This window comes from Asterias amurensis, chromosome 15 (genome assembly GCF_032118995.1).
Source record: "Asterias amurensis chromosome 15, ASM3211899v1".
In the NCBI taxonomy this organism is placed as follows: domain Eukaryota; kingdom Metazoa; phylum Echinodermata; class Asteroidea; order Forcipulatida; family Asteriidae; genus Asterias; species Asterias amurensis.
In genome coordinates, this window is record NC_092662.1 from 12,490,299 (window position 1) to 12,557,111 (window position 66,813).

General features: G+C 39.2%; 3 protein-coding genes across 6 annotated transcripts; 2 read left to right on the forward strand and 1 right to left on the reverse strand.

Annotated features, from left to right (window-relative positions):
- Window positions 1-20,527: 20,527 nt before the first annotated feature.
- LOC139947914 (dynamin-1-like) lies at window positions 20,528-59,695 on the forward strand. Of its 4 annotated transcripts, none has more exons than XM_071945767.1 (20): window positions 20,528-20,808; window positions 22,971-23,044; window positions 29,527-29,676; window positions 31,011-31,214; window positions 33,069-33,167; window positions 35,023-35,183; window positions 35,957-36,099; window positions 37,298-37,501; window positions 38,134-38,272; window positions 39,147-39,304; window positions 41,114-41,177; window positions 44,735-44,755; window positions 47,778-47,891; window positions 48,426-48,535; window positions 49,228-49,360; window positions 54,338-54,487; window positions 55,709-55,765; window positions 56,849-57,024; window positions 57,795-57,926; window positions 59,052-59,695. In XM_071945767.1, exons 1-20 carry the CDS (start codon window positions 20,648-20,650, stop codon window positions 59,116-59,118), a joined length of 2,517 nt encoding a protein of 838 aa, XP_071801868.1. In that variant the 5' UTR covers window positions 20,528-20,647; the 3' UTR covers window positions 59,119-59,695. The 4 variants fall into 4 exon arrangements, with proteins under 4 accessions (XP_071801868.1, XP_071801867.1, XP_071801870.1 ...); XM_071945766.1 differs by lacking the exon at window positions 41,114-41,177 and adding an exon at window positions 43,015-43,093; XM_071945769.1 differs by lacking the exon at window positions 44,735-44,755.
- On the reverse strand, window positions 49,786-52,206 carry LOC139948365 (uncharacterized). The gene has a single exon (XM_071946506.1). The coding sequence runs from the start codon at window positions 52,204-52,206 to the stop codon at window positions 50,155-50,157; it is 2,052 nt and encodes a 683-aa protein (XP_071802607.1). The 3' UTR covers window positions 49,786-50,154.
- On the forward strand, window positions 52,276-53,715 carry LOC139947915 (uncharacterized). The gene has a single exon (XM_071945770.1). The coding sequence runs from the start codon at window positions 52,281-52,283 to the stop codon at window positions 53,307-53,309; it is 1,029 nt and encodes a 342-aa protein (XP_071801871.1). The 5' UTR covers window positions 52,276-52,280; the 3' UTR covers window positions 53,310-53,715.
- Window positions 59,696-66,813: the final 7,118 nt, after the last annotated feature.

The following is a 66,813-nucleotide window of genomic DNA, read 5'->3' on the forward strand; positions in this document are numbered from 1 at the left end:
CCTAGATTTGTTATTCACAATTTTTCCCAGGCGTGGATTATAAGACGCACGGGTTGCCCTAAACCAATCATGAATCCAGTTCACTGATAAAATGTACAATTTGGTAGTACCATCCTGTTGCCTGCATGAAGTTATTATTTCATTGATAGTATCTGTAAGCTTCTCCTGGCTCCAACTGGCGTTAGTATTCAAACTGTATACCTCACAAACCTTGAGTGTGTGTGTGTTTTTTTATATCATGTTGTTGTTGTTGGTTGTGCTGCTGAAGGCTGCTGCAGTTACTGTTACTTTGGTTATTGCAGTTGCCGTTGTTCTAATTACAGACTATGGTACAGTTAATGTTTCTAATTATGATGCTGTTGTTACAGTGTTGTTGCTGTTGAAACATACAGCAGATGCTAACGGTGATGCTGGCGCTATTTTGATCATAATTACAAACTTTTGTTACAATACTAGCGTAAATGCTGTTCTCACAGTGTTACTGCTGTTATACAGTGTTGCTGCTGTTGTTACAATACCAGGGTTGATGTTGTTCTTATAATACTAGTGTTGTTGCTGTTGTTACAGTGTTTCTGGTGGTGTTACAATACTAGTGTTACTTCTGGTGTTGCTGCTGTTGTACACTTGCTGTTGTTGTTACAATACTGGTGTTACTGATGTTGTAACAGTGTTGCTGATTTTGTTACAACACTAGTTGCTGCTGTTATTACAAAATAGTTGCTGATGTTGTTACATACTAATGCAGCGGCTGAACTGTAATGCTTGTGCTGTTTTTCTATGAAATGCCTACTCTTGCCGTTACTTGAACGAAAACGGCAACAAGTAATCTTTGCTGAAATTCATTTAAAATATTCTCAATTAACATGAAACCTGAGTTCACATGGGAACAAAGGCCTGGACACGTTTGGTAATTACTCAACATGTATAAATAGCATAAACACTTACTGATGACAACGAGCAACAAAGAGCTGTTGATTGTATAAGACATTGTGAGAGGAGAAAAACGACTCTGAAGTAAACGTATAGTTTTTTTTTTAGAAGGAGGTATAATTTCTTATTCAAATATTAATAGACTTCAGGTTAGGCCTGAAGCCTTTTTAGGCATTTGAAAGCTGTTCAACAAGGGTATCTTTTATTCTGTGTCTTTTAAAGGGTATATTATTATCTCGCAACTTCGAAGACCAATGAGTAAAAAAAAAATCAGATTTGTTATTTCATACATGTTGGCATACACACAGTGAAAAACATTGTCAAACACTAGTCTCCTCACTTGCTGTATCTCCACATATGCATAAAATAACAAACCTGTGAAAATTTGAGCTCAATCGGTCATCAAAGTTGCGAGATAATAATGAAAGAAAAAACACCCTTGCCACACGGTGTTTTGTTGTTTAGGAGATGCTTGATTTCGAGACCTCAAATTCTAAATCCATGGTCTCGAAATCAAATTCGTGGAAATGAATACTTCCTTCTCGAAAACTACTTCCTTTCAGTTTCTCACAATGTTTTATACTATCAACAGCTCACCATTCCTCGTAACCAAGTAGGTTTTTATGCTAATAATTATTTTGAGTAATTAGCAATAGTGTCCACTGCCTTTAATAGTGTGTGTATTTCTAAAATTCAATATTGTCATCGGGGCGCTTCCAGCTGATCCTCCCAACCACAGAGGGCTAGACAAGAATGGACAAATCTCAACATGGACTCGGTTGAGAGAAGGAGATAGAGAATAATGCTCTATACGTGCTCAAGGTCCCACAGTGAAATCAAGTGGTACACACGGGATGGTGGAATCGTACACCCATTTCAAACCAGTTCACGACATGTGATATTTGAGAGTATATCACAAATTAGATTCTGCTCAATACGGTTTGACGTAGTGATATCACCCTGGCGTTTCGTGTCCCCTTTTCTTAAACGTTTTGTCTCATATATCACGACGAATTAGGTTAATATGGGTCTTCATCTTAAAGTACTTCTGTCGTTCTTCATATGTTGTAGCTGCTTTAGCATAGCATTACTGTATGGTAGATCCGGGTGCAATGTTGTTTTCTGTACATCAAAAGTTCCACTGTCGTAGTTCTTTTCGATGGGGAATTTGTTTTTCTTCGAAATCGATTCAAAAAAGAGGATCCTTAGAAAAACCGTCATTTTTGAGGATGGCAATTCTTATGAACTAACAAATCCGGGTTGGTAAAGTAGGGAATCCGATGATTTGTGGAATTTTCGTTAATTACCAGTTATCAGATAAAGAATGTTCCTAATCAACGTCATTTATTGTCAAGATGCGTATCTTCAACAAGGCAAGCGCGGTGCGTGCAGTGGCTTAACTAAAAGGGGGGCACAATGACCTACCCCCCCCCCCTTAATGCCCCCGTGCCCCTATCATCGCGTTCACACCGTGATCTTGCTAGGAGAACTAAAGGAGGATCTGATCTCGAAAGGGCGATCAAAGGGAGATCACCGGCTAGTGTCAACGCGATCAGGATCAATACCAGATCTTCCTTTTTTTTATCTCCCTCTATTGCGAGATCAACTGGAGATCAGACCCCGCAAAGGGATTAAAAAACAAATGTGAACGCAGATCGAGATCAGATCCTTCAATTCAAGCACAATCAATGACCTCGCAGAGTAAAATTTGGCGTCAGCTGAACTTAACTTCCATGTAACTATGCGAGATCAATGCGAGATCACACGCAAGTGTGAACGCGGCACGACAATGCTTGATCTCGCTTTTGGGATCTGGTCCTCCTTGGATCCTTGCAGCAGGATCAAGTGTAACGCGGTGTATTTGAAATTTCGATTTGTTAGACTAGACATTGTACCAGAACAAAGTATTACTTTAATATTGGTCGTCGTATTTAGAGCTATTTTTCCAGTTGCACGAAGACAATGTTTTTGTTGTTATACTCCCGTCAGATTATATTGTGCAAGATATTAAACGACATATAGTAAAGTAGCTGACAAAGGGAATGTTTTACAGACATCAATATTAAAACTAAAGTTTTAATTTTAATTAACCGTTTAACCTTCTTTACTATACATAAATACTTCTTGTTGTTTTTGCATTTTTGCTGCTGTCTTTGTTGCTTTATAATAATTCTGCCAATGTGTGATCAAGTGCCCCAATTTAGTAGGCCAGCGTGCCTATTCGGGGTTTCCCTTTTTCACCAAGTTGTATTTTTATGTTTGTGCAATAATAGGTAATAAACTTAGTCTAACAGTTCCTATGACAGTACTATTTTTCATCCAAGCCTCTCTTTGGTTACATTGATTTGAAAGAAATGCAACATGGCCGCCCCGCGATCGAGGTTTTGTTAGGTCCTCTCAAATCAAATTATGTATGTTGATGTTTGTGCAATATAGGTAATAAACTTAGAATTAAAGTACCAGAGTATGTTTCCTTCCAGCCACTCTTTGGTAACATTGACTTTAAAGGCAGTGGACACTATTGGTAATTACTCAAAATAATTATTAGCATGAAACCTTACTTGGTAAAGAGTAATGGGGAGAAGTTGATAGTATAAAACATACTGAGAAAAGACTCCCTCTGAAGTGGAGTAGTTTTCGAGAACGAAGTTATTGTCCACGAATTTGATTTCGAGACCTCAGATTTAGAATTTGAGGTCTCGAAACCAAGCATCAGAAAGCACACAACTTCGTGTGACAAGGGTGATTTTTCTTCCATTATTATCTCGCAACTTCGATGACCATTGAGCTCAAATTTTCACAGGTTTGATATTTTATGCATATGTTGAGATACACCAAGTGAGAAGCCTGGTCTTTGAAAATTACCAATAGTGTCCAGAGTCTTTAAGACACATTTTTTAAAAGGTTTGTTATTTTCATGCAGCAGGTTTGTTATTTTCATGTTGAGATACAGCAAGTGAGACGACTGGTCTTTGACAATACCCAATAGTGTCCACTGTCTTTATTAACAGGAGAAATACAACATGGCAGCGCCACACTTGAGGTAATCTGGGTCCTCTCAAATCAAATTATGCCACAGCTCTTCGACATATATTTAAGCATAAGCGGAAATAACTAGCGACGTCTTTTAGGCGTTTTCAATCGAGTCAACTCATTAAATGGTTAACATACATCCCGAGTGGGTCTTCCGTTTGACATTATTAATTTGTGGGAAAATTGATGTCATGTAGCCCCTCGTGTTTAGTGTTTAGTGCCCCTCGTGTTTAGTTGTATTTATCCGTGTGTTTTTGTGGGGGGGGGGGTTTAGGGGGGTTGCCGTTGATTATTCCTGGGGAAGCAACAGATTTACGTTGTTTAATTGATAATGAGTGTTATCAAATATTTTGTTGTAATTGGTTTTATGACCAGGGGCTTTTGGAAGAAACATCTTTAAGATGACAGTTTTTAAACTTAGATTTGATGAACTCTATGAAAAACATCCTGTCTCTAAGCATGGTACAGCAGGACAATGACATTAATTTTATACCCTTACACCAATCTGATGTGCGTTAGCACTATATATTCGGTAGGTCTACCATCCAATCACTGGCAGTGTATTGAGCAATGATAAACTTTTAGATGGTCGTTTTACTGTAGTGCGCATGCTCAGACCTACGCTTGCAATACTGAGCATGCGCGCGCATGCGCACAGCCGCAAAAAGACCGTTATGTCTGCTGCCCCCAGCGTCTCAAAAGTCTAGTTATGGGTTCGTTCGATTGGCTTCCCAAGGTCGACCCCGCGGTATTCATTCGGGTGAGTCCCAGACAGGAGCTAATCGAACGATCACACTCGCCATCTCGTGGTGACGCCATGCACCTCGGGCCAGCCCCAAGTGACCCGTTCCGCAAGCAAGGCAGTTGGGGTGACCTGGATAAGCCCCTGGAATGATGTCAAAGCTGTACGAACAAGGGGCAGATAGTCTAGCTAGTGGTCAAACTTGATCGCTAGCTAGACCAGCATGCACCTCACTCCACACCGAGAGCGCGCGCATACCTAGTATTCTGCGGGTAAGGGGGTGGGGAAAGGCCCGAGGATACCTGGATCTCTGATCAAAGTGTCGTACTTTAAGTTAACAATGTTTTGATAATGTTTGTCTTAATTAGTGGGTTTCTTAAACTTAGCATTGAAATAGTTGAAATTTATTAGCAGAACTGAAATAACATTTGACATGGTCTAAACAGTTGAGAGCTAGATACGTTATCGAGATCTACCCACGTCCATAATCACATTTGACCTACTATTCATTGGCCTTTATGTTCTGTAGATTCGCAGTTAAATACAACGTACATTGTGTAGGCCTATATAAAAACTATACTATACCTGCTTCCCCGGGTCGACCCCGCGGTGTTCATTGGGGTGAGCCCCAGACAGGAGCTAATCGAACGATTACACTCGCCTCTGGTGGTGACGTCATGCACCTGGGGCCAGCCCCAAGTGACCCACTCCACAAGCAGGGCACTGGGAGCTGACCGTATGAGCCCCGTCAAAGCTATTCAAACGTACCGGGGCAGACCGGGTCGACCCAGGGAAGCTGAACGAGCGCACCCATAAAGCCACTTCGGAATGTCAGCTGGTATTGTCAAAAGGTTACTGTGATAGACAAAATCCGTTGTCAGCAGTAACATACATGCGCAGCTGACATTCCGAAGTGGCTTATCCACAGGCAAATCATTCGGCGGGTTTCGAGCCCACGACATTGTTGCTAGAGCAAATGTTGTACCCTTAGACCACTGAGCTTGCCCGCTGGCTAATGAGGCCGTTCGAATACGCAGCAGCCGGTTGTGTTACCGCAACGATTTAATAACTGCTATTTTTTGCAGCGGGTATGTTTTTACCCTTACGCCTATGTGTATAAGCACTGTACCTTTCCTGAATACTGAGTTCTCGTTTTAAATATAGAACCATACACTGCGTCTGAGAAACTGAGATCGCATGTCATCTGAAATGACGTAAACACTCGTTTCAAGTTAATTTATAACATTTGTCTCGAAAACTAGATTATTGGGGTGAATGATGACCTCATCTCACCAAACCAATATTATTATCTGCATTAAGTTTCTGGGAAGAATAAACAAAGCTGTGGAATTGTATATATCTATCGAAGCCCGTAGTCTGTGATGTCTAGTTTGCCAAACAGTATAAGGCTATCGTATGTGGTATCTCTGATTAAATAGTAATTGAAGAGCATGTCTCTATCGATGAAGACCAATACAAGAAACCTTTACAGCAACAATGATTACTCTTATTTTCTAATCAAGGCATTGGGTACAAACAAGCCAGCGGTGTGTACAGTGCGAAAAGAGGGAAAGAGTCCGGTTCGACTTATTGGATGTTGGTCATTAAAGGCTCTGGGGTCGATTTCACAAAGAGTTAGGACTAGTCCTAACTTAAGACTAGTCCTAGGAGGTATACAAATTGAATGGATAGTCCTAAGTTAGGACGAGTAACTGGTCCTAACTCGAGATAAGACTAGTCCTAACTCTTTGTGAAATCCACCCCAGGACACCATAGTAGTTTACTCAAAATAATTGTTATTATAAAAACTTTCTTGGTAAACGAGCAATGGGGAGCTGTTAAAGCTTTGTGAGGAACGACTCCCTTTGAGGTAACGTTGTTTTGGGGAAAAAAGTAATTTCTCACTAACAAATATTAAAAGACTTCACAGGGCTGAGGTATTTTATTGGGCATCAAAGCACACAAATTTGTTCAACAAGGGTGTTTGCTTCTTTCATTATTCTCTTCAGTTTCAATGACCAATTGAGCTCAAATTTTATGCATGTTGGGGATACACTACTTTCTCTGACAATATTAAATACCAAACATGTCCTGTGTCTTTAAAGACCAAATACCGTATCACTTATGATAACAATAAATACTGATTACATACTTTGGGGGTTATGTATTTTGTCTTTATAGCGCTTTTGCCTCAAACCCTTGTCTCTTTCTAATTCTTTCCCTTGCTTTGTTTGTGTGCCTTCTGCCTCCCCCCTGTTGACTTCTTCCCACTTGGCAGCTTCTTCTACACCAGTTCTTGTGTATGTGTGTTGTCATGTCAAGACTCTGCTAGTTTCGAATTGTAAGCCCACCAACTGTATGTTTGTGGTAAAGTTCATACGTAGGCCTATACCGATTATCGTCCCTTCTTTTTAAAGACAGTGGACACTATTGGTAAATTGTCAAAGAGTAGCCTTTACAGTTGGTGTATCTCAACATATGTATGAAATAACAAACCTGTGAAAATTTGAGCTCAATCGGTCATCGAACTTGCGAGATAATAATGAAAGAAAAAACACTATTGCCACACGAAGTTGTGTGCTTTCGGATGCTTGATTTCGAGACCTCAAATTCTAAACTTGAGGTCTCGAAATCAAATTCGTGGAAAATTACTTCTTTCTCGAAAACTACGCCACTTCAGAGGGAGCTGTTTCTCACAATGTTTTATACTATCAACCTCTCTCCATTACTCGTTACCAAATGAGGTTTTATGATGATAATTATTTTGGATAATTACCAATAGTGTCCACTGCCTTTAAATGAGAATAAGTGTTGTTTATTTCGTTTGCAATGAGTAAGCAAGGATAATGCTTAGAACATATTTCAAATGATGATCAACTTGAAGTGTAAATTTTTGCATTAAAAATCAAAGGTTTCTTTAATTTGTTTTAAACAAAATACATTCATCATCTATCATTCATTTAATCAGGTATTAGATAACCGGCTGTTTGTTCATGAGACAGCATGCAAGTTCGGTACGCCATCTTTTTGTTCAATTTCACATTCTAATGAGGTATGTGGGTGGAATTACAAATTAACTTGGCATTCTTCAGAAACTAATTTTCTATCCAGTCCAACGGGGATTTTTTAATTTGTTGTTTAAGACGGTTATAATGTGAAAGAAATGGTACGACCATGTTCCAGGGAAAGTTGCAGAGACCGACCAGGTCAATATCCCTCATGGGATTTAAACATTTAGATTGATCATGACATGACTAATTAACATAGCTGTGCCAGGTGAAATAAAGGGTAGCTTTGAAGGAGGCAGAAAGTTCCAAAGGTACAAAGACCTGGCCAGGGAACTTCGAAGATTTGGCAGGTGGAAGTAAAAAATAGTCCTTGTGTTGGTTGAAGCCATTCACAAACCACTGGAGAAACATTAGAGACAAGAGTGTGAGGGTAGCCTGAACATCTGACGTCACGATGCTCGTGAGACTAACGCCAGATACCAGGATTGAGCACCTGACGGTACCCTAACAGATGTACTTTTGACCTCGCATCCCACTTCATACGTGTATACGCACACATTACATTAATTTCACAATGTACTGCACATACAAACACTATGCACTCATGCGTCAGCAGACGATCGAAGTACAGTTTTAAGAGCTGGTGTACATTTATAGCTGAAAAACTACGTCACTTCGGAGCAGACCAATCATAACGCAGAAATTGTAAGCTTTTATTCACTGATATCACTGGGCCTGTGAGACAACTGCCTGTATCATTCATTGCGGATAAAGACAGGGGACCAGTCTAATGAAAGAGGTAGATATGTTACTACAAAAGGCTTTGCTTCCGGGAACGGCAATGATCTTGAAAAAGATACTTGAGATCTAAGGCTGACGTAGCCTAACTCGAGGAGTTACCGGCGCAAAAAAAAAATGTGACATTTCTTTTGCATGCTATGACAACATGAAATAAACATTATTGTTGTATTATTGTCGTTGTCAATTTCGTTTCGGATAAAAACAGGGATCATAATATGTAAAGGTAGATCGTCTATTAAAAGAGTTTTAAATAAAAATACAAATTGCAGCAATTTGTTGTTAATTTAGTGTTGTGAAAAAAAAGGTTTGCATACAACCATAGCTCTTTATGACGTAACTATTGTATTTTGTCCGTTTGTACTTGACATGTTAAAATAAAGGGTGCCCTCTTTGGTCATTTCAGGATGTGGGTGTCAGGAGTTCACGGTCTATCCACGCCGTGCAAGTCGTGACAACAGAGAGCTTGTTTTTCCTGCTCTGGCATTATCAGAGCAGTTTCAAGCCGGAACTACATTCATATTCTGTATTCCCGTCGTCATGTTTTCACTCGTTTGTGGGTTGTACATCGAAAAACCGGTGTTTTCCCCCTTCCCGACACATCCTCTTTTTAATTAGGCCTGTATGTGCCTGTATCTAGGACTTTTCCCTGGAGTTGCCACGACAATTGCTTTTACCTGCTTTTGTCGTTCTTTTTTGTAATCAAAAATAGTTGCTTATTGAGGGTTGGAGGGATTTGCAGTTGATTCGTTCCGTCTACAAATGTTCAATAAACTAAAACATTATCGAGAGGGTCTTGTCTTATTGTGATAACACAGACTGTTACTGCTCATGTTTTTTCAGGGGTTTCGCATGTTCATATTATTTTTGTTGGCCTCAGCTGAAATGAAATGAAATTTTAAAAAATGTGCAATCGAAATAGGCAACTGTTATTTATGAGATCTGCAAAAAATGATGTTTCCCTGAAGGACCTGTGTACCAAAATTAAATTTCTTAATCAGTGAACTTTTAGATCAAATAATACATTTAGATTTTAATTTTTAAAGTTCGGTTTCGAGATTGATTACATTTACAAATGCCATATCCACTTCCTAGTAGAAGTATAGTTGAAAAGAACAATAGACATCGGGAAATACTGCTTGATAGTCCTTTGCTGAGCAAATAATGAGTGGGGCACCAGTCACAGTAATGTAAACTTAATGTTATTTTGTATGGTAACCTTTCTCTTTCTCGTTTAAGCAATGCTCATCTGGGCTTGGCAATTTGTGAATTAATTGTTGCGCCAACATCGTTTGAGTTACATACCACTCGTTTAAAGGCATACCGGGTCCCGTCGATTTCACCAAGCTCTTCCTCACTTGGGATTTTTAGGACATAAGACTAGTTAAAATTCCGTATCCAAAGGCATTAGGACGCATTGAACCCATCCTAAGTTATGACGAGTAACTCGTCCTGTAACTCGAGATAAGATTATTCCTAGCGTTTCGTGAAATCGGCTGCTAGACACTTTTAGTATTGTCAGGAAATACCAGTATTCCTACTTGTTATCACCCAACATGCGTAAAGTAACAAATCTGTGAAAATGTTGACCCAATATGAGACTTTGGAACGCTAGGTGGCAGCAGACATACCAGGTAAATTTCAAATGATTACGTAGTTCTGAGCATGCGCACATTACCGAGAACAATGGATTTTACCTGGTAAGTCTGCTGCCACCAAGCGTTCCGAAAGTCCCATATTGGTCATTGAAGTTGTACGAGAATAATGACAGAAAAGCACCCTTGTTGCACAAATTAATGTATTTGCTTTCAGATGCCCAATAAAAAGGTTCCAGGCCTGAAGTCTTTTATTATTTTTGAATGATAAATTACCTCATCTCTAAAACTACGTTACTTTGTAGAAAGCCGTTTCTAAGTTGTATTTATCAACAGCTCTCCGTTGCTCGTTATTAACAATTATTTTGAGTAATTACAAAAAGTGTACCGTACCTTTAAGACACATTTTTGAAAATGCATCTAGACAAACACGTCATCGATCAATTCTCGAAACTTTAATTATATTTCAGCTCCACTGTTACGTTCATGTTATACGTTAATGTTTTTGCTGAATGTTCGTTTGTAAATGTCGTTTTCATGACCTCCGTTATAGAGTGAGCCCAACTCTATATTGAATTATTTTATTACATGGCATGTCCTTCAAATGATCGGGTAATCAATTTACCACTGATTGAAATTTTGTACGAACACGAAGAGAAGACGGGTGTACCCGAAGAAGACGGAAACCCAGAACTATGTGTGCGACAGTTATAGTGTTCTTTGGAATGGATAGCTTACTTGGTACTTTTATTTGTCAAGAAATGGCATAAAGTTATGATTGTGTAAAGTTCACCATATTGTGCGCGGTAGATTAAACCGTGTGAGAGATTAACGAAACGATTTACTTTTGTTTATATTGTGAGCTTCTTTTAAAGACACTGGGGTCGATTTCACAAAGAGTTAGGACTAGTCCTAACTTAGGACTAGTCCTATACTAGGAGATATTATTAACATATGGCTAGTCCTAAGTTAGGACGAGTAACTCATCCTAACTCGAGATAAGACTAGTCCAAACCTACATTTGGTAACTGTCAAAGACCAGTATTCTCACTTGGTGTATCTCAACTTAAAATAACAAACCTGTGAACATTTGGACTAGATGGTTGTCGAAGTTGCGAGAGAGTAATGGAAGAAAAACACCATTGTCGTCGCAGAGGTCTCTTATTAAATTCAAATATTTTAGTGAGAAATTTAGTTCTTTCTCGAAAAAAACTATGTTACTTCAGAGGGAGCCGTTTCTCACAATGTTTTATACTATCAACAGCTCTCCGTTACTTGTTACCAAGTAAGTTGTTATGCTAACAATTATTTTTAGTAATTACCAATAGTGTCCATTACTTTAATCATCAAAGGTATGTCATTATTTTTACATTGATCATGCTTCAGGACATCACTATATTTCCGGGTCAGAAGTGACTCGTATGCGGGTCAGAATTAATCCATGTACCATTCGGGTCAGAATCAATCCACATCTGGGTACCACGCCACGGGAATTGGGACTCGACGATGCCGCAGTTTCGTGACTACCATAGCTACATTTTGACGGCGGATATTCTTATGGACGAGAATGGGACTTGAATCAAGTCTATCATTCGGGTTAAAACAAGTCTAAATCGAGGTCAAAACCATTATCCACAACCGAATCTATATAGACGTTCTGAACCCACAGCAGAGTGACCAAGAAATGGGTCATTTTGACTCGGGTGGGACAAAAAATAACCGGCTTCTTTTTAGACGCGGGTTATGGGTGATCCATATTAGATTAATTCAATATTAATCTCGTCAATGGTATCATTTCTAAATTCCTCCTCATGTTCACACCTCAAAGTTATTTCGCTATCGATTGTGCTACAAAGTCCGCTAACAAATCTCCCTTGAGGCCAGCGAACTCGTCGGCCAAAAGATTAGGAGCAAATAGCATTAACTTCTCGATCTCTTAATCATCTTGACCCCAGTTCTTGCACTTTTGGAGGGAAATTTCAGCTGAGGCAGGGTGTGACATTCTCTGAAACATCCTCAGAGATTGTTAAGAAGCAGGACGACATAGATTAATGATTGTTGAGGAGGGTAAGAATTTGTTTCTTCCTGTATTGTGAGTCTTTTTCCTTCCATTGTATTGATAAGATGGTTGTCTCAAATTATATGTGTATTCCATACACCACAAAATGTCATATCTTTTAGTTTTGGATGTGAGAGGAAAACTCCCATTAAAGGCAGAGACACTTTGTGTAATATTGCCAAAAATAAATGGTAGCATAAAAACTTACTTGGTAACGAGCAATGTAGAGTTGTTCCCTCTGAATAGTGTAGTTTTTTAGACTGAAGAGGTAATTTCTCACTCAATTATTAAAAGACTTCAGGCCTGAAGCTTTTTCTTCTTCTTTTTTTTTTTTTTTTTTTTTGGGGGGGGGGGCATCTGGAAGCACATGCATGGTGTGTGCAACAATTGTGTTTTTCTTACATTGTTCATTATTCTTTCATCTCCAATTACCATTAGAGTCGAAACTTTCACACATGTTATTTTATGCATGTTGGGATATACTGGTCTTTGACAATCACCAATACCAATGCCTTTAAGTAGAAACCCCCACGCAATGAAGCATATACTGAAAACCCAATTCACATGCAAGGCTCCGGTCTGTGGTGGGATTCGAACCGGGGTTCCACAAATGTGAAAGGTAGGGAAAGAAAACACCGAGACAACCTCATCTCATTTCATTCCATTCCAACCCATATTTCTGGACGATGCACCATGCGGAAGGATACTCGTACTCGAACAATAAACGTTTTCTTCCGAGATTTGACAGCAACTTATGTGTCTATGACATTGGACTATAGTCCGTTATCATGCTGCCTCCATCTTGGTCATGTTCCTCGTATCGGATAACAATAATAAATGCAAATAATCATTTTGCAAATAGGAACCAGACTATTTTGTTCTTCCAGCCTCGGTTTGGTAACATTGATTTAAATGGGAGAAATTCAAGATGGCTGCACCATGATAAAGGTCTATAGCGTTATTCACGCGTAAAAATAAATAAATAAACAAACCCTAACCCAAACAAAACAAAACACTTAAGCCTATCATCAGATAGTTTTAAACATATCAAATATTTACCGGAAAACTATAAAATATTCATGCCGAATTGTTGCAGCAGACGGTGTCAGCTGTGTTTTGCAAGGATGGTGAGCGATGTGAATACAGCATTGGAGCGCTTCGTTAATAAATTATAATTTGCCCACACTTCCGAAAATTCTGAAATGCACACTTGTCTCTTTTTATAAAAAGATAAAATAATCGCGTTATAATTAAAGTTATTAAATTGCTCCATGATAAACAGCCCTCTATAATGTCTGCATGTATAGTTTCCGCTAATAAATCATAAAGCTTTAACGGGGTCGTATGAAGTTGGTGAAAATGATATTAATATTATTTTTCGTTGTAAATTTTGTTCATTTACTCTTATGTATGAAAACAATAACAAAACCATGTATCACTCGCCTTTCTGGAGACAAAGACATAAATATTTGTTTTGTACAAAAAACACTATCTTTTTGGTGTTTTTCAATTGAACTTAAAGGCAGTGGACACTATTGGCAACTACTCAAAATAATTATTAGCACAGATCCTTTTTTGATGATGAGTAAGGGGAAGAGGTTGGTGGTCTAAAACATTGTGAGAAACGGCTCCCTCTGAAGTGCTATAGTTTTCGAGAAAGAAGTAATTTTCCACGAATTTGATTTTGAGCCCTCAGATTTAGAACTTGAGGTCTCGAAATCAACCATCTAAACGCACTCAACTTCGTGTGACATGGGTGTTTTTTCTTTCATTATTATCTCGCAAGTTCGATGACCTATTGAGCTCAAATTTTCACAGGTTTGTTGTTTTATGCATATGCTGAAATACACCAACTGTGGAGGCTAGTTTTTGACAATGTTACCAATAGTGTCCACTGCCTTTAAACCAATATTCAATCAAATTGTACCAAGTTGACTTTAATTAAAACTCCTCCGAAAGACTTGGAAGAATTTTCGCCTTCCAGAAACAAGATGTACTCACTGCATAATTTCAACAAGTTTTAGCAAAAAAACTTATACTTGGTAACGAGCAATGGAGAGCTGTTGCTAGTATAAAACACTGTGAAAAGGGTCTCCCTCTGAAGTAACGTAGTTTTTTTAGAAAGAGGTGTAATTGCTCACTCAAATATTAAAAGACTTCAGGCTTGAAGCCTATTGTTAGGCATAATGTTATGCACAAACACTAATATGCAACAAGGGTGATTTTTTTTTCTTTATTCTCTTGAAACTTCGATGGCCAATTTAGTCCAAATTGTCACAGATTTGCATATTTATGTTGGGATACACCAAGTGAGAATACTGTTCTTTGAAAATTACTAAATGTGTCCAGTGCATTTAAAGGCAGTGGACACTATTGGTAATTACTCAAAATAATTATTAGCATAAAACCTTTCTTGGTGACGAGAAATGGGGAGAGGTTGTTGGTATAAAACATTGTGAGAAACAGCTCCCCCTGAAGTGCCATAGTTTTCGAGAAAGAATTAGTTTTCCAGGAGTTTGATTTCGATACCTCAAGTTTAGAATTTGAGGTCTCGAAATCAACCATCTAAACGCACACAACTTCGTGTGACAAGGGTGCTTTCTTCTCTCATTATTATCTCGCAATTTTGATGACCGATTGAGCTCAAATTTTCACAGGTTAGTTATTTTATGCATATGTTGAGATACACCAACTGTGAAACCTCTTCTTTGACAATTGCCAATAGTTTCCACTGCCTTTAAGCTTGGGGTCCAACATTTACCATAATAGTGAGGTACACACGTACACGCTGTCATTAGAATACTGTAGGATATGTACAAAATAATAGACACTTACCTAAAGAACGAGGCGGCTAATACAGCGCGTGGGTGAGGAGCGTAGAGTGTATCACAGAATGACTGCTATCATCCGGCTTGTTCATCCCAGTCGTGGAGGCAAAGTCAACGATACACTACTAGAGATGCCCGACCTGTGTTTCCATTGCATACAACAACTGGTGTAATACCACCAACGCTAGCAGCAGGCTCGAGCCAAATGATTGGATGAATTTCCCGCTCTTAATATTGAGCTCCTCAGTCACCTGAAAACATATGCTCGAAGACTGGGTTATGGCTATAATTTAAACCCATCCTCTATATCATAGCCTTTGGATGAGGTCGATGGTGCGAGCATCACCTGCATGCTTCCAAATTATCTTCTTTAATGGCTTAGACCAGGCTAAGCTAAAGGCTTGGAATTGTTCTCTGATGGCATTAATATCTGTTGCTCAAACATCAACATTTTTGGCTCAAACTTCAACACTGTGAACAGGTTTTACATTACCACTCGTTAGTCTTCTATTTCGCACCATTGACTCTCCACGTCCCTAAAGGGCCAAATTTCACAGCGCTGCTATAAGCACAACAATTTGCTTAGCATGAAATGTCAATAGGATTGCCAACAATATTTCCATTTATTTCATATTGTTTGGTACTAGTATTCAGCTGTTGTTTGCTTAACATGAAAATCACGTGGAAATTTGGTTGGTAATACTGTTTTATCCAGGCGATGCTAGGCAAAATTGTGGGGCTTAGAAGCTCTATGAAATTGGGCCCTGGTCTGCAGTAGGTACTATAGACCGAAAACATGTTTTTTTTTTTTGTTTTTTTTTTAAAGCTCGTCACTTTTTTTTATAGCAAAGACAGGTTAAGTTCTTTTCCCGGACAGGCCCGATTGACATGGCATAATGAGCCTCTCTAGGCAGTAGACCCAACGACCAATAGGCTCGAAATCTCCAGTTAGAAAACACTTTCTACAGAGGTCAAGGTGGTGAATCGGTCAGGTGACATGGGGAGACTACGGAGCCTTGTGTTGCGTGATGTTTCAAAGGGTTTATGCACATGAGATGCATAATGATTGACAAGCAGGTACTCTTCAGATTGGACAGATGTCTATGTAAAATACCTGGAGTGTTTAGCTCAAAGCAATGTTTTCAGGGAAATTTCGTTAATGATACGTTGGATATGCTATTAAATAATGATCGTCTCCTAAAGACGAACATTATTTTCGTGGCATTGTTTTACTCGTTTCTCAAAAACTACAGCACCTCAGCTATACTATTTGAGTGAAGCTTTCTACAGTCATCATCTTTAAACTGTGTAAGTTTAATGTAAATCTATGGGCATTATGTTGTTTGTCGTTCAAAAAGTAGGCCTTACCAAACCCCTTAATTGAAATCAGGTGAATAAAAACAAAGTAATCACAGCGGTTATGGAGCCATGGTCACAAACAGAGCAAATCGCACACTTTCTAACTTTCTCATTAACTAAGAAAATTTCAATTAACAATACTCTGCATATTTCTGGTTGATTGCTAATTACCGCCCATTGTTGTATTGATGATGTTCTTTAGCAAGGCTATACGTGGTGATGGTTCAATTTAAAATTCACCCGGACAGTCAAGTCTTGTCATAAGAAATATATAGAGGGCATGAAGACAGAGTCAAGATTGGTAATTGATGTATATTTGTTTGTTTGTTGTTGCGGTGGTGAATAAGCTGTATATAGTTTCCAAGCAAGAGAAAGCCAAAATAAGGCGAATTTTGTTTTCGATGTTTGGTTTTTTAATAAAGTAGTTTATTGTTTACATTTGTATACAGTTTGCAAAAAAAAGGTCACTGATCGACAAGAAAAGTATAACAAACCCTGAAGTTTGCAGTCAAAGATAAAAAGTTTGTTTAAATATCGAACCACTACACGTGGGGATGGAATATTAGGCTCGATCTAACCGAACGGGGGCGCCCTTGTCTTTTAACCGAGCAATCTGAACGGCGAGCGTATTATTCGGCGAACCACTGCTCTCCATACCCAACCTCCATGGCTAAACCTTCCTCGATGGCCAAACTAAACCAAAAGCAGTTATCTAAAATTTTCTCAGCCTTTTGAAATCAGATGAGACATGTTAGCTTACAATTTCACTCATTATTTATTTATTATGAGGTGGGAGTTTTGAGTTATGATCCGCTATAACAATGAAAACATCACTGCATGACGATTATTGTGCAGTTCATAATCGTAGACGTTAGAGAGAGGTTGGAGTGTCAGCTTGGCGTTTATATCCCTCTGTTGGAGTTTGCCGAGTTCCCTTGACGGAAGATCATCTTAACAAACTCATAATTTTCAAGTAAAGGAGTTTCACGCTTGTCAGAGCGAGAAAATGTAGTTTTTGGAGGTCATGCTAGTAGTGTACACAATGATCTGTTTAAAGGAACACGTTGCCTTGGATCGGACGAGTTGGTCAAAACAAAAGCGTTTGTAACCGTTTTTTATATAATGCATATGGTTGGAAAGATGTTTTAAAAGTAGAATACAATGATCTACACAAGTTTGCCTCGAAATTGCGTGGTTTTCCTTCTACTGTGCGAACTAACACGTTCGGCCATTTATGGGAGTCAAAATTTTGACCCCCATAAATGGCCGACGTGTTAGTCGACGAGGTAAAGGGAAAACCACGCAATTTTAAGGCATGTTTGTGTGGATCATTGTATTCTACTTTTACAAGATCTTTCCAGCCATATGCATTTTATAAAAAACGGTTGCAAACGCTTTCCAAAGACCAACTCGACCGATCCAAGGCAATGTGTTCCTTTAAACGCTGATATGCCTTCGCCTAAAAGTCACTGCCATGTCACACTGAATACAATGTACACTGTCTATAATTGTTGAGAAAACAACAAGCTGCCCCGATTTTCATCAAGAAAGTAAATCCTAGAGAGGTTGCAGCGGGTCCCCAACTACATTCAAAATGTTTTCTTGGAGAGGACAAATTATCCAGCCATTCAACTTCGAAGGGAATCCCTTCCCTAGCTTATTTTCAACAGCTCGTGTGTGCTTCAATCTTACCAAGTAAATTTTGTTGCAAACTATTTTTGGAGTAGGCTATTAAAGACAATGGACCTCTCAACATATAATGCATAAAATAACAAACCAACCTGTGACTTTGAGCTCGATTGGTCATCAGAGTTGCGAGATAACTAAACACCCTTGTCACACGAAGTTGTGTGCTTTCAGATGCTTGATTTTGAGACCTCAAATTCTAAACTTGAGGTCTCGAAATCAAATTCGTGGAAAATTACTTCTTTCTCGAAAACTACGTCACTTCAGAGGGAGCCGTTTCTCATGATGTTTTATACTATCAACCTCTCCCCATTAGTCGTTACCAAGTGAGGGTTTATGCCGATAATTATTTTGAGTAATTAAACTTACTTGGTGTGCACAGGGAGGTCACAGATTGCCAAGAATGCTCAAAAAACGAATGTGTACAAAAAACTGGTTGGTATAAGAAGAAAAGCTTTGACTTTCAACTCTTTGAATTACAAACGAAAATTGCGGTTTGCACTTTTATTGGCTTGTGATTTTCTCCCTGTTTAGTATACTGTAGAGTGTCATGGCCGAGTGGTTAAGAGCATCGAGTTCAAGTTCTGGTGCGTTTTCACCGGAGTGTGGGTTCGAATCCCGGTCGTGACACTTGTGTCCTTGAGCAAGATACTTTACTATAATTGCTTCTCTTCACCCAGGGGGAATAAATGGGTACCTGCGAGGGTAGAGGTTGATATTGTGAATGAAAAAGCCTTTGGAGCGATATAAACTGTTGTCCAGGTTGTATACTCCCAAGGGAGCTGAGAAACATTAAAAAAAAGGGATGTTATTGGCCCTATGACCAGGGCACTAATGTAAAGCGCTTAGAGAATTAAGTGTTAGTTATTAGGCGCTATATAAATCGAAAGTTATTGTTATATTATTATAATTATGTACCATACGGGGCTCTTGGTAATAGGATTTGCTCATCAGTTATTTCCAGTGTCTGCCTGGCGCATAAACACATCAGTTGACCTCTATCACGCCACAAGATGGCGCTATTTAAGGCTACCATTGAAAACACCTTTGGTTGTCAAAAGACCAGGTATATTCACCTAGTGTGTTTATGCATAAATCAACAAATCTGTGCAAATTTTGACTCAAATATTGGTAATCGAAGTTGGAAGGAAATAGTGAAAGAGAAGTAAACCTTGTTGTACAATTTGTCTGGTCCATGTATTGGCAGCTAAAGGGACAAAACCCCTCACTGGGGTGTAAACGGGAGGGGGGGGCAATAATTGAACCTTGATCAATTTTTTATATATCATGTAGGATTGCTTCTGGTGGGGACGGAATTTTGCCGGTCTGCCCTTGTTTGGACGCTTAACAATGATTATTTTACGTTGTTGGATGGTTGTTTGTATAGACGTGATAGAAGTTGAAAATAATCCATAGTACTTTTTACGGACATGATCAACTCTTTAGTGGGTTGGGGAGGGGAGGCTAATTATAGCACAAAATGCGACAGTTCGGATGTTTATTTAATCAGATCGGCAAAAAGATCTTGATTTGTACCGATCGATGACTTGAGGCCAATATTTCACGGAACTCTTGAAGGCAGTGGACACTATTGGTAATTACTCATTTTTTGTTAGCATAAAAACCTTACTTGGTAATAATAATAATAATAATAATAATAATAATAATAATAATAATAATAATAATAATAATAATAATAATAATAATAATAATAATAATAATAATAATAATAATAATAATAATAATAATAATAATAATAATAATAATAATAATAATAATAATAATAATAATAATAATAATAATAATAATAATAATAATAAGGTAACAAGCAATGGAGAGCTGTTGATATAAAACATTGTGAGAATTAAAAGCAGAGAATATTGCTGATGATGTCTGCTAAGCAGCATTGAGCTAGATACCGGTCATACATTAATTACATGACATAGAAGTTTAGAACCTTATTGTAGTAAGCGCACTTCTTATGATAAGCTCTTTCTTTTTTGCATCTCTAGAATTTAGGCCAGTGGAAGTCACTTATATATTTAGTACATTATATATTTTAGTATTAGTTAAACAAAATAATGAACAACTTTGAAAAAGCAACTTTCCGCTTATGCTACTTATTATTGCGTAAGCAGTGATGTCATCGACCTAGTTTAATTTTGAACTTCTTGGCTGCGCGGCTTTCTGTTAATACAAACTGGTGCCCCGTCCCGTCCCGTATCCAACGGGTGACTCATTCGACCCGGGCCCCTGGTGTCCTAGTCTGAATTCGTGTAAATACAATTCAATATTGTTAACAATGGTGTGGCGGTTTGGGTTTTATGCGTCATACATGTTTGTTGGTCCGAGCAGAGAGAGTTTGTGTGCGCGTGTCATCAACTTTAGATGGAAATTGGATGACGTCACCGCTATACTAGAGATCTCCGCGAGTCACTCACACTGCGCAGACTCAGGAAGTGGGTGGCCATTTTGCGAGTGCACTGAGGGCAAACATTGTAAATGCAGTCAGCACCGGGTGACACTTGCATTAGTGTATTAATTTTAACCGTTTAAAAGCGAGTTTTAAGTTTATTTCTGATCATTGGCACACTGATAAAGGCCTCAAGATGGGTAACCATGGAATGGAAGATCTTATACCCATCGTGAACAAGCTTCAAGATGCTTTTGCAACCATCGGACTTGGGAGTTCCCTGGACCTGCCACAGATTGCCGTAGTGGGCGGGCAGAGTGCCGGTAAAAGCTCCGTGCTGGAAAATTTTGTTGGAAGGTAATTTTACGGAAAAGATTTTACGGCTAAAGTCCAAGTTCGAACCCGATGATTGCTTGGCAATCTACAGTATTGTATCTTATTCGCCACTGTTTCCCCGATTATGACCAAAAACATAATCTTAACTGGATAAGATACAATAATTTTTGTGGTCATGTCTTATTTATTAGGGTGCCTATTTTTTTAATTTTAATGCAATCAATAATTCATTGTTTAACTTTGGTATAATAATATCATTGTTAATATTTAATGAGTAAGGGCCTACGTTAACTTAAACCGTGGTTTCAGCATCTGTTTTGACTAACATTCATCAATGTTATTGTTTAAAATTAAACTATGTAGCCTAACTGAGGTATATGCATATTGTTTTTGCAATTTTAATATTTCCATCACTACACTAATCATATCAGGGGGATATACTAATTTAGTAATTAGAAAGAGAACAGTTGAAGTGTCAATTGGACATTGTCTGTATCCTGCCACTAATTTTCACTGGTTATGAATTAAAATAGTATCTAGTTTACTCTCAAACGAGGTATTCCTGTTTGCATAGTAGGATTTGAAACTTTGCATGGTTGTACTTGAATAGTTGCGATAACGTAACCCTCCTCCCGACGGCCTAGCCGGAGGGTTACGAAGCATCGATTTGTAAAGGGCGAAATGGTCTAGTCGACAAATTTTTCAGTTTTTACCACTTTCAAAAATCATGACACAAATTCTCGGAACACGAACTTAATCCTCAATGTCAATCAATAACACTCAAAAACACAATTGAGAAAATATGTCTAAGAAATAGGACAAAAACTTACCAGATCCCGGAGCGAAACAGTCCCAAATTTTCCAGGTTCTATTTTAAACCTGTCGCATCGCCATTTTGCAACTTCCCGACATGTTGAACGCTTTATTTTTTTGGTCACCAAGGGCTGAACCACAGGTACCAGCCAATTGAATTGATAACCTGCCAAGCCGCGGCTGAGTTGGACTAAACCATTCTGTAAAAGGGGTGTAATAAGGCATTGCGTGTGCGCTGTCCATTTACTATGCCCGTCGTTCACTCATATAGCGTCCACGCACTGTCGCAATGCCTTGTAACACCCCTTTTACAGAATGGTTTAGTCCAACTCGGCCGCGGCTCGCCAGGTCGTCATATCAATTGGCTGGTACCTGCGGTTCAGCGCTTGGTGACCCAAAAAAAGCGTTGAACATATATCGGGAAGTCACAAAGTGGCGATGCGACATTTCAACCTGGGACATTTGTGACTGTTTCGCACAGGATCTGTTAAGTTTTTGTCCTTTTTAAAAAAATATTTTCTCAATGGTGTTTTGAGTGTTATTCGTTAGATATTAAGTTCGTGTTCATAGAGTTTGTGCCATGATTTTCGAAAGTGGTAAAAATAGAGCAAATCTGTTGACTACGTCAAAATTGTATGTGTTTGACCATTTTGCTATTTACTATTCGAGCATGCTTCGTAGCCCTACAGTCAGGAGGAGGGTTACGTTACTAGAACTTGAAGTAAACTAAAAAGTTTGCGGTAACAGGGAATGATTTTGTCCAGCAATATTGCATTGCAAAATATTTTTACTGGAAATTTTTGCTTTCAAAGAATGCGACCATTGATTAGCAAATTATGATTTTTTTAGTAGCAACTGAGACATTTTGCGGAGCATTTTGCTCTTCTATACAAGGGGAATGATTCTCTTGAAAACACCATTTGAATAACTCTTTGGAGTAAGTGTTGGTGCTGAAAAGAAACACTACAAAACAGAAATTCACATAGTGTGAGGCCTGGAATTTCATCTTTGAAAGGGCAAGGCCATTTTCATTTTGCAAAGGGCACTTCCATTGGAAAATCTTAACGTCAGTGGGAAACTTTTGAAGGGGCACCAAGGCCAAGACCAGGGGCAACGGAGGCCATGGCCTCTGGCCTGCAGGTAATAGACCTTTATCACTGTGTGGTCATCTTGATTTTACTCCAGTCCAACTCATTGTAACCAACCTTGCTACCATGGGCAGTGCGCCGTATCACCCGCTAGCTCTGCAGACGTCTGTGACCAATATGGTGACAGCGAGATTAAGGTACATGTATATTCCAGGCGAGTGGTGTTACCACAGTTTACTATCAGTCTTAACTCGGCATCCTATTTGTCTTTTTTCTATACAGAGACTTCCTTCCTAGAGGATCAGGTATTGTAACAAGAAGACCACTCATCCTCCAGCTCAACCAATCCAAAGCAGGTTTGTACACAACTAAACAAAACTCAAACGGATGAATGTACTGTTTGCATGTAAACAAATATCCCCAAAACATCATGTTTAAGGCCCTATACTTGTTTCGAAATTGTCAAAGACCAGTGTTCGTACTTGGTGTATCCCAACATAAGCGCAAAATAACAAGCCTGTGAAAATTTGAGCTCAATCGGTAGTCGAAGTTGCAAGAAAATGGTGAAAGAAAAACACACTTGATGGACGAGTTTGTGTGCTTTCAGATAGGATTAAAAGACTTCTAGCTAGAAGTCTTTTATTATTTAAATGAGAAATTACCACTTTCTCAAAAACTACGCTACTTCAGAGGGAGTCGTTTCCCACAATGTTTTATACTATCAACTAGCTCTTCAATGCTCAGTATCAAGTCAATTTTTAAAGGAACACGTTGCCTTGGAACGGACGAGTTGGTCAAAACAAAAGCATTTGTAACCGTTTTTTATATAATGCATGTGGTTGGAAAGATGTTTTAAAAGTAGAATACAATGATCCACACAAACATGCCTCGAAATTGCGTGGTTTTTCTTCTACTGTGTGAACTAACCCGGTCAGCCATTTATGGGAGTCAAAATTTTGACTCCCATAAATGGCCGACCGTGTTAGTCGACGAGGTAAAAGGAAAACCACGCAATTTCGAGGCATGTTTGTGTGGATCATTGTATTCTTCTTTTACAACATCTTTCTACCCATATGCATTTTATAAAAAAACGATTACAAACGCTTTTCAAAGACCAACTCGACCGATCCAAGGCAATGTGTCCCTTTAAGTTAACATTTGTTTTGAGTAATTACCAAACGTGTACCTTCCCTTTAAAGGCAGTGGACACTAAATTGGTGGTTACTCAAAATAATTATTAGCATAAAACCTTACTTGGTAAACAAGTAATGGGGAGAGGTTGATAGTATAAAACTTTGTGAGAAACAGCTCCCTCTGAAGTGACGTAGTTTTCAAGAAAGAAGTAATTTTCCACGAATTTGTTCTTCAGACCTTAGAATAAGATTTTGAGGTTTTAGAAATCAGGCATCTGAAAGCACACCCCTTCGTGTGACAAGGTTTTTTTTCTTTCATAGTTATCTCGCAACTTCGTCACCCGATTGAGCTATAAAAAAAAATAAGTTTTTACATGCTAAAGCAAGTTTCATCTCCCGATCACTGAGACAAAAATTATTTTCACGACATGGTTTTACTCATTTCTCAAAAACTACAGCACCTCAGCAACTAATACTTTTAGGCAAGCTTTCTACTATCATTATCTTCAAAGTGTGTAAGTTTAGTGTAAATCTGTAGACATGGTGTTTATTGCCCTACAAAAAGTACTGGCTCCGAAAACTGACTGCTTTAGGCATACAAAAAAGGTTGTTAAAAACTTGTGAGCGCTGTAGAGCACTTGTAGGGTTCTACAAGGGAAACTGAATGGATACATTTTAAATAAATGTTGGTTGAACAAAGACATTTACAAGAGTTGGATTTCAATCAGTGACCTCCGGATTAACCTCTACCAACTGAGCTATCCAGCTCTAATTTTCGTGGTCTTCCTATTTTGTCAATATCTTTGTATGAGGTGCCATTCAGAAGCCATGCAACCTGACAACCTGTTAATGCCTGTAAACCAGGGCATGGGCAAAATTTGGATGGACATGTTTTGGATTGAAATTATTCGTAAAAAAAGAACAACCTTTTCAATTCAAATGCCAGAACAGACCAACTTGTACTAAAAGTTGAACTAAATGTAATAAGATGATCAATGCGGTAATTGGGGTTTTCCCCTTACACTGTGTTATAAGCACTGCATACTAGTGCTGTCAAAATTTGATGGGGGAAACATTCACAAGCTGCTTGGGTGGGATTCGGACCATTGATTCTGGGCTTTTATTTTGGGGTAACATCCACAAGCTGTTATGGACTTGCAGCTCAAGATTTCTACATATTTTTTGGGTACAATGAGTCCAAATGGGAAGACAAAATTGATGTACATACATAGCCTATACAATACACTGCTACATGTATTTTTTTAACAAGCACTAAGTGAACATTTATCTCATTTGTGTTGTGGGTAAGTGTACTTCAAAATTTAACAGAACTGAAACTAAGAGATACTTGTCACACTGTGAGTCAACATTTTAACTGCGCATTTTAGTTGATGACATTATTTTTTTCAAAATACTAAACCATTAAGCCCTACATTCATACTTCATGCAATTTGAAAACTTGGAAGAATTGCCCTGTGCTTGACTCCTGTGAAATATTCACAGCGAAAAACAGCCATGTGCTGTCAAAATTCGCTCCGTATTCGCAGGAAGTATGAATCAGGCTTTAAGGCCCGGTCACACTGACCTCGATAACGAGAACGAGAACGTTAACAATGCACGCCTTTGATTAGTGGAAAAAGCGTGCGCGAAATCTGCGTGGAGCAATTCAACCAATAGCATGCGTTCTCTTTGCGTTGTGATAGTTATCGTTTCTTATCGCTGCAGTGTGATTCGGCCTTTAGACAGCTGGGTATTTTATTTTTCAATTGAAAAACACAAGACTACGGAACTTGCGTACAGTCTTGAGTTTATTGGCCTTATGCTAAAATCAGTGGCCTTGGGCTTGGGTCCAGTCTAAAATTTGTGCACAGATTATCCGTGCATTCTAGAGCAAAGGTCTTAATAGTTTAAACCATAGTCATGCCTGGTATTGCTAAGCTTGAAGTAAAATGTTCAGGGACATGTCATGTTTGATAGCATGGTACAACTTTCTTACTTCCTGGTTTAAATGTCAACCAATGTCATCTAAACAGTAGATACTGTCACTGAATGTAAACTGTGTAAACATGAGGTCTTTATTAAACATGTCTGCATTATGGTGTGAAAAGATTAACTAGTTCCTGTATGGTACATGTATAGTGTAAGAATAATATTCTTTACATTACACATAGATACATGTACATGGACTGCAAACAAAAAAATTCAGAAACATGTTTTTTGAGGCTCAGCCCAAAGCTCAACAAGTATATGATTGCTAACTTTACTCCAGTACTCATGTTTGTGAATCTTCCAGAACTCTTTTCCTTGGCCCTTGGCCTCATGCGTTATATTTTTCCCTTCTATGTTACTGTTGTGTTATAAACTGATAATATTACATTCATAACCAAGTGAATAATAGCCCTTGAATGCTTTGTCTAGTTATCCAATAACACTTAAGGCTTATCAATGTGATCAAATACCATTTCTCTTAATGAAAACTATTGGATAGACTAAAGCCTGGTTTCAAACTTCCTGCGAATGCAAATTTGCTGTCAAAACTCTGTTTTCGCTGCAAATATTCGCAAGAGTTGAGCACAGCTCGAACTATTCTTTGCAAATTTGTGTCGTCAACATTAGTATCGCATTCGCAGGAAATATGAACTGAGCTTTACAATACATGATACAAATCTTCCCTGTGGGTTTGCACTCATTTCCACAACCCATTGCTGCGTACACATACTGTGCATGTGCAGTATGTACAGTACCACAAAATTACAATGAAGTATACAGGTACACCATTGATACACAAGTGATTTTACTTAAAGATGGAGTTATCTTTTTTTGAAAATGGAATTAATGTTTTTGTCCTCATAATTTCCATCCACCTGTCTATCCACTGCCTCCACACAAATAGAAGGAAAATAAACAACCCTGCCTCCTTCCCCTGAAAAAGGGGGGGGGGAAGAAGAAATGCATTGTACATGTACGTATGTACAATGGTTTGGTTTGCAAGTGGTGTGGTCTGTACTGCAGTGCATTTTAATGAATCGTTCAGGTAATTAGGTTTTGTCACATATGACCTACATGTACACTGTAACACAAGTAAACCAGTGCTTAATGACACACATACAGAAGCTGACAATTATTGCCAATTTGCAATGCTTAAAGGGAGGGTATACCTTTGGCAAATACTCAAAAAATTAATGAAAATTAAAAAAGTGCTATCTAAGATGCGCTGCAGCTGTTGGTAATGTATTTGAGAAATGATTCCCTTCTGAAAGATATGGTTTTAGAGAAATTGAGTAACAATTATTTCTGGGAAACGCTTTATGTTTGAACGATTCTCAGATTGCATTCTAGTTACAAACATGACAGACGGAATAAAATTCCTTCTGCACGGTTAAACCACTCCTGAATTTTGGCAATATCTCAAAAACTACTTTTTTAGAAATGAAATTTCCACACGTTTTTCTTATAGGATTAAAACTATTGAACGGTTACAAAAACAATGGTTTACTTTGCCTATCATGTAACCTGCTTTAAGCTGCAATTTATTGGCAGGGAATTTTGTACTAAGCCTGCCTTATAGGAAATCAATACACTCCGAGGCACTGAGGTTATACAGCCTGGTTCCTGTATCGGTACAGTTACAGTGTAGGTCTACACAGTGAACCACAGAGAAAAAAAAATTTATCTCTATATGATTGAACAATGTACACGGGGTGCTGATAGACTGCATTTACAATATGCACCCTCATAATATTGACTTCTGCACTGTGTATCCTGATGTACGTGTGTGGAGTGATTGGATTTTATCTCTGAAGACGAAGAATATTATATTTCTTGACTTGTACAGAGTCTGAAGCTACAGAATGGCTACACAATGGCTACAGAATATTCCATAGAATATTTAGAATTGAGATTTTTCAATATTGGCATACTATTTCAAATAACCCAGGGCTAGACTTATACACTTGCCTGCGGCCAGTGATTTCAATGTCGGGCCTGTAAGCTCAAGTCAGACGGTTTTGGGGTTCTCAAAAAAAAACATAGCACCCACAGAATTGCTGTGGTGCCCTTCTCCACATAGAAGTGCCCCTTACCTGCGGAAAATTGCTGTGCCCCTTCAATCACAAATTCAAAGCCTGTTAAAAAAAATGTACATGTTCATATTATGTTATTATAACGTTGATCTGTAATGCCTTGCACTTGTACAGGTAGGCCTACTTTGTGCGGGTGTTTTTGTTCGATAGGGTATTTAGGGGGTTTACTCTTTAGTGCTGCAAGATAAGATATACAGAGTCAAGTATAACTCGTGTACATGTACATATTTGGATTTTAGGGACATGGCGACCAAGTTTTCTAACTAGGTTCTTTAGCCTTTTTTATTTTGTATTTTGTTTCTACTTCCTTGATTTACTTTAAATGGTTTTGATACCTTTTGAAGATGAAGTTTTCAGCCATGACACAAATCCCTACCAACTATGAATAAAGATGTACATAATAATAATAATAATAATAATAATAATAATAATAATAATAATAATAATAATAATAATAATAACAACCGTGTTTATAATGCGCCTTTTGCCAAAGGATACAAAGCGCCAGGTATTATTACTGCAAGGAGTGGGGCGAATTTTGAGATATAAGACCTAATCATTAAGCACCATGTTATGGTTTACAAGGTGATGTGGCGCAGTATGCTGCCAATCCAGCCAGGAACACCGGGGCGAACCCCTTCTCTTTTCGATAAGTGCACTGGGTTCTTTTACGTGCGTTTACACAACACATGGGACCAACGGCTTTACGTCCCATCCGAAGGACGAAGCAATGGTTATGTGTCTTGCTTAAGGACACAAGTGTCACGGCTGGGGATTCGAACCCACACTCTGCTGATCAGAAACACCAGAGTTTGAATTCGGTGCTCTTAACCACTCCGCCACGACACTCCCACGACACATGTGTAGATTATATAAATTACCTGTAAAAGATTCAGCTTCATTAGTCAAGTTTTTTAGAACAAAATGTGTAAATCACAGAGCAATGTTTTCAGGAGAGTCACAAAAATCTGTTGTACTTGCTCAAATAGTTTTCGTCTCACTGAGACGGAAATATTTTTGTGACATTGTTTTACTGATTTCTCACAAAAATACGGCACCTCAGCAAATAATATTTTAAGGGAAGCTGTCTACCATCATCATCTTCAAACATGAAAATCTGTGGACATTTGTGTTGTACAAAGAGTACTCTAAGACATTCTAGATGTTTACATCTTCCAATGAGGCTGCCCCTTAAATGTCTTTTTAGTGTATAATTTACATACAGTATGTATTTGTACATATTCTATACTCTTTAGGCCAGTAAACAACAAAAACTCCGTCAGCATGTTCAGGAACAAATGGCGAGTCATCAATTAAATGAGTGGGAGGAGAGAAGTTTTCAGATTTGCAGCTCTAAGGCTATGGTGCTCCCTATCTGAAACTTTCAACCCTGCATAAAAAAGCTTTTTGTTAACTCGACGTTCTACTTGCAGTATGTGCTGTCATTTATGATTTATTGTTTTGTTTTGGGATGGGTTTTATGAGTGCCGCTTGCAGAAAATACCGCCGCTCTTGTTCTTATTCTATGTCTGGAAACATTTGTGCAAAGTTTTGTTCTTAATATCCAAAGTGGTGTGCACTTAATTTACTAAATACATCCATTTTTCAAATTTCTCCATGCAGAATATGGTGAGTTCCTTCATTGCCGGGGCAAGAAGTTCACAGACTTTGATGAGATCCGGAAGGAGATTGAAGCAGAGACGGACCGCATCACCGGGAGCAATAAAGGCATCTCAGCCGTCCCTATCAACCTTAGGGTCTACTCCCCTCATGGTCAGTACTAAGCCCCACCCTCCGTACATCCCTCCCTGCCCTGTGCTTTAGCCTAATTATTCTTTCTTAAATTTTCTTGTCAAATTTTTAACTAAATTGATTATATGTAGACAGCACTGTATACTCTGTACTTCCCCAAGTTATGTGAAAACAAATTACACACATATTACTCGGGTGGAATTCAAACCCACAACCTTTGCAATTCTAGAGCAGTGTCTTACCAACTAGACCACCAAGATTGAAAAACCAAGATTAATATCCTTTATCCCGATGCAAATTTATTATCTATTAAATGAAGGCCTGATACTTCACGGAGGCAACGAAGGCAATTGCCTCCATGCCTCCATGGTCATTGCCTTGGTGCCCTTGAAATGTTCCAGTAGAAATTTACAATTTCCTCATAGGGTGCCCTATACCAAGGAGAAAATGCCTTGGTGCCCTTGCTGTTTCGAATACGAAGCATACAGGCCTGTAAATGTATTGTGTTATCTCTGGGCACCCTCTGGGAAACTGTGTGCAACTGAAACAAATAATTGAAGTTAGAAATAAGGCTTGGAACAAAGTAAGCTTGGGCGATATCACGATATTATCGAATATCGCGATATTAATTTGGAAACGATTTCGATATCGGATGGATTTGGTTTTAATCGAAATATCGATATATCGCGATAATATCACGATAATCGCGATATATCGCGATATCGATTAAATATCGCGATGTATTTGCTAGCTGAGACATCTTGCACCCCATAGGTTTGGAGTAAAACCAGAAGAATAGGTCATTAGAACACCTCTCTTACACTATGACTGTCTCTTCTACAACTTTCACTTGGAGTTTGAAGACTGATGATGTCAAATTTAATTAATCGCGATTATATCGAATATCGCGATATATTGTCAGCGATATATGTTGAATAAAATAAATCCATACCGCCCAAGCTTAGTACAAAGAGACCACAAAAGCCTCTGTTCCCCGGTCTTGGCCTTGGTGCTCCAAAAGTTTCCCATCTCAAAATAAAAATGGCCTTACCCTCTCAATGAATAAGACAATCAGTCTTTAACCATAGTGGGGAATTATGGTTCTAGTTTGAATCGGTCAGCTTTTAGATTAAACTAGACAATGATGTTGTAATATGTAAGACAGTGCTCTAGAATTGCAACGGTTGCGGGTTCGATTCCCACCCAAGCAATATGCCTGTGGCTTTTGTTTTCACAGAGCTCGGAAAAGTACTGAGTATACAGATGGGTGTTTACTATATGGGTGAAACCAAAATTAATAACCTTTGATATCGGTATTAAAATACATCAGTGAATTTTTCTATGTTTCTTTTTAGTGTTGAATTTGACGCTGATCGACCTCCCTGGTATGACGAAGGTACCAGTTGGTGACCAGCCAGCAGACATTGAAGTACAGATCAGATCAATGGTAATGGAGTTTGTTATGAAAGAGAACTGTCTCGTTCTTGCCGTCTCCCCGGCTAACACGGACTTGGCCAACTCTGATGCCCTGAAAATAGCCAAGGAGGTCGACCCCTCAGGTAAAGAATAAAAGATTCAAATAATCAAAACAAATTGGCGCGTTTTACAATAACCGTCTCAATGAGCTTTACATTAGTGGTCATTGGACCAATAACAATCCTTAAATCTTCCTCAGCTCCCTGGTGAGTATATTATAAGTTATCACACAAGCGCGAGTGGAATACGGAAAAATATAGCGCGTCTGCGTCCCATATCCAACGAGGCCGAAGGCCGAGTTGGATAATGGACGCAGATGCGCTATATTTTTCCATATTCCACTCGCGCGCGTGTGGTAACGTATTTATCTTCAAGCAAACTTGGCGCGTGACATAGAACACACAAGACGCATGGTAGTGATATTAGCCGTGCAATATAGGTTTTTATCACCACTCCATTCTGCCAATCTGATTGGAGGATTAGCGCGTACTTGAAGATAAAACCTATTACGGGCAAACGTAGTGCTCCGAAGGCTTTTTCATACACAACATTATCCTCTACCCTCGAAGGTACCCGTTTATATCTCTTGGTGAAGAGAAGCAATTATAGTTAAGTATCTTGCTACCAAAGTACCATGACCGATATTCGAACCCACACGCCGATGACTTAACCACCAGAATTTGAACTCATTGCTCTTAACCACGACAACCTACAACAGATGAACAATAAAGCCTGGTCCATTCTTCATCTGAAAGCAAGGAGAATTGCCTTTGACTTGAGTCTTGAATAGACTGGTGCTCTTTACTGTGTGGTTTATTGTCAGGGTTTCTGCACTCACTTTTTGTAAGGGCAGAGGCACCAAGGCATTTCCTACTTGGTAAAGGGCACCCTATGAGGAAGTTATTCATTTGTACTTTCAAGGGCACCAAGGCAATGACCAGGGGGCACGGAGGTAATTGCTTTCGTTGCCTACATGAAGTATCAGGTCTGGGCTTTAATCACTTTGGCACTTTACGCTTACACACAATATATAAAAACTTGCTATTCCTCTGCAGCTGATGTGGAAGTTTACTGTAACCGTAATTGAATCTTGAATTGCCTCAAGCAACTACTTGCATCGGATCCTCTTCATGATTATGCAAATGAGCGATATTTGCTCCTGACTTTCATTTCTTGTGGGACGGAATGCCTCTACGCCGCACTAGGAATTAATATATGCGAATATAGGCATGCAGCGACACTTTATAAATAACTAGTTGGAATTAATATGTGATGAATAAATGTTTGACAGTTTGCAGTCGATGGTAAATACTCATAACAATAATATGTCAATAGCTGATTGACCAATACTATTTGTAATGCATCAGCAGTATTCAAGGATGAGTAGTGGCTACATGTACACCACTTTAAACAAAAGAGAAACATCTATTTTTCTCCCAGCATACCAAGTGTTCATTTAATCAAATTTTGGGGGTCTGAAAAAAAAAACGGGGAAAAAACCAAGATGTTGGCACCATGATAAAGGTCTGCGAAATTTTCCTGTATTATTGTGTAAGAAATATTGTTGAGAATATCCACTTGTGCTTGAAAAAAACATTATTATTGTTGTTAGGAAGGGAAGGTGTGGGGCTACTAAACAGTTTCCTTGGTACATGCTGTATTTGTTTTTTATAAAACTGCATCAAAAACCACCAGAGAGCACCTGCAGTAGCCTGAGCTTTTAGGCCCCGGCCAAGACAGACTTCGCGCTGCGCACTCATGTTGTGTGCTATGCACACAATGTTTCTATTTTTTGTAGTGATTTTAGGTTGCACTCCAACTTTTCAGTTTGCACTCCCATTTTTCAAATTCCTCGCTAAGACACCGTATTATACATATATCTGTAAAGCAAATGTTTTGATTCATTTTTTATTTGTGTAATTATTGTCTATGGCCAGGTACACGCACAATTGGTGTGATTACAAAACTGGATTTGATGGATGACGGAACTGACGCGCGTAATATTCTGGAGAATAAACTGTTACCACTACGCAGAGGTAAGAACAGGCCATCATGTTATCTTTTTCCGCAAAACGAAAACTTAAACAAATCCCACATTTTTGGCAGTTTGTGTTTTTACACATTGTTGTGTTTTTCAAATTCTGGATGTCATTATTGGCACCAATATTTTACATCAAGTTTCAAGTCATGAATGTAATTGTTGCATAAGTACACTCAATACAACAAGGTCAGTACCAATTTACAGTGTTGAGATATCACAAAATGTGACCCACTCTGTGAAAATGAGTCAGATGTCGCCCAATGCAATTATGGACAGGTTAATGTGGAAACTGGTTTTTATTTTTTTATTTTTTTTTTATTTTTTTTTTATTTTTAAGATCTTAGTTGCATAGTTATCCTTTAGAACACTTACTTTTAGGCAATAAAGCTATGAATGAATACAACAATTTTGTAATCAAACTTATGTCTAATTTGTATCCTTTTGCACACAATGGTAGTTTAAAATATCATTTTACTTGTAATTCGTTCTTCACAAAAAGTGGTGTAGTGGCTAATTTCAAACGGGAGTAAATCAGCAACGCAATACACCCCAAAGCTTAGACACATACCAAATTACTGCTGCTTATGTGTTCTTTCCAGCCATGCATATAACTCAATTCTTGAAATTGCCTACATCTGACTCATTTTCACAGAGCGGGTCACAAATAGCCAATTTAAAACTACAAATTTTTCATTGAAGTGAACAGTGTTGGCACAGTGTCAACAATTATTGCAAAAACTATTTACAAAAAGACCAATGTATGACCTACCTGTAGATTTAAGTTATCACTTTGATTAATCTATTTTTCCAGGGACAACTGCTTTTGTACGCATCTGAAATTATTCTTTTCCAGAAAGGCGTTTGTGAAAATGTGAACAATTGTTGACTACTGGCATGATGTACATTTACACATGATGTTCCTTTTGTTCAGCCATCTGCTACGTTGATACATGTACATTTATGGGAAAGTTCACTTTGTATCTGTGTTCTACAAATTTATATACCTTTGGCTTTTTCCAGTTGTTTTCATGGAGTTTTTTACTGCAACAATTATTACTCTTAAACCAGGAAACCAGTGCTCAATACTAGGCCTGGGCGAATTATTCGAATATCCGGTTAATGGCGAATAGGTTTTCCTATCCGTAACCGCGAATGCCTTTTTTTTCTTAACCGGATATCCGCATAGGGCGCAAATACCTCTGTACAAACCGGATAATTCTGTAATAACAACCGAGTAACCGGATATTCTTTAACTATCCGAATATCCGCGGACGTCGGGCGACAACAGATATGAATGTTTCGTCTGAATCCTTATGAAACTTCTGTTAAGACAGCATAAAACAGTATAAATTAAGTATTTAACTATGCTCACCTCCGTGAAGAGTTAAAACAATGACATTTCTGACGTAATTTGTCCAAAGATTACACAAGTTTTCCTTCACATAGAGTCAATTACGATCAAAAGAAAAAGCAAATCGCCATCTTTAAATTAGATCTGGTCATTTTTATGAATGAACCGAGTGACACTGTCTAAAACTAATATCAATCCGCCCATAAGATCTCATTCACAAACGAACAGCGCCCTCTCGTGGCGAAAAAAATTATTCGAGTATCCGGTTAATTTCGGATAGTTGGCCAGCGGTATCCGAATAACAAAATTTCACTATTCGCCCAGCACTACTCAATACCTTTGCCCCTGTTTACCGTGGCAGTCTGTGCTTACAATTACTATTCACTGACATGACTTGCGCTTAGCACCAATCCCAACTTTGATTACAAAACTCTGGGGAAAGAACTGATTATACAGTGGTTGATACACTCTGGGATAACCTGAATCTTGTTTTTGTCAGGATACATCGGTGTTGTGAACAGAAGTCAGAGAGATATCGAGGGAAGAAAAGACATCAAAGCAGCTCTGGCAGCGGAGCGTAAATTCTTTCTGAGTCATCAATCTTATCGTCATATGGCAGATAAGATGGGTACACCTTACCTACAGAAAGTTCTCAATCAGGTACGTACACAGGGCTCTAAGTCTAAACTGGACTGCAGGTCTTTAAGACACTGGACACTATTGGTTATTGTCAAAGACCAGTCTCTTCACTTGGTGTATCCTAACGTATGCACAAAATAACAAACTTTTGAAAATTGTAGCTCAGTTGGTCGTTTAAGTTGCGAGAGAATAATGGAAGAAAAAACTCTTTTGTCGCACAAGTTGTGTGCTTTCAGATGCTTGATTTCTGAGGTCTCAAAATCAAATTCAAATATTTTAATGAGAAATCATTTCTTTTTTAAAAACTACCGTTTCTCACAATGTTTTATGCCATCAACAGCTCTCCATCTATTGATCATTAACAAGTAAGCTTTTTATGCTCACAATTATTTTGAGTGATTACCAATAATGTCCCTTGCCTTTAAGGCAGTAAATTCTAGACCGGATAAGTCTGTCAGTCAGATTGATCTGAGAATAATTCTGTGGGAGAGTTGGTTTTCTGAAGTACCCCCCTAGGAAAAATTGTGTGCCCCCCCCCTTTTGCCCCCTTTTACCATAGGGACACCTTGTGGGGAAGTTGGGTTTTTTTTTTCAAACTGTATCAAAATTTGACTCGCCTTTTTAAGCAGTTTGAAATTGGGCCGTGATTGATTGATTGATTAATTGATTGATTGTTGGATTGATTGAGTGATTGACTGATTGATTGTTGTGATTGATTGATTGGTGGAATGATTGATTGATTGATTGACTGATTGATTGGTTGATTGATTTTCTTTCTTTCTTTCTTTCTTCAGCAACTGACCAACCACATCAAAGAAACTCTTCCTGCTCTAAGAAACAGACTCCAGACACAGCTCCTTTCCCTCGAGAAGGACGTTGCAGATTTCAAGAACATGGACTACAACGACCCCACACGCAAAACCAAGTACATGCTACAGTAAGTCATGCATTGTTTGTTGTATTACAAAATGCTTACCAAGCAAATTTACCCGTTAAATAAACATAACAAGTGTCACTGTGGTCCAGTGGTTAGACTGCAGGATTTTCAGTCGCAGGGGTATGGGTTCGAACCTCCCAAGCTAACTGGAGATTTCAAAATGACTAGGTGCAGGGGTATGGATTCGAATCCCTCAAGCTAACTGGTGATTTCACAATGACTAGGGTGTTATGGTCAAACGGTTAAGAGAATCAAATTCAGGTTTTGGTGATTACATGTAAGTCATCGGAGTGTGGGTTTGGGGTCCAGTCGTGACACTTGTGTCCTTGAGCAAGATGCTTCACATACTTGCTTCTCTACACCTAGGGGGGATAAATGTGGTCCAGTGGTTAGACTTCAGGGTTTGCAATCACAAGGGTATGGGTTTAAATCCCTCAAGCTAACCGCTGATTTCACAATGACTAGAATAAGTATTGTCGTCTAGTTATTGAATCAAGATTCCTTGATTTGTGCACTTCATAATTAGACATTAAACTTATTTTTATATGAGAGAGATTGGCTTTTGCCAGCTTGGTTTGTTGAGGTCCCTTGACGGGAAGACCATTTAAATATAATGTCTTGGCGTTTCAAGGTCGAGTGGTCAAGCTCACCAGACTCAAGCTCTGTTTTTTCTTTAGATCACCATAGTGTTGGTGCGAGTCCCAGTCTTGATCATTATTGCTTCGTCCTTTGGTTGGGCCTTAAAATTGTACAGTTTATGTCATGTTTGTTGTGTCATGCATGTAAAAGAACACAGTTCCACTCATTGCTAAGAGTATCTGGCTGTGGCTGATGCGCAATAGCACCTTGTAAACGTTTATAAGGTGCTACATAGATTGGTTTCAGATTTCATGAAAACTTCAAAGCCTGTCTAAAAAGGGGGGGGGGGTAATGTTCAAGAGCGTTTGAGCACCATACTGGTTGCAGACCTGTATGCTTCGTTTTTTAAAAAGGGCAAGGGCACCACGCTATTTTCTCCTTGGTAAAGGGCACCTTAAGATGAAATTGTAAGTTTCTACTGGAGCATTTCACAGGCACCAAGGCATTGAACAGGGTGCTTAGAGGCAATCGCCTTCGGTGCCTCCGTGAAGTATCAGGTCTGGACGTGCGCTAAATTTGAGTCTGATAATAATATCATGTTCAACAAAAATTTATGCAGGATGGTACAGCAGTTTGGGGCAGATTTTGAGAAGCGCATAGAGGGCGCTGGTGATGAAATCAACACAATGGAGCTGTCGGGCGGGGCCAAGATCAACCGCATCTTCCATGAACGCTTCCCGTTTGAGGTTGTCAAGATGGAGTATGATGAGAAAGAGTTAAGGAGAGAGATCAGTTATGCCATCAAGAACATCCGCGGTGTCAAGTAAGATTTAAAGAAAAAAGTTAGAACTTGTTATATTTTTGTAAACATTGCACTGTTCAGGACACTGGACACGAATGGTTAGTACTCATAATAATTGTTAGCATAAAAAACTTACTTGGTAACGAGCAATGGAGAGCTGTTGGTAGTACTAAACATTGTGAGAAACGGCTTCCTTGTCAACCCCTATTAAGGTGCTACATAATTCAGGAATGAGATTGTTCAGATTTTTGGCTGAATTCAGACTTTTTATGTTGGCGTGGTGAAGAAAATCAGACAATATTCTTTTCCACAAATAAAGAAATCCTGCGCATTGGTCTACTTCTCTAGTGGTTTGAATACTGTTGCCAAAAGCTCCTTGGAATCTATAACCCCAGGGGTTTACCAAACGGTAGAAATGGCATCATTTCAACATTAAATTTGTAAATTCCAGAATTTGTAACTTCATTAACCCGTCTTTCTTTCGCTGAGTAGATTTATCAGATTGTTTGGGAAACTTGAAAAAATCTGTCCTGCTTTTTAACTATTACCTGGGGGAAGGTTTAGAAAATTAGCTTGGACCACTACTTTAGCTTGTAAAATTGTTAATGCACTACCGTGGAGTAAATTCTCAAATTTATTTGTTCTTCTTTTAGGGTTGGTCTGTTTACCCCAGACATGGCATTTGAAGCAATTACCAAACGGCAGGTACAAAGACTGAAAGAGCCGTCTCTGAAATGTGTTGACTTGGTCACTAATGAACTTAACAATGTGGTCAGGCAGTGTGGAGAAAAGGTAAGGGTTAATATTAACAATAATTATTTAATAGATGTTGATAAAGAATATTAACTTTGATTTTACCCTTACAGCGATGTGTTTTAGCACTCTATACTCTATACTTTACCGAGATCTGTAAAAAAAATATCACAGGCATGTTACTCGGGTGGGATTTGAACCCATGGCCCTTGCAATTCTAGAGCAGTGTCATACCAACTAAACCACCAAGATTGCCGGGTAGCTAGAGGAAGTTTGAATCCTATATTTAGCAGCGGGTAATGCAACGAGTTAATAGATGTGTTAAATTTGAACCCGGGATAAAGAATGTTAATCTTGGTTTTACCAAATAAACGCGCTCTTCAAAGAACACAGCGCTTCACAATCAACCAAAGAATTAAATACAAAAGAATATGGCGCCATATAAATGTTACCAGTGATTGATTGATTGATAGTGTAAGATCGCTTTAAACTGTAAATGCTTAGATCACTATTATTAAGGGAATAAAAGGTTAGCGTCAAGTTCTTGAACTGTCATTTAAAACTGGCAGGGTCACGACCCTGCAAGGTTTTAAACGGCAGTTTAAGAACGAATCACTACTTTTCTGTCCCATTCTTAAATGCCTTTTTGAGAAAAAAGACAAAATCAAGTGAGAAACTCTGTAAAACTTATCCGTTTTCCGATGTCCTTGAGCTCTGTACATGTGTTGCTTTTTTATGACTGAGACAGTTTTCGGGTTTGCATTTGTGTGCGTAGTATGCATCCAAACGTATCCGAAAACAACCAGTTATAAACAGCTCCAGCTGGTCATTACCACCAATAGGAATAGAAAAACTGTCTGAGGTATTTATGAACATTATTTTATTGATCGATTGACCCTTTCTCTTTGACAAGATGACACGATATCCCCGTCTTCGTGAAGAGACAGAAGGAATTGTGACCAGGCACATAGCCAGCAAGGAACAGAAAACCAAAGAACAAGTTTTGCTGCTGATCGACATCCAACTGGCGTACATGAACACCAACCACGAAGACTTCATCGGATTTGCCAAGTAAGTTTACCCTGTTCCACAAAATTCTCATTGATGTTTGTTTATATTTCCTTTTCTTGTTTTTGTCTACAAACCAACATATGGCTCAAGGCAACAAGTGTGTTCAATATTCAATATCAATGCTTCGTTAAATTACGATATTCAGCTTTTAAATATATTTATGAATACAACCATGAAGACTTTATGGATTTGCCAAGTTTGCTTACCCTGTTTTTCAAAATTCTCATGAATTCCTTTTCAAACACGAAATTGGTTTTGTATCCTTTTTCTTGTTTTGTTTTTGAAGTCCAACATAAGGCTCAAGGTATTAAGCAATATCCGGCTTAAAATATATATCCGTTGCAAGGGTCATAATATCACAATGTCGAAACAATATTAAATACATAGCAGTGTCAAGATTCAATATGAATTCGGGCAGAAAGAGCAGAATAAAAGGAACATATTGCCTTGGATCGGTCGAGTTGGTCTTTGAAAAGCGTTTGTAACCGTTTGTTATAAAAGGCATATGATTAGAAAGACATTTTAAAAGTAGAATATAATGATCCACTCAAGTATCACTCGAAATTGCGTGGTTTTCCTCTTACCTCGACGACAAACACGGTCGGCCATTTATGGGAGTCAAATTTTTGACTCCCATAATGGCCGACCGTGTTAGTTTGCAAAGTGTAAGGAAAACCACACAATTCGAGGCAAATATGTGTGGATCATTGTCTTCTACTTTTAAAACATCTTTCCAACCATATGCATTTTATAACAAATGGTTACAAAACGCTTTTTATAGACCAACTCGACCGATCCAAGGCAACATGTTCCTTTAATAATGAAACAATAACATATTTTCAAACCTCATTGCTAAAAGAAGAAATTGTATAGTGTTTGTAAAACACTTTTTTTAATTAGTCAAGTAACACCCAGTTAAGACATGGGCTCCAGAGTCGCGCAGAACCAAGATTAAGAGTGACTCCAGGTCAACTCAAAAAATGTTTGGTTTGAGACAGGCGTAACTTAAAGGCACACAGGATCGACGAGTTGGTCTTTGAAAAGCGTTTGAAACCGTTTGATATGAATATAATAATCCACACAAGTATCACTCAAAATTACATGGTTTTCTTTTTTTCGTCTCGCACATACACAGTCGGCCATTTTATGGAGTCAAAATTTTGACCGTCCGTGTTCGCATTTTAGCCCCTTACTAAACACTGATTATTTTTCCTGAACCTTCATTCTCATGGGTATTTAATAATTTGGTTCAGGGCAGCTCTAGAGCCCACTCCGGAACCGGGTGTTATAACCTTTCCTATAGCCCCGCAGAGGTGTAAAAATTTTCAGGAAGCCCAGGTAATATAGATTTTTATTATTAAGAAACCTTGGCTTTGTCTGCATTGAATGACTTTTAGTTTTGGATGTGGCTTACGGCTGCAACGGGCATTTCATAGTTTGGGCAAACAGCATAAAGCCTGGTTCATATATCCTGCAATGTGCAAATGCCAAGTGAATGTTGACGTTACAAATTCGCAACAAACAATTCGCAGCAGTTCAACTCTGGGCAACTGGCTTGCGAATACCGCTGCGAAAGGAGAGATGTGACGTCAAATTCGCATCGCATTCGCATTTGCAGGAAGTATGAACCGGGCTTTAGGTAGCCATAACCAAAGCTGACAGTTTAGACATGGCCTAAGTTGTAAGATTTGTTATGATGTTATACTTGTTATGATATTTGATATGCTTCTAATATTATTCTTGCAACTCCTTAATGTTGACCATTTTGATTAATAATGATTGTCCAAATTCATTATTTCCTCCATCCAGTGCCCAAAACAAGTCCGAAAAACAGTTTTCAGTGAATAGAGAGAAGAAAAATTTAGGCAATCAGGTAAAATATTGCCGGTCACAACCTTCTGGTACTGACCTTTGGCATTACACTCCTCTGGGGTCACGACCTTTGTGGTTATGCTAAACACCTCTGCTTCAAGCTAATCCAAGACAGTGTTCCGCTGTTTATTTCTGTTTGATGTCACTGCTTTGTAACTGTATCTTTGGACTGATCCATTGCTTGTGTACAGTACCCCCATGGTTAATTGTAACTCACTGAATTGGCATCGATCATGTTCTTTGCCTTGCATGTTGGTAGGGGTCTTATTCCAAGCCTAGCCTAGGCTAGGGCTTCAGTTTGGACTCCATCACCAATCATGACAATGTTGGAGCAGTTTGCATTTTGCACTGTGCTTCAACAATCAAATGGAGGCGGCCACTTTCGCATAACTTTACAAAAATGTGTATGTCCACTTGCGCAGGTCCACTTGCGCAGTAGTTACTGCGCAACTTATGCACCACTAGCCTAAGAAAGCTTGCACATGTAGACTTGCACCATGTATTGACCCATTTCACCTGACGTCATCAGCAGAAAAATCTTGAATGCGCCATACTGGTGGGCAATTTCACTGTGCGTTTTTGTATGATCTCTCTGCTGCGCATTATGCAGTAAAGTGTGCATTTTAGGCGACGCGGCGTTGATACACGTAAACCTAACTGCCCACCAACATGGTGAGCGTGGCATTCGTCGTCGCGTGTGATACGCATACAAGGGGTCAATACAGTTGCGTAAGGTTTTGAAGCACAAGTCCACTCGTTCAATCGTTGTTGTGCACCACTAACACAAGAAATCTTGCACATGTGGACTATACACAGTTGCATAAAGTTTTGGGAAGTTAGCTGCTGGGCCGGAGCCTAAGCTAAGGTTTAGAATAATCCCACTGGGGTCACGGCAGTCATATCCAGGTTATGAGGTGAAGGGTTAAAGTTCAAGGTCAATTTTGCTCTAATAATTCTACATGTTCCATGTTGTAATCATGGTTTCATGCTTGCATTCTGTGCACAGTTGACTACTGTTCATTAGCTTGCATGATTATGTTGCAGAAATGTTGTCTGAAGTACAGGGTGAAAGGTTTATTTTAAAAAGAGCAAGAAAAAACAATTCATAGGATTGTCGTAAAGTATTGCAGTTGTCTTTTACTTCTTTTTTCAATCTCAAAAGTAGAAAATAAAAGGAACACTTTACCTTAGGATCTAGCGCTTTGGGCTGTAAAAGCATTTGTTGTGAAAAGAATATGATCATCCACACTAATATACCTTTAAAATTGTGTGATTTTTTCTTTTACTTTGTGAAATAATACAGTCTTTCATTTTGTAAAACCACATTTTGGCCCAACAAATTGTGTGATTTTCCTTTTACTTTGTGAAATAACACAGTCTGCCATTTTGTAAAACCATATTTTGGCCAACAAATTGGTGAACTGTGTTAGTTCACGTAATAAAAGGAAAGCCATGTTCAAGGGATATTTGTGCGAGCTATTATGTTCTACTTTTAAAGCATCTTTCCATTCATATTCTTTTCATCGATTTTATAGCCCAAAGCGCCATATCCGAGCGGCAATGTGTTCCTTTAAATGTTCTTAATGAAAACTACACAACATACTGCAATACATGCTGATAAATGCTGACCTTTGAACTTCAACCCCTGACTCGCAATGACTGTCTATGACTGCATTGACCTTTCACCTTTGGCCCTTGTCATCGGCACTCTTCCCTCTATATCCTTCTGTCCGCACTTGGGGCTGACACCACCATGGGTTTCCGGAACTCTCCCTGGTTGTTCCAAGTCGGTTCCCTTTTTCTTTTCTTTTCTTTTAACCCTTCTTTAAATCCTGTAGTGCTGCGGCCCAATCGAGACGAACCACTTCCTCAAACAATGCTAACACACAAAAGGCACAGCGTTCTGTCACCAACCAGGTATTTACTTCAATTGGGTGAAGGTTTAAAAAACTCTGCCTCATTTGTCTTACTCCTACCTACGCCGAAAAAGATTCATTTTTTGTCTGCAACTATCTTTCTTGATGGTAGCCTAGATCATTGTGACAGGAAGCACAATAAATGGTTCCACTAATCTACTATCATGGTTAGCAGTTTTCAAATGGTTGGAACATTTTATTAAAGTTCATGAAATCATCAAAACGTATTTCAGCACTTTAAAAAATGTACGCAGGCAAACTGATAATAATTTGAATAGATTCATTTGATACTTACAGATCTGTTATTTTTGCTTTGGAGATAAAGACTATACTTTGTTTCTACCCTTGCATTAAATAATCACACTCGGTACTTTCCCAATTTCTGTGAACATAATCCACAGGCAAATCACTTTGGTGAAATTTGAACCCACGATCTTTACATTTCAAGGTTTGAAAATTGTCATTAAAAAAATTACGGGAAAATCTGACCACACTTTCCATCTTTTTGTTAGATAAGATACAAAACTAGCAGCACTAGTCAACTCAATTGACTTTCAGTTTATGTTGGAATACTTTTGGTTAAAATAAACTTACCACCCTTTGAAAAACTGCTAGCGTGAGGGTAGAGTACATGTAGGTGTACCATTTAGTGTGGTTTCTAATTAGAATAGAAATACTCAATTTTGCAAGTTTTTGTTGTTGAGTTTCCTATAAGTTGAGATTTTTTATTCCACAGTACTCTGAATATTGAACCTAAAATGACAGCATTGAACAAAATGAGTTACACACTACCTCATTTGGCATGAGAGTGTATGAACGTGACGTTTATTTGGGGTTTTTGGCTCCAAAGATTTAAAGATGCTATGTCAGATTTTTGACCCCAAACATTAAAAATAGATTTTATTGAGTGACTGGTATTTCAAAGAGTATCACCCGCTCTAACACAAAAAAGTTTAACTTTTAATGGTCAGGAACCATGACAAAAATTTAAAACGTTTCTTATAAAACACATAAGAATTGGTCACGTGATATATTGTCGGGACAAGAACTAATTTTGAGCACTTTATTTCACTGCTACTAATAATTGGCGAACTTTTGCGAGCAATGGCTCAAATGAAAGCTTGTAACTCTCTAGAACCCCCATCAAAATACCTATTGAATTTTAAATCAAAATTTGTGGGTCAACTCGGCCAAAAATGGCTGTGGTATAAAAGTTAATGGGGGTTTTGCAAGCATTTTCTATGCTCTCACATTTTGTGCATACCTCGTAATTGTTAAAACAGTTTAAATTTTTGGGTTTTACTATTAGTTTTGAGATTTTCAGTTTGGGTTCTTTGAGACGGGGGACTTTGATGAAATAAACATTCATAGAATTACATAAACATGCAAATTAATACTAACAGAGATGTTGGAACATCATCCATTGTAATTCAGTCATTATTAACAGTCAATCAAGCGTTATCTCATCCATGCATTCATCCAAAAACATCCACATGTCAGTCCTTCATTTTATAGAATTCCTTTGAATTATAGAGAGTGTTCTTTGAACCTTTGATTCAAATCTAGCGGTTTAAAATTACCCCTTTCTCTGAAACTACATTACCTTAAAGGCCGGTTTTCTAACAATGTTTTGTATCAACAGCTCTCCAGTGCTCATCACCAAGTAAGTTTTATGGCTATTGATTTTGATATAATAACCGAAGGTTCTAATTGAGGAATATTTTTTTAACTACCGTATAATCCCCTTATCAAAACTAACTGACGTCTATTATGGTTAATTTCAAAAGAAAAGTGAGTTTCTGTAAACATTCATAAAAATGTTGATCTCTTATTTGGACAAGTGGGGGCGCTATTGCGGTGATGTGATGTCAGGAAGACACTTATTTAATTTAAAAATTCTTTAAAAAAAGAGTTAAAAATTATTAACCCCTACATATGTTTGTTAAAAGAATTTGTGAGAAAAGGTTACGAACTGACACAATAACCACTAGAGAAAAGAATGTTTAGGACAGCGAAATATCCTAAATGGCAACATTGATGTTTCTACCTGACATAACATCAAACACTTTGCTAAGGAACCTATGGAAACTCGCTTTAGCATAAAATGAAAAAAAGCACGGAAAAAAAAAATAACAAATGGCAAAGTTAAAATTGAAAATAAAGCGTATGGGCATTTTTGGGGGCTAATAAAAACCAAATAAGAAAAATCAAGTGGATTGGACACGAAGGTGTGTCTCCAGGATTTTATTAAACATTTAATCTGATTTCTCTGTTTTAAACCAGAAATCAGGGTGTGTTTTTTTTTTCAAGTTCATAATTGAAGAGTACATGAAGGGCTTTTAAAACCAAAGATAAAATAAATATATAAGCAGGCTTTACACTTGCCAAGCTTTTGCGCTTGCAACCTTTCACGCTTTGCGCTCTCAGTTCAGGGTATTTCTTTTCCAATGACATATCAATCCTTGTTTTTAAAACAATTACATTTCATGGAGCCCTTATTCAAAGCATGTACTTTGCAAATCCTGACGATCCATCAAACGCGTGCAGTGTTGGAGTGGCGAAAATGTGGTACATGATCAAAGCAAATAAACCCCACCTCCATTGCTCATTACCTGCTGTGAGTAATTATCTGGTTTTCCCCTTTTTGTAAAATCCACTTTCAATTTTAAGGAATGCTATTTTTGACAATGTAGAAAGCATTTACATTTATAGATAAGTGTGATTAAACTCAAACTCCTTAAAAATGATGGTCTGACTGTGACATGTCAAATTTACTAACAAAACTGCTAAATTACAAAATATTGAATGTTGAAGCGTCACTGAGTGATGGTCATGAGCGCTATATAAGCAGCCACTATGATAGGTACATCTATTTCCATTTCTTTCAATCTATTTTATTTCTCTCAGCATCTTTCTTTCCTCACCAGCCCATCTTGTTTATTTTGTTGTATGCTGTGTTGTGTTTTCTGTTTCAAGTAACCATAATGGTTAACAGAGATGTGTATCGTTAAAATCGTCTTATTTTGATCCATGCTGTTGAACTTCAAGCTACCCTGTGTTCACTAATTTGATGAACCAATTTGTTTTTCAAATTTTGTCTTTAACCTTTTATGAACAGAATTTTGTTTACTTCATTTCCCATTTCTTGCTTCAGTTGAGGCTGTTAAAAAAAAAAAACAAGCAGAAGAGATGGTGTTTTAAGTAAAGACAAGAAATATCACTTGAAAACTTTTTTTATTTCTTTGTCCAATTTGTTCAAGCTTCACCCACAGCCTACTGGATCAATGTAGGATCTGTTTGTCTCAGTTTGCCTCTTGGCAAGTTTGTTTTATTTGTGAATGTCCATTTAAGAATGTGTTATTTTAAAACACCACGATTGCCACACTTCATGATGCATCTTGATTCTTTTTATCTAATTCTGAAACATCCGAGTCTGAAACCACTCTAAAATATAACTGCACTTTTGGTTTCATCTCTGGTGGTCACTTGGTTTGCTTAAGAATAGTTCAACATTTTCAGGCATGCTGATTTTTTTTTTTTTTTTCAAAACAGTGCGTTAGAAAAACACTGTACAAAAGCTAAGTGTGATCGGCCATGTACTCTTTTTTGCAATTAGAAAGTTGCATGAGTGAAATTTTCAGGCGTAAAAATTATACACGAGAGCAAAGGTTGGCTTATATCCAATGACTATCCAATCCCATAAGTGCCAACATACACTGTATAATATTACCATTTGAGACGTGTAAAGAGCACCATACTCAAGCTCTGGTGTTTCGAATCAGCAGAGTGAATTCGAGTCCCGTTCTTAGCACTAGCGTCCTTGAGGAAGAAACTGCTTCGTCATTTTGAGCCCTAGGTTCCATGTACTGGTTAAAGCCCGGTTCACACTTCCTGAGAATGCATTTGTGAAGTGAATTTTGGTGTCACAAATTCGCAACAGTTAAGCTGCGTTCAACTTCTGTGGAATATTAACTGCGAAAAGCAGCCTTGTGATGTCAAAATTGGCTTCGCAATCTCAGGAAGTATGAAGCGAGCTTAAACAGTTCAAAGAATTCAGAACACGCATCTAGGGTGGGTTTCACAAATAGTTGAGACTAGTCTTATCTCAAGCTAAGAGGAGTTAGGCCGTGTCAAAAACGGCGACTTCGGCTACAGCTACGGCTAGATCACGCGCGTCTGCTATTCTTCAACACTGGTAGACGCGCTGATCTAGACGTAGCTGTAGCCGAAGTCGTCGTTTCGGACACAGCCTTACTTGTCCTAATGTAGGGACTAGCCTTAAATTTTTAACATCTCCTAGGACTAGTCCTAAGTTAACACTTTTCCCAACTCTTTGTGAAATCGACCCCAGGAGTAGTAAGGGTTAAACCCAGTGTTTCTGGTTCATATAGCAAGCACCCTTGAAATGAGTATCCCATCAGGGATGATAAAGTGAACTAAAATTGAAATTACAGGTGTCCTCAGGCTTGTTCAGGCATCCTTAGTATGAGGCATTCTTGGTTTCATTTCCAGAAATAAGGTTAATAATAATCAAACAATAATAATTATTACATGTGAATTTCATGGTCTGTGTTATGTGAGTCAAAACGAAGTTGTCGTGAGGCTTAGCTGTGATTGTCACTTGAATCACCATTGCTTGGATTACTACTTTGTGTATCATTTAATGATGTTGGATTTTCATTCAGGTTATTCGCAAAGGATACATGAATATGCATAATATCAGCTTCATGAAGGGCGGTTCCAAGGATTACTGGTTTGTTCTGACGGCAGAAAGTATCTCATGGTTTAAAGATGCAGAGGTGAGTAATATCAGTAATCTATCAAATATAAAGTGATTGCTAGATAGTACATATTGCAGGCATGATTATGGCATACTTTTATGATTTTTCCCCCTAAAATTTGTTGAAAACTACATTAAGAATACAGGTGTTAAAACACTTAAATTCTTCAATTTTTTTTCGGAGAATTATAAATTTTCAATCTTAATTTACCTTGACTTCGTCTCGGTAAGATTATCAAGGACCAGGCCTCGTTGGGATTAAACCTTGAGTTGAAAACCTCTTCACCACACATTGATTCCCTTATTTAATGGTGTGCCAGTCTTGTGCACTTGATCCGTGTGGAAAAATAAAGTTTCAGATTATCACAGGAAAATACATGAAAGACTTGCACAGTTGTGAAGTGCGTTTTCGCGTTTGTAACCAAAAACTGTTTTTGGTTGAACTTGCCAAAAATATATTTGCGTTTATACACTTCTATTAGCACTAAACGGTTAAGATCATCCTTGGCTGAAATATTTTCTAAACTGTTTTTTTTTTTAATCAACATTTCAGGAAAAAGACAAGAAGTACATGCTGCCATTAGACGGTCTGAGACTGCGAGATATGGAGTCAGGATTCATGTCTCGCCGACAATCCTTTGCTCTCTTCTTACCCGACCAAAGGTAAAGTCAACTTAACAAGTTAACAAGGCACTGCACTGAACATGTTTGATAATTACTCAAAATATATTTGCATAAATCTTCCATAAATATTCATGTAGTAACCAGCAAAATAATGTAGAGCTGTTGATTGTACAGCACATTGTGAGAAATAAATTCCTCTGAAGTAACATAGTTTTTGAAAAAGATGTAATTTCTCACTAAAATATTTGAATCTGAAAAAGACTTCTCCGTCTAATTTTCTTTGTTTACCCCTTCTTTATATTGTCAGTTTCCCCTTTTGATCTAGTACTTAAAGGCAGTGGACACTATTGATAATTACTCAAAATAACTGTTAGCATAAACCATCTTCTTGGTAACGAGCACTGGAGAGCTGTTTCTAGTATTACACATTGTGAGAAACTGCTCCCTCTGAAGTAAGGTAGTTTTCGAGAAAGAAGTAATTTTTCACAAATTAGATTTTGAGGTCCCGAAATCAAGCATCTCAAAGCACACAACTTTGTGTGACAAGGATGTTTTTTCTTCCATTATTATCTCGCAACTTTGACGACCAATTGAGTTCAAATTTTCACAGGTTTGTGATTTTGTGCATGTGGTTAGATACAACAAGTGAGAATTACCAATAGTGTCTAGTGTCTTTAAACCGAATCTTTGATTGGATTTCTTACATTTGTTTTCATTTGTCACATCCAAAGGAATGTTTACAAGGACTACAAGCAGCTTGAATTGTCATGTGACACTGCTGAGGAAGTGGACAGTTGGAAGGCGTCGTTCCTCCGTGCTGGCGTCTACCCTGAACGAACCAAGGATGAGAGCGAGGAAGGAGCGGTTGGTTACTCTCATTTTGGTTGAAAAGTCCTCCATATGTTCATAAATTAAAGCCGAGTCACACTGCAGCGATTATAACGATCATTACTTTTCTCCAGAAGATGATCATAGCATACTGGTCAAAACATCGAGTTGAAACCAACGGTTCTTTTCGGAACCACCCCAACTCATTTAAAGATGGTCATTACACGGTTTTACTGCAAACCTTTCCATACCGTATTTCCACCATACAAAGTTTCAAATCCTACTGATCATGACTCAAAGAGAACGCATTCTTTTGGTTGAATTGCTCCACGCAGAATGCGCACACGCTGATTCAACCAATAGAGTGCGTTCTCTTTGCGTCGTGATCTTTATCGTTTTCGCTGCAGTGTGACTCGGCCTTTAAGGAAAGATAAAGGAAAGAAACAAAGGTTCTCATATAGAAGAGTTTGCGGTAACACCATGTAATAACAATCTCTAAATGAGTTGGGGTGGTTCTGAAAAGAACCGTTGGGTTAACTCGACGTTTCGATCAGTATGCTCTGATCGTCTTCTGGAGAATGCTGGACTCTGATGCTGCATGCTGCTTAAGTACTAGGCGGTGGATCAGCGGTGATGCACGAAGGCGGGAAATGTAGGCGGGAAGTGAACTCGATGATGCGTGGTGAAACCTGTTGTGGAGCCTTGGGGGTTGTGTGGGGGGTGTGTGCTCACTGAACCGTGTCAGTAGGAACAAGCACAGGGGACAGTGAGGGTGTGGGGCCTAGGTGACTGAGGGTATAGATGACCCAAAGCAGTCTAATAGTTGGGGCCTAGGGGGTGACCGTGGATATAGAAGATCCATTGGTCGGGAGAAGAGGGAGCCAGATGTCACTGATGTGGAAGCCGATGTCTTGGGGTACGGTGTCATGCTTGTGGATCTCGATGGCCTCTCTAATGCGTCTAGGGTGCCACGCCTGGATGGGAGCGATGATCTCAGCAGCATCCCAGTTCACTCGGTGGTCAGCGATGTGGGAATGCTTGACGATGGCGGATTTATCGAAGTCCCCCCTCCTTCCGTGTGCTCGGTGTTCCTTAAGTCTAGTGGGAAGGTTACGCCCGGTTTCCCCGACATAAACCTTACCACATTCGCATGGAATGCGATAGACTCCGGCACGGGCGGAGGGGTCCTTCTTGTCCTTGTGCGATTGGAGAGAGCCATGGAGTTTCTTCGGGGCGGAGTGATACACCTTGATACCTGCTTCGTTGAAGATGCGTTGGAGGCGATGAGAGGGGGGGCCTAGGTATGGTAAACTAACTGTGGGTGTGTGTGTTTGACCTTGGGTATAGGAGACCCTTTGGTCGGGGGGGACGGGCTTGCTAGTCTTGACTTGCTTGGCGTTGTATCCATTCCGCTGTAGAGAAGTGGTGATGTGCTGCAACTCATGCTGGAGGCTATCCGGATCACAAATGGTATAAGCCCGTTGAACCAGCGCACGGTTGACTGACGACTTGATGGCTGGATGATGGAAAGACCGCTGATGCAGGTAGCGGTCGGTGTGGGTGGGTTTCCGGTAAATGCTGTGATGTAGGGTGCCGTCTTGGTTTCTTGTAATGAGAACATCCAGAAAGGGTAACTTTCCGGAATGTTCTTGCTCCATGGTGAACTTGATACTGGAGTGTTGTTGGTTGAGGTACTGCAGAAATTCATGGAGAGAGTCCTGACCGTGGGGCCACACGACAAAGGTGTCGTCAACGTAGCGGAGCCACAGGCTGGGTCGGAGGTCAGCGGTGAGGAGTGATGAGGACTCGAACTCCTCCATGAATATGTCAGCTAGAACCGGGGATATAGGGGATCCCATGGAGGTCCCAGCTGTCTGCTCGTAGTACTTGCCCTGGAATTGAAAACAACTGGAGGAAACGCATGTGTAAAGCAAATCATGAATTTGGTCAGGTGAAAGACCAGTACGATCAGGGAGGGATGGGTCATGTGATAATCTCTCCTTGGCCAAGAAGCAAGCTTCATCAGTGGGCACATTGGTGAAGAGAGATTCCACATCAAAACTTACCAAGATATCAGTGGGTTGTAGGGTTAGGTTGCGGGTAATGTCAACAAACTGGGTGGAATTGGAAACATGGTGTTCAGTGAGACCCACCAGGGGTCGAAGTACTTTAGCTAGGTACTTGGCAGTGTCGTAGGTGGGGGAACCCCTCGAGGCAACTATGGGGCGGAGGGGAACTTCCGGCTTGTGAATCTTGGGATTGCCGAAGAACCTGGGACAGGTGGAGCTGGATGGGCGGAGCCTACGATAGAGTGGGACGGAGAGAGCTCCAGACCGGTGGATGGAAAGGAGTTTGCTGGCAACCCTCTTCTCGATGCTAGGGGTGGGGTCCTTGGGGAGGGGGCGGTATGAACCAGATGATAAAATATTGCTTACCTTGTCAGTGTACTCCGTGCGGTCCATGATGACAGTGGCATTCCCTTTATCAGCAGGCAAGATGTGAATGGATTCGTCCCGGCGAAGTTCTCGGAGGGCTGCCTGCTCAACCTTGGAAAGGTTGGACTTGGCTGGTTTCGCCTTCCGCAGAACCTCGTTTATCTTGATCCGGACATCAATCTTCTCCGTCTTGCTGAGGTGTTTGAGGGCTTGCTCTGTAGACTGGATAATTTCTTCGGTAGGGATGGACTTGGGGGGCTGGGCAAAGTTCATACCCAGGGACAGAACGCTGGTCTCGGTTTCCGTGATACTCCGGTTGCTAAGGTTGACTACGGTGTGTTTCTGGAAAGCGCGTTGACTACGGAGGTGAACTGGTGGCCGTGAGGATATAGGAGATCCTGTGGGTTGCCCAGGGACGCGATTGAATAGAGATATAGGAGATCTCATCTTCTCGGAGGGTGCGCGATTGAAGTGAGATATAGACGATCAGACAGTACTACGAGCAGACAGCTGGGACCTCCATGGGATCCCCTATATCCCCGGTTCTAGCTGACATATTCATGGAGGAGTTCGAGTCCTCATCACTCCTCACCGCTGACCTCCGACCCAGCCTGTGGCTCCGCTACGTTGACGACACCTTTGTCGTGTGGCCCCACGGTCAGGACTCTCTCCATGAATTTCTGCAGTACCTCAACCAACAACACTCCAGTATCAAGTTCACCATGGAGCAAGAACATTCCGGAAAGTTACCCTTTCTGGATGTTCTCATTACAAGAAACCAAGACGGCACCCTACATCACAGCATTTACCGGAAACCCACCCACACCGACCGCTACCTGCATCAGCGGTCTTTCCATCATCCAGCCATCAAGTCGTCAGTCAACCGTGCGCTGGTTCAACGGGCTTATACCATTTGTGATCCGGATAGCCTCCAGCATGAGTTGCAGCACATCACCACTTCTCTACAGCGGAATGGATACAACGCCAAGCAAGTCAAGACTAGCAAGCCCGTCCCCCCCGACCAAAGGGTCTCCTATACCCAAGGTCAAACACACACACCCACAGTTAGTTTACCATACCTAGGCCCCCCCTCTCATCGCCTCCAACGCATCTTCAACGAAGCAGGTATCAAGGTGTATCACTCCGCCCCGAAGAAACTCCATGGCTCTCTCCAATCGCACAAGGACAAGAAGGACCCCTCCGCCCGTGCCGGAGTCTATCGCATTCCATGCGAATGTGGTAAGGTTTATGTCGGGGAAACCGGGCGTAACCTTCCCACTAGACTTAAGGAACACCGAGCACACGGAAGGAGGGGGGACTTCGATAAATCCGCCATCGTCAAGCATTCCCACATCGCTGACCACCGAGTGAACTGGGATGCTGCTGAGATCATCGCTCCCATCCAGGCGTGGCACCCTAGACGCATTAGAGAGGCCATCGAGATCCACAAGCATGACACCGTACCCCAAGACATCGGCTTCCACATCAGTGACATCTGGCTCCCTCTTCTCCCGACCAATGGATCTTCTATATCCACGGTCACCCCCTAGGCCCCAACTATTAGACTGCTTTGGGTCATCTATACCCTCAGTCACCTAGGCCCCACACCCTCACTGTCCCCTGTGCTTGTTCCTACTGACACGGTTCAGTGAGCACACACCCCCCACACAACCCCCAAGGCTCCACAACAGGTTTCACCACGCATCATCGAGTTCACTTCCCGCCTACATTTCCCGCCTTCGTGCATCACCGCTGATCCACCGCCTAGTACTTAAGCAGCATGCAGCATCAGAGTCCAGCATTCTCCAGAAGACGATCAGAGCATACTGATCGAAACGTCGAGTTAACCCAACGGTTCTTTTCAGAACCACCCCAACTCATTTAGAGATTGTTATTACATGGTGTTACCGCAAACTCTTCTATATCTTATCTCCACCATGCAAAGTTTCAAATCCTACTTAAAGGTTCTCATGATTAGTTCTGGGATTCTTGTAACAGGACCACTTTGGTAGCACATAAATAATGGAAAAAAGGGTAGCGACGAGTTCTTAAACGGCCTTTTAAAACCGCTAGGGTCGTTGCCGTGTGATCCCTGCAAGGTTTTAAATGGACGTTTAAAAACGAGTCACTACTTTTTTTTCCCATTCATAGATGCCCTTTTGTTAAAAATGTTAAAAAAATACAATTATAGACACTTTAAAATACTTATATCAAAAACTTTGTGTAGAATCTGTTTGATGCGCGTGGGTTGTGTGTATGCGCGCACTTAGAAATATATTACGCGTGTGCTTAGATTACGCGCTGTTACTAATAGCTTTTCTCAAGAAAGTTCTGTGAATATTCAAATGTGAATGTATTCTCTCCATTGAGATTGCCTGGGACTGGTTGCCTGTAAATTGCCTCGTGTGACATGGAAAGTCAGGGTGGTTATAAATGCCGGCCGTCTACATGTCAGCAAAAATAATTCGGAATAGGTCTAAGTTGTTCCGGCTGTACTTATCATCCATCAAAAGTCTGTCCAAAATAATATAAATTGACCTTGTTTGTCTCTCATTGAATTGTTATTCTTTCCAAGCAGTCATCCGGTGAATCCATGGGCTCCATGGACCCACAGCTAGAGAGACAAGTGGAGACAATCCGTAACCTAGTGGATTCTTACATGAAGATCATCAGCAAACAGATCAGAGATCTAGTCCCCAAGACGTGTATGCATCTTACTATCAACGATGTAAGTAGTTACTAGCAATAATAATAATAACTGTATTTATAACACGCCTTTTGCCAAAGGATACAAAGCGCCAGGTATTTCTACGGAAAGGTGAGCGGAACGAAGTTTGAATTTTTAGACCTAATCCTTTGCACCATGTAATGGTTTACAAGGTGCTTCGGCGCAGCATGCTGCCAATCCAGCCAGGAACACAAGGGCGAACCCCAGGAAAGTGCCTTGGATTCTTTTACATCGTTTACACAACACATGGGACCAACGGCTTTACGTCCCATTCGAAGGACGAATCAATGGTTAAGTTTCTTGCTTAAGGACACAAGTGTCTTGGTTGGGGATTCGAACCCACACTCTGCTGATCAGAAACACCAGAGTTTGAACTCGGTGCTCTTAACCGCTTGGCCGTGCTAGCCGTGACACTTCCAGCATAACTAATATATGGCACAAGCTGCTTAAATATAGTATTCAAACTGCCTCTACAATCCCGGCCATATCTCGTTGGGGCCCCCTGCCCCCTTTCAATGTTGGTTCTCATTGCACTGTCTTCTGCGTTCAACATTTAGCGGGGGGGGGGGGGGGGGGGAATGTTTATTGTCAGGGGGAAGTGGACAAGGAATGGTTATTGTAACGTTAGGAATGGATGGCCCAAGCATTTTGGCAGGGGTTGTAGCTACCTGACCCTACCCTATTGGTGGTCTAGTTGGTAGGACACTGCTCTAGAATTGCAACGGTCATGGGTTTGAATCCCATCCAAGTAATATTCCTTTGATTCTTTCTTTCACAGAGCTCAGGAAAGTACTGAGTATACAGTGCTAACACAAATCGGTGTATACGGGTAAAACCAAAATTAGTATACCTGCAGCTCCTCATTAACATTTATTCAGTGCCATTTCTTTTTGCATTTTGAACCTAAAATACCCAGGTTTTTGTTGGTTGACGACACTTGTTGAGTACATAAAACAGATAGTGTATGTATGATACTGTATGAACTGTGTACCTTTCAGCCCATAAAACCATGTCTGCCACAAAAAAATACAGTCCGGACAGAAATCCAACAAGAATTGGACATCATCGAAAAATTCCAAAAATCTGTAATAGAATGTTTTTGTATGTTCCTCGAGTACCTATCATTAGATAAATGCACTATATACAACTTGTTATCTTACATGTATCTCATTATTTGACTTGGTAATTTCAACTTTTGTGTTTGTATTTTGTTCATTTCAGACAAAGGATTTTATTCTTGGTGAACTGTTGGCCCATCTTTACTCAACTGGAGACCAGGTAGGGATAGGTGTAGCCATACAGATAGCTTTGTAAACATAGGAGATCTAATTTGCACATGATGGTTTTCAAAATTGTGTCAGATTTGTAAGTGTTGGTGTCTGTTTGCGAATGCTGTGGCTGTTGTATCCACTGTCACCTACTTAAATATGGATGGATTTGGTGTTTTTGTGAACATGCTGTGAAAATTTTTTATTTGCTGTCTTTTCAACATGTAGACGCTGTATTAAGATGTTGCATGTGATTTTACTGTATCTTTCTTGATAATTTTTGCAATAAATCAGCATTACTTGACAAAAACAATCTATGACCCAGCTTTAAAGGGTCTGTATCTGTTTGGTAATGACTCTAAAAATTAATGTAAATAAAAACTTACACTGTAAGTACTGCAGCTTTGGATACTAAAATGCATTTTGAGAAACACTTTACTTCTAACTACTGCAGATATGGAAAAATGTGTCATTTGTTTTCCCCAAAAAATTTGAAGCTAAAATGTGTAAGATAATGTGTATTCCTAGTAGGGATTATTTTCCTGCTTGGAAGTATTCACTCCAGATTTTTTGCGCTGTCTCAAAAACGTGACAAATTTTCATGGGTCAGTTTTATTGTATGTATCTACATTTATATAAGATTGAAACATTTCCAAAAAGGTTCCAAAAACCAAAGGCACGGTATACACACCCTTTAAGACACTGGACACCTTCGGTAATTGTCAAAGACCAGTCTTCTCACTTGGTGTATCTCAACATATGCACAAAATAACAAACCTGTGAAAGTTTGAACTCAATTGGTTGTCAAAGATGCGAGATAATAATGGGGGAAAAAACACCCTTGTCACACAAAGTTGTGTGCTTTCAGATGAATACTTATTCTGAGGTCTCAAAATCAAATTCAAATGTTTTAGTGGAAAATTACTTTTTTCTCAAAAACTAAGTTACTTCAGAAAGAGCCGTTTCTCACATTGTTTTATACTATCAACAGCTCTCCATTGCTTGATACTTAGTAAGTTTTTATGCTAACAATTATTTTGATTAATTACCAATAGTGTCCAGTGCCTTTAATAGATTCTGTCTTTGCTCTTAGGATGCTTTGATGGAGGAGTCGGCTGAGGAAGCTCAGAGGCGAGAGGAGATGCTGAAGATGTATCATACGACCAAGGAGGCCCTCAAGATCATTGGCGATATCAACATGACTACCAAGTCCATTCCTCTCCCGCCCCCTGTTGACAACGATGACTTGATTAAACCATTTGCTAACGGGTAAGTATTGACACAAATTAGTGGGGAGTTTTTATGAGATATCGCCTCATATAATAACAATCAAAATAATAATGGCTTCTTAAAGACAGTGGACACTTTTGGTAATTGTGAAAGACCAGTCTTCTCACTTGGTGTATCTCAACATGTGCATAAAATAATAAACCTGTGAAAATTTGAGCTCAATCGGTCATCGAAGTTGCGAGATAATAATGAACCGTTGTCTCACGAAGTTGTGTGCGTTTAGATGGTTGATTTCGAGATCCAAGTTCTAAATCTGAGGTCTCAAAATCAAATTCGTGGAAAATTACTTCTTGCTCGAAAACTATGTCACTTCAGAGGGAGCTGTTTCTCACAATGTTTTATACTATCAACCTCAATAATTATCAATAATTATTTTGAGTAAGAACCAATAGTGTCCACTGCCTTTAAATAGTGCGCATATCCTTCACTCAGTGACGCTCCTGGCGCTGGAGCACAGTATTTCCCATAGTGGGACTACGATTGAATTTTGAGACCTAACTCCAAGCACCATGTAATGGTTTACAAGGCCGGACAGCCACTTTTAGGTGAGGGTTACACTTAAGTGATTTGGGCTGTCGACCCAAACGTTAAGTCGTTAACCACCGGTTCTTTTCAGAACCCAACTACTCAGAAGAGATATTCACATGGTGTCACCGCGGACCTCTCTTAGTTATACTTCCACCATGCAAAGTTTCAAATCCTATTTATTATTATTATTAATGATGTATTTTTGTTTTGACTTGTGACAGTCCTACTCCAGCAGCAGCTGCAGGAGGTGCAAGGAGGACCACCCACGCCCCTCCATCCAGACCTGGAGCTTCTGTTCCTCTCATCCCAAGCAGGCCTGATATGCCGGCTAGACAGGCTCCATCGGTCCCAAAGTAAGTCACAACATTCTGGACACTTTTAACATTTCCCTTTCCGATGCATTTACCTATTTGGAGGAGAGTACATGTATACTAGAGGACTGAAATGATTGCACTCTGCTAGCCATGGTAGGACTGTAGTCTCTGTTGTACTGCAACTGAGAAGTCCAACCTGGGCCCAATTTCATGGCTCTGCTTAACGCCTGCACTATTCTCTGCTTACATGCAAGCGCCGAATCTGCGCTAGCTGTGTAGAATGCTTAGTAACGATAAGTATGCTTGCGCACAGTTCCCTGCTAACCTGTGAAAAACACTTGACCTAAGCGCAGAATTCCCTGCTTCCGAGAGCGCCGATCTTCCATGAAATTTGGCCCAGATCTAGATCAGGTTTTTGATATTCTTTTGTAGTTATGAGACCCAACAAAGCTCCTTACAAGATTCTGCGGCGCACTTGATTACTTGGTTCTTGTACGTGCATTACACAACACATAGGACAAACGACTTTACATTCCATCCAAAGTGTCTTGCTCAAGGACACTTGACACGATTGAGACTTGAACCCACACTCTGCTGATCAGAAACCTCAGAGGTCGAGTCCAGCGCATGACCGCATGGCCACACAACTCATCGTTGTGTATTGAAGCAAAATGTATTAAAGAAATAAAACTCAACACATGCCATCTGAGACTTAACGTTCCATCCAAAGCAAGAATGTTTGTTGTTACACAAAACACAATATCCACAGATTTACATTAAACTTTCACCGTTTGAAGATATCGATAGTAGAAAGCTTACCTTAAAATATTACTAGCAGGGGTGCTGTAGTTTTGAGAAATGAGTAAAACAATGTCACGAAAATACGTTTTACATGCTAAAATAATTTTTGTCTTTCAGAGACAAATTTTTGTTCGTGACTTGTTTTACTCATTTCTCAAAAACTACAGCACCTCAGCAAGTAATATTTTAAGGGAAGCCGTATACCATCATTATTTTATAAACTGTGTGAGTTTAATGTAAATCTGTAGCCATTTTGTTTTGTGTCCTACAAAAGTACCCAGACCCATGCTCAAGGAGACTTGACACGACTCAGACTCAAGTTGTTAAACTGTATGATCTTTTTTCTTCTTCTTATTCTTGAAGGCGTCCAGCTGGTGGATCAGCTCCTCCTATTCCAGGCCGACCAGCCGTACCAGCTCGTCCAATGTGATCACCTATTGTTTCGTCAGATGTTTGTGCTGTTTGGAAAGGTGTATTTTGTCACTTTTGTTTCCAGATATTTTGAGTCCCCATTAGAACCAGCCTAGTACTCCCATTAGGGATCCATGTGACCACTCTCTTAGTATTACAGTATCTGGGCCCAATTCATAAAACCTGTAAACACAAAAATTTGCCAAGTACAGAAAAGTATTGCTTAGCATATATATGCTACCAGCCAAGATTTCATTCAGTTTGCATTGTTGTGGCTGGTGCCCAACTCGATTTTTGCTTGGCAAAGAAATTTGCTTAGCAGAATTTCCTGCTTGACAGCTTTATGAAATTTGGCCCAGGACATAAGAACATCTTGGCTTGGCTTTCCCCCCAGCTTGGCATTGCTTCAAATTCAAATCGATCTCTAAAGTCATGGAGGTTTAACCATTCGTAATAGAAATGTTGTGCCTTCTGGTGAAAACCAGGGGCCAATTTCATAGAGCTGCTTAAGCAAAAAATTTGCTTAAAGGAACACGTTGCCTTGGATCGGTCGAGTTGGTCTTTGAAAAGCATTTGTAACCGTTTGTTATAAAATGCATATGATTGGAAAGATGTTTTAAAAGTAGAATATAATGATCCACACAAGTATCACTCGAAATTGCATGGTTTTCCTTTTACCTCATCGACAAACACGGTTGGCCATTTATGGGAGTCAAATTTTTGACTCCCATAAATGGCCGACCGTGTTAGTTTGCAAAGTAAAAGGAAAACCACGCAATTTTGAGGCAAATTTGTGTGGATCATTGTATTCTACTTTTAAATCATCTTTATAACCATATTCATTTTGTAACAAACGGTTACAAACACTTTTCAAAGACCAACTCGACCGATCCAAGGCAACGTGTTCCTTAAAGCTAGAAAATAGCTTGCTTGTTTTACACATGTTACTCGTGCAATCTCCATGCAATATACATTGATTGTGACTGGTATTTTGCTGCTGTTTGCTTAGCATATTAATCGAGGTAAACTTATTTTTCTAAGCAAGGTATTTTTTAAGCTAAAGCAAATTTTGTGCTTAAGCAGCTCAATGAAATTGGGCCCTGAAGTATAGAGCTAGAGTTAGGGATCATGGTTTAGTTATGTTTGCCAAAACTAGACGGGGGCCCCGAGTAAAAAATTGTATTGCCCAATTGTTCACCGAAAGACAAAACAAACTTACAATGTTCTCTTCAAGCGACTTTTGACAAATAATGTCATTTCAAAACAAAGTATTATAAATTACGATCTCTTTATACCATGGCAAAATTCAAGAAATACTTAAAAATGCAAAATGAAAGGTGTTCGTGCATGGCTGCCGGTAAGGTAAGGTCAGGTCCAGACAATAACTAAAATATATCCTTTAGCCAATTATTACTAATCAATGATGAGTGTTTTGTCTTTCAGTATCTGAAATGAAAGTGTACAACTTCCTGTAGTGAAGGTGATTTTTTAAGCTTTACATGGTGTGAAATAATAAAAAATAAACTATAAATAATGGTAAGCTTGCGGGTACAACCATGTATTAAATCTCTTTTGAGTGAGTGTTGGCTCTGAAAAGTGCTGGTTTGGGCTTGATGGTTCGAACATACTTCAAGAGAAAAAAAAAACACCTAAAAATACATGGTTGTACTTGCAACTGTACTATCATTTATAGCTTATTCTTATTCCTGAAGTGTCTAAATTTAATGTTAATTTGGCAAAACATCAGGCGGTACATCTGAGTGGTAAGCTTAGTTCGTACCACAATCAGGAACACATTTTTTCCCAGTTGTGACGCGGGGAAATTCGCTTTAGTTTTGCAATTCAAGTAAAGTAAGAACTAGGCTTTACGGTTGCTGTAGCAGAAAATGGTTCCCTTTTATCAGCATATGTCATGGGAACACATGTAATTTAACACACCCTGTGACATGGTCTGAGAATTCTCTGTAAATAAAGATGCATATACTTTATCATGTTTCCATTTACCACAAAATGAAAATGATATTAAAATGACTGCCTTTTGGTTTAACTATCACATCGGTTGTTATTACACATATAATATGAACCTAGAACAAGTAGTTTTGTAGATGTATAATAAAGGGTCGTTTTATTGATATTTTGGAACGGTCAGTTTAATTATTCAGGGCTGGAATTGCATGGAGGGCATGGCTTCTGTTGCCTCGATGTTGGCCTTGGTGCCCCTTCAAAAGTTTCCCATAGACTTCACGATTTTCCAATAGAAGTGCCCTTTGCAAATTAAAAATGGTTTTGCCCTCTCTGAGATGAAATGCCAGGCCTGACTTATTATACTGACTATTAATATAAACAGCAGGAATAGCCTCTTGCAATAATGTTTACAAACGATTTTGTTTAATTAGAAATAAAGTAACATGCTTGTACGTTTTAGGCAGGTTTTCTTTCAGAGGGCTTGAGCAACTTTTTCAACAGTGGTTAACTTTTTCCCTGTGTTTGATCTTTTTTTCCCAGATTATTAATATTGATTGAATTGAATTTGCTAAAACGACCAAAACTAATTTGAAAGCCAGTGTATCGCACAATGCATTACAATGTTTGATGTCTGCAAGTCCTTATATTACATAAATATTCAGGTTTATTTTTTTAATCGGAATCGGCAAAAAATTATGTGGTCTTTAGCAATCATGCCAGCTAATTTCTTTCAATGCTTTTGTAGTAAACAAAATTCTTTTAGTTAACAAAAAAATGTACAGATAATGAGATGGATATGAAATTTATGAAAAACGAGAGTTAATCCCTATGTTATGTAAATGTATTTATGATTATATGTACTATATTATATCAAAATGGATAACAAGTTGTCTCATGTCGCAAACTTATGTATTAAGTGTTGGTCTGTGGTAGCCACCATTTTGTGATTTGGTCATTTTCGAGAGATGGAAGGTTCTGAAAAGCATTAGACTTTAAGTTTGCTTAACTGCTAGATTTAATACTTAGCCAATATTTCATGGTTTAGCTTACTGCAGAATTCTGTGCTTACGGTCACCATTCTCCACTTACAGTTAAAGACCAAATGTTTGCACTAGCAGCTGTGGAAATACCTTTTCACACCATGGCAATTTAGCAAGGGCCCTTGCTTATTTTTAGCATGGTTGCAGGATTTTACAAAATGCAACTCGTGTGAAAGGACATTGTTTGAACTGTCCATAAAAACCAGCCAATTTAAAGGGACACACCGGCCGAATTGGGCTATTTGGGCTACAAAATAGACTAAGATATGACTTCAACGGTCTTCCAGGAATGAAGAAAAACAGTCCTTAAAAAAAATCATCAAATTTAGCCATTTTTGAGCATTTTAAGACAAAAACGCAGGTCGCGTGATTGTTCTAACCAAAAAGTGGTACAAACAATCACGTGACCTTCCGGGCTAGTTTTACTTTCAGCCGTCTAAAAGTAACTTACTTAACCAAATTTAAATATTTTTTTTACAAAACTATTTACGAATAATTGACGAAAAAGATCATGTATTCAAATTATCGCTACAAAATTTAAATAATGGTGAAAAATCTAACGTAAGATTCACATTCAAAGAGTCCGTGTAACGGAAGCTTGTTATATGGCCGCTTTTTTTTTTCTTTTTTTTTCATTTTTCGCTAAATACGTGACATTTTGATGATTTTGTTTTACAGCAACCATCTATAAAAACATTATTTATGATTCTACACCCCTAAATTGCGTAAACGGTGAGCCGGTGTGTCCCTTTAAGAAGATTTCACTAGGGCCTTTGACAGGCCAAACATTGTTGTCCTTCACCCTAAAGTGAAACTTATTTGTAAAATTTCTTAACCACGGTCAAATTAAGCAATGGACCCCTGCTAAACTGCTCTAGTGTGAAAAGGGCTTTTAAGTGAAGACTGTTGTAGGGACGTGAACCACGCACACGCAAAAAGAAAACATGTCTTACTACAGTAAGCATAGTCGTGGAATTGGGCCGTGGTTACTGGGTAAACTCTGTTGCAGTATTATTAATTTTGCAAACTTCATATTATGTATAGACAAAATCAAAGTGTTGTTTTTGATTGCTCTTCAGTAGTCAAGTCCTGTTGAAACAGGTTAAAATGAACCCAAGATTTTCAACAGATGACTGGACCACCAAGCTGAGCCAATGACAAGTCTTGTATACGTCAAGCGTATTTTACGTGGGTTAGCAAAGACTTTTGCTTGTGCGTGTGCATTTTCCAGGGGTCGATTTCACAAAGAGTTAGGACCAGTCCTAATTGAGGACTAGTCCTAGGAGATATAAAAAAAATGCATGGCTAGTCCTAAGTTAGGACGAATAACTCATCCTAACTTGAGATAAGACTAGTCCTAACTCTTTGTGAAATCCACCCCAGGTTACACAGGCAGTGTAGAAGGGGTATCGCAATCGCAGAATTTGGCAGTAAGCACAGCCTTGTAATTAGGCCCTTTAACCCAAGGTTAAGATACGCACAAGACGTGCATGTAATAATACAGAGCTCGTAGAGGTCAAAGGGGTGGCTCATGGTGTATAGTTGCGCTAGCCATTGTTTTGCATCATTTCACCTCTAAAGGTGGCGGTGCTCTGACATCATTGTCAAAGCATTTTTGAGATATGGTGGACACTATAGGAGTACACACACTGTTTGGTTTGGGTGTATACATACATATTTACCCAATCCTAATAGGTCCATAGAGTCCAACGTGTCAAAATGGCTTATGGGAACAAACTGCCCAAAATGTTTCACTTGGAAAACAAAAACATGAAATTGTGAAACTTTTGTTTGTATGTTTAAATGGCGCCTCCCCAACCGCCCTTAAAATAATTAGTTCAACAGAAAAATGTATTCTGTGTAAACTAATCAAAGCAGTTCCAGACCATGGTTTTATGAACTTGAACCATTAAAAAGTTGTGATCTTCTCGGCATAAGAGTTTTTACCATGTTTTGTTAAACTGTGGTTCCCTTTCTTGGCAAACTTGTACATTACGTGCATTATATAATCAGATGTGGCAATGAAAAAAGGTGATTTGTAAAAAGTGCTTCCACGTATAGCACGACATTGTTAATAATGGTATTTTATACAAGAATGGTAATTTATCAGGTTAAAAATAACAACTGGTTATGTGTATTTCGTGGTTATTTTTCCCATTGTGCTTTTAAATAAATGAGGAAAACAAACTGCCCTGGTACCAATCAAAATGTCGTCACATATTAGAAGAAACGAAATGTTGTATATCATTGATTACAAGTATTGTAAATTTGTTCTGAAATTAAAGTTTAGTTGACTGGGAACTATCCCAATTGGGGAATTTCTGGACACTAGGTGGCAGCAGACTCATCAGGTAATGTACGCATGCTCAGAACTAAGTAAACAGTGGAAATATACCTGGTAAGTCTGCTGCCACCCATAGACCTTTATCACGGTGTGGCCATCTTGATTTTACTCCATTCCAACTCATTGTTACCAAACTGAGGCTGGACGAAATAATAGTCTGGTGCCATGCGCAATGAATGTTAGCATTCATTACTGTTATTGGAAACAGGGAACATGACCAAGATTGTGACAGCGTGATAAAGGTTTATAGACGATGTGACCTGTGACATCACATGTTCAAAAGAGCCACAGAGCCTGGACTTCCTGCAGGCACATTTTGTACACAGCCTCATGGAAGAAAACAAAATCTTATAGTTTATGGAGATTGCACTCGGTGTCTAATTCCTATCAACTTTTGATATGATGAAAGTGGACACATCTCAAAACTCGTCCAGCTTTTAGTTTCATAACTCTTGGATTTATGTGGAAACATATTGCCTGCCAGAATACCTGAAGAATGCGCATGGTCACACTTATTGTAAGCAAAGTTCACATGGTCTATAGCGTTCGGTGGGTTGCACTTAAATCAAAAATATCGAATTATTCGGCGTGTATTTAGACGTGATAATACTAAGATATTAAGTTGTTAATAACTTATAGGGACATTATGAAAGAGTACAATAAAATCTCATCCGTTTTTGGCAGAATCAACCTGTGGAAGTTTAATATCGACTTATACGCTTTCGTGTTTGGGGGGGGGGGGGGGGGGTAACCTAAATTAAATGTGAATGCATCATCATCATTTAGACCATGTCCATCCAGTGTAGCCCTACTCATTTAGAAGCCATTCGTTTCTAATTTATGCAGCTCTTGTCATTGTAGCTCCTGCATAAACTCTGATGTCATCTCCCCATCTTCTTATCTGTCTACCTCTTTCCCCTATGTTCTTGGTTATTGCCAGTCCATTATTCTTGTCCAACTGTTGTCATCTCTTCGGGCAGTGTGCCACTTCCATCTCCATTTAGCTTGTTTTACTGTCCGTATGATGTCTCGTATTCCTTTTTGGCCTTGCATGGTCTTTCAAACATTTTTGTTTTCTAAAACTTTGTTTTGCCTATTAGTTGTTGATTTTACTTGGATCGTTATGACCCATTGCAGAATGTAGGTAAAGGTATTGGTGGCGTCTATAACTGCATGCAGTAGCACACTGGAAGCAAAATGGCGCAATCGTGACTTACGGTGGATGATGACGTCAGAGGCATTGGACCATTAGCACAAAATGTGAGAAAAACAACTACTTGTTGGTTGTACACCGTGCATCTCATCTCTCCAGTCATATTCAAGCCCATGGCTACCGGAGCCAAATTTCATAAAGCTGATTGAGCATATATGCCGTACAACTTTCTGCTTTTAGCACTTAGCAGAATGAGTCACATAATTTCTGGTAAGCACACTTTGCTTGTGCTTCTATCTGCTTCTTGTGTTGGCCCAGCTCTGTTGAAAGACATAGTTCCTTCCTCCGCGATTGAACGAATAAATATGCTTGTGATTATGAAAGTGGAAGGTTTTGAAAACTTGTTTGGGCATTTAGTATTTGTTGTTCCCTCCTGTAACGTCTAGCTCGGGGGGGGGGGGGGCTGTCTTTGTTTCTACGGCCAGTGCACCAAGCCGACCGCCCTGGGCTTAGAGGTGTGATGTTACGAGAGAAATATAAACTGATCTACAACAATTACATTTTTCATGCTTTTCCCGGAGGTCTCCTTACATCCTTCCTCATCAAACTATAGTAAAATCATAGCTATTACAGACCCCACCCCAACCCCACCTGTCTTCCGTTTGGCAGTGACTTCGTTTTGGTTCCGTAATGACAAAACAGTCGCCCGTGCAACTTACTTAAAGGAAGGCGGTGCCTTGGATCGGTCGAGTTGGTCCTTGAAAAGCGTTCTGTAACCGTTTGTTATAAAATCGTTATGTTAGAAAGGCATGTTTTTGTGGATCATTGTATTCTACTTTTACAACGATCCACACAAACATGCCCCGAAATTGCGTGGTTTTCTTTTTTCTTTTCTTTTACCTCGTCAACTTATACGGTCTAAAAGTTGGTGTGATGTTCCCTGAAAGGATGCTTTGCCGACTATATAATTCAGATTCAGATTTATGGGAGTCAAATCTTTGACTCCCATAAATGGCCGACCGTGTTAGTTCGCGACGTAAAATGGAAACCGTGATACTTATGTGGATCTTTATATTCTACTTTTAAAACATCTTTCCAACTACATTTGTATATGCATTTTATAACAAACGGTTTCAAACGCTTTTTGAAGACGAACTCGTCCGATCCAAGGCAACGTGTTCCTTTAACATTTTTCATCCATGCTTCAAGACC

Bases quoted from the DNA above. Each gene is read 5' to 3' on its own strand.
- LOC139947914 (XM_071945766.1), top strand. From the start codon at position 20,648: ATGGGTAACCATGGAATGGAAGATCTTATACCCATCGTGAACAAGCTT. The intron at 20,809-22,970 runs GTAATTTTACGG...TTTTCTATACAG, and splicing joins CTGGAAAATTTTGTTGGAAG to AGACTTCCTTCCTAGAGGAT. The intron at 35,184-35,956 runs GTACGTACACAG...TTCTTTCTTCAG, and splicing joins TACAGAAAGTTCTCAATCAG to CAACTGACCAACCACATCAA.
- LOC139948365 (XM_071946506.1), bottom strand. From the start codon at position 52,206: ATGAGATCTCCTATATCTCTATTCAATCGCGTCCCTGGGCAACCCACA.
- LOC139947915 (XM_071945770.1), top strand. From the start codon at position 52,281: ATGGGATCCCCTATATCCCCGGTTCTAGCTGACATATTCATGGAGGAG.